The following is a 52,627-nucleotide window of genomic DNA, read 5'->3' as shown; positions in this document are numbered from 1 at the left end:
CATCAATTTCGTTCTTGGGGTTATCATCTGTAATCGAAATCGTGGAGCATATTCCATGTGAGTTGTGCTTCGAATTTTATGACTTGTGTTTTAGGATTTTGTGGATTTTGGGTACAGGGTATAGGGTTTTGATTTAGGGGGTTTTGGGTACAGCAACCTCTCCACATTGACAAATGGGAGACACACCCAACCCTTCCACCCACCACCAAGAGAAGACACACCACGAATTTCATTGTGTGAACAAGTGTAAGACTTATAGGAGTTGGCTTCGGACATGTCTCTCAACAACAAAATCTGGGGCCAAAATAATTAGAAGAATGTTGTGCAGCAACGTAGCGGAGGAGAAGAATGAATTTAGGATGCTGGGAAAAATTTAGGGTTTCATGATTCCCATTTCTAAACAAAGTTAAACCTTTTCAACATATGCCACGTTAATTGCTCTTGCCTCTTAAAAATGTTGACACGTATCAGTACAATTGTGCCACCTCACTACTGTTTGAATGGCGTTTGTTTAAATTAAACGGAGAGAACTAAATTGAGTCACTTTTCAAAACTTGAGGACTAAATTGAGACTCCGAATAATAGAAGGACCATTTTGAAATTTGCTAACAAATTAGAGGACTAAAACAATAATTAAGCCTAAAAATTTTAAACAAGAGAATAAATTTTAGATTTCAAAGTTTATAGAAGTACAATCGAAATTGAAATTATGGGAGTGCAAGAAGAAACTGCCGAGACTTATATTTATTGATCTCATTGTGGTATTGGATTAAACTTTGCCATTTGGCCTTATCTCTATATTTTAATGGTAACTTTTTTCACCTACATATATATATATATATATATATATATATATATATATATATATATATATATATATATATATATATATATATATATATATATATATATTTCTTCTTGCACCTCCATGACTTTATGTATTTCAGATGCAATCTAAAATACATTTTTTTTATTATGAAATACATAGAATACAAAATTATATTTTAAATTATACAATTAAGATGTATTTTTTATTTTGTATTTTAAAATGTATTATCTGAAATATAATACATTTACTCTTCTATTCCAAATTATAAATAGAAAAAATTATGGAGACGGAGGTCAAAATTACGGAGGTGTCGAAGAAATCGCCTAAATTTATTCATACCACTCTTCTATTCTCTTACAACCCATTCATTTTATTTGTTGACAAAATTTATTTGAAAATAAATGTGAGAATGTGTTCTTGAAATATTATGATATATACCATTATTTCTATAATGCATAAGTTAATTGCAAAACCCTACTTTTCCAAACCTTATTATAGGACACCATTAACCTAACTATGTGGTTAAAAAAATATAAGATGTTAATATTTATAGATTTTTTTTAAAAAAAAAAAGATATTAACTTACCTATTTTATCCTTACTAATAAAAAATTAATCTTTGTTTGAATTAAAAATATTAATTCTCATAATAATTATACGTGATGTAAGAATAGCAAAAATAAGTAATTTACAATTTCGATTATGTATCTCCTCATTAAATACAAACTCTGAAATAGATACCTAAAATATAAACACAAAATAAATAAATGTATAATTGAAAGCATGAAGTGTCTTATAAAAAGAATAATATAAAATTTCTACAAAGTTACTTTTAATAAAGACCAAGGGGAATATTTTGGTGAGATCTGCAAGAAGTGAAAAAGAAAATGCACACCAGATGTTGCATGAGAGAGACATCACAGACGTCAGAGAAGAATGAAACAAATGTTTTCGAAGTACTTTTCATATATATTGGTTATTCCATCTTCTGATGTATTTTGATGTAAATTTTTTGTTAACCTTGACCTTATGCTAGTTTAGATAATAATAATAAAAAAAAAAATTAACAGAAAGAAAAAGGGCAACAAGAGTTAAAGACTAGTATTGTTATTATAGCTAAAACTTAACCAGAGCTACAAGTGTGAAATTGTTATGAGATGCTGCCATATGAACAAGCCATAACTCTTTCAGGATTGAATAACACTAACTATCTATCAAAGTTTTTTTCTTGTTCCAGTGGAATGGGAACTTTGAGAAAGAATGATGAGAATGTAACAACTTCTGAATCAATCTAAGAACCAGATGTAGCTTTCACTCAATACAAAACAGCAAATTCTGTGTATATCTAAGGGCAATATGACATGACATCATTCCTATGACCAAACCATGCTTACATCAAAGGAAAAGAGAGAAAAAAGAAAACAATAAACTTGGCAAGATACGAGGGAGAAGAAATTACATAAAAAAAGAAGAAGATAAGTGTAGTGCAGGTATTAAAAGCTTTCACTTGGTTGGTTGAATCATGCAGAAATAGATATAGCATTGTGGTGCAAAAGGGTTGCGAAAAATTATGCAGAGCAGCATCCAGCTTTTTTGACAGCTGAGACATCATCTTTGGAGCCAACATTGATGGTCTGGCCCTTAGGCAATGCTGCAGGGTCATCTCCAATCTCAAGAGTCTTCCTACTAACAACACGGTATATCTGAGTCAGAACTTCTGTGAAGGCATTGTCAACATTCAAGGATTCAAGAGCAGATGTTTCCATGAAGAATGTGTTTTCTCGCTCAGCAAACGCCTTTGCGTCGTCCGTCGCCACCGCTCGTAGGTGGCGCAGATCCGCCTTGTTCCCTACCAGCATGATTACAATGTTGGCATCTGTGTGATCACGAAGCTCCTTTAACCATCTCTCCACGTTTTCAAAAGTCACATGTCTGGTAACATCATACACAAGCAATGCTCCAACGGCCCCTCGATAATAAGCGCTTGTGATTGCACGATATCTGTGGAAATACCAAGAATGAGACCTTGTATATGCAGCATTATGATGATGGAATACACTTGATGTATTGAGTTATAATTTGTATGTAATGAGTAATGAGTAATGACCACGTCACAGACAAAAATCATTGCAAGTGTAGACTTCAAAGCAAAGCTAAGTTACAAAAAGGATCATTAGAAAAACATTGAAGCTTTCAGCTTCTTTTAAGTTTTAGTCCTTCAAAAAGATATAGTAGTCATGAATTTTGACATCATGTTAGTCCCTTTTCAATCATGAAAACTGGTATCAAATACAGACTGAGATTGCAGAGGTAGATTGATGTCATTTTCTGCTGTTAATTGACTAAATTGATATTAACTTCTACAATTAAGAGTAAATTAATGTCAAATGTTGTTGTAGGGACCATATTAATAACTATTCGTTACTGAAGAACTACACATTAATTTTCTTTGAAGGACCAATGTGATTGATGTTCTTGCATTCATCTGGGAAGTTTTGTTGTGTTGTCGTCTACTGTTAAAATACACTACTTTTTGATATATTAAAAAGATTTCTAATATACTTTAAAATAACAAAATTAGTGTATTTTAAAGACACAATAGACAGTAGAGGACAACACACACAAAATTAGCATAGAATCCAAATTCAAAGTTACTTCTACCTTTTGGGGACTAAAATGGATTGGCATACTTTACATCTTGTGAGACAAAGTTTGGTGGTGGTTGCTATATTTAATACAGCCAAAACTGGCTCCTTTCCACTATTACTGTTTTGCACCATTCTGTGCATGTGTATAGTATACCATTCTCATTGGCAAATAAAACCTACCCAAAGAATCACATTAAATCACACTCCCAGATACAAATAATTATCCTCGTCCTACAGTACACTTCACACAGCTACCATATTCCCCCTCATTAAATATTTCTCAGAAAATTTGAAACTGTCATATTTTGGTTTTAATCAGTCACATACTAAAATCTTAGCCTCATTTCATTTCAAAAAAGTGCCTGACATATGAACCAAATAAAGCAAGCCAAACTTCAGAAGTGAAGTTGTTCTGTCATCTTCCCAGCATATTTTCTCACATGACACACCACTAAAAGAAGACTTTTTTTATTATGTTAGCAATGGTAAAGTAAGTCATTTCAATGTTGATAACATGCACATAATTTGTTATGCATGCATAGGTAATAATATCAACATTTAATTATCCTGATAAACAATTAATATTACTTTATCTTCTGAAATGAGTTACTCCCTTCAAAGGAGTCAGATCAAGGAAAGAAATGAAGATTTTGTAAGAATCAATGGATCTGGAAGCAATACACATTTTCAAACTCATCCATTATTTCACACATAAATTTATACTCTAGACTTTGGACCATTCTTCAATAATTCATCCACAGAACAATTATATCCCTCTTCCAGCAACCTTGAAACCAACACAAAGGGGAAACAAAACAATCTTCAACCCATTTCATTACTTTTCAGATTCATCAATTTCATGACTTTCATCAATTTCAGAACATGCATCCACAGTACCATAAAAAGCATGAAATAGCAACATTCTCCATCCTATAAGAAAAAGCTCAATGCGTAATCCCATGCTTGCATTCTTAAAAAGACAAAAAAAAAAAAAAGTTAGATCAAAAGCAAGAACCCCACAACCACCAAAAAACCAAAATCTCATGTTACCTGCATAAATCATCATTGCCAAATCAAATCACACACCATTATTCAAAAAAGAATAATAACAAAACACATTAAACTTTAATCAAACCCCCACAAAACTATGGTCCACCCAATGCAGCCCCAATCATCAAACAATACCCCTATGTTTGCTAGGGTGGGAGGACTATTATAAAAGGAAAAGTTAGAAATCTAAATTGAAAACAAAATACTAAAAATTCAATATTTATCCATTTCTCCGTCACCTTTTATGGCAAAAGAAAAACAATCTTTTCCTGTCTTTCTTTATTTTCATTCCCCACGTTCAAATCCGTAAAAAAAATCAAAACAGAAATCTGAGATGAGATTAAATGAAATAGTTCCATCCCAAAATCATCTGAACAATCACATTCGAGACATAATTACCCACTAAACAAAAACGCATTTTTTTTTTCACGAAAGTTTAAAATCTTGGTTACGTTTATCATAAGAAACCAACCCTTTCGAAACGTCTAAAAAGACAAAAATAGAAAAAGCAGTGACCTTTCTTGGCCCGCGGTGTCCCAAATTTGCGCCTTTACGATCTTGTCATCGACGTGGATGCTACGGGTGGCGAATTCAACGCCAATGGTGGATTTAGATTCCAAGCTGAATTCGTTCTTCGTGAATCGAGACAAGAGGTTCGATTTGCCAACGCCGGAGTCTCCGATCAACACCACCTTGAACAAGTAGTCGTAATCATCGTCCGCTCTATACGCACCCATTTTCCCTCTTCCTTCTCACGCGATCCGTGCCTTCAAAAGATCCTAACTTGATGGTTTTTTCTTCAATTCTCTTGCGGGAATTCAATTGGGTCAGTGTCTACGAACCCTGCAAGTTTCAGCATTGGAAATGAAGAAGAGAGAGAAAGAGGATGGTGTTGATGTTGTTGATGTTGTAATGGCAGAAGGGTATGGAGGGAGAAGCATTCAAAGAAAGAATGGAATGAATGATATCAAACAAACATAACAATCAAAATGGCTTTGCTTCATTTACCTTTTTCACCCTCATCCATACATCTTATTATTTATTTATTTTTCTTTTGGGGTGAGAAAATGAAGGAAAAACCTTCAAAATTAACTTTATTTTAACTAATTGGAATTTAATATAATATTCAAGGATTTAAATATCCATTTATGATTAAATAATATGTAATATAACTTTAAAGGCTTTTTAACTCATACAAAGTTAACTAAAACAATTCAATATCAATTTTTTTATTAATGATATGACTTTTTGATAATTACTTTTAAAATTTAGTAAACTTATTATTTATAATTTTTAATAGGGTAATTATGAAAAAAAAAACTAAAAAATTTAAGTACGTGTATTCTTTATTTTATTTATAAATAACCTAGGTTAAATTATCATTTTGTTCTTCTAAAATTCTTCATATTTTGGTTCTTTTATACTCTTTTATACTACAACTTCTATGCCTAGATTTTAGGGAAAAAAAATCATGAATTTGGTCTAACAGTCTTTTTTGTAAACTTTTTATTTTATGAATTTGAATTAATTAAACTATTTTTATAGTATCTTAAATGAATAATTTAGCTTTAGAATTCACTTGTACGGAAGTAAAAGAAACAAATATATGTGAAGATGAAAACTAGACAATTTTTTAAAAAATATAAAAACTAAACTCAAGAAGAAAAATTATAAAATTAAAAGATCGAAAATTGTTATTTATCTATATTATTAGTATGAAGTTTGTTATTGGTTTAATACATCTTGGATTATAATTTTAACCTAAATTCTATTTCTAGTTTAGTACATCTTCATTTATGATTTATTGTGTAAATAAAAATCTAAGCAATGTAATTCAGGAACAATAATTGTATTTGGAAAAAATCAACTGCAATAATGAAGAAGATTACTAATCAAATAAGCTTTTTATGGTGGTGAAAACAGAAAAACAAGTAAAAAATGTGACTACTCACCGAAGTTTTAGCGAATGAAACTGAATACTTGCATACAATCACTTATACATTATTTAATATGTTACATAAATAATTTATTGACTTTATCTCTTAAATTCGAAAAATGTGATTATTATCATTGTTATCCTTCTTATACTAATCCAAAAACAATCCCAAAATAGGTCATGAAATTTATAAGGTTAGAAGTGTAATTGTGAAACATTGAATGTAACATTTAAATTTTGCTTACCAAATATAATTATTAGAAGCAAAAATAGAGTAATATTTGGTGGAGCTAGAAATCATGGTAGCCTTGTGACATAAATAAAAAGCCTCACTGTACTTCACTCATGTAGTTGGAGTGTTAGCTTAGAATTTAAATTCGATTCTTCAATGCTCATTCATCATAAATAATTAACTGTTCATTGATGTGAATCCTGGTTTCTCAACGTCACTTTTGTTTCCAAAATTTGTTGTATTTTTAAATTAAATTTTAAAATTTTGTTTCAAACATACGTTTAGAGTAATTTCTAAAGTAAATTTCTTAGTCCAACTTGCATTTAAGAGTGAACTTGATTTTAGGTTAATACAATAGAGATGTTAAAACAACTCCAGTCCCTATCAAGGTGAGTTTATCTATAAAAATTGTTTAAAGAATAAAAAATTAATTAATTTATTAACTAAAATTAATTTAGTCGTTAGATATAGCATAATTTTTTTTTCTTTCATAAATATTTATAGAAAAAATCATGAAAACTAGTTCTATAATATCTCTATCAGATTACTCTCATATGATATTTCAAAATCATTTAAGAAAATTATTTCTTTAAGCAACTTAACTTAAAAATAAATAAAATTAATATGGCATATAATAATCAAATATAAATTAAAAATATATAAAATTGTAAGTTGTCTGGAAATTTTTAAAATGTTTTTCTAGGAGCATAATTATACTCAAACCGATCAAATGCTTAATAACAATGTAACTTAATAGAAACCATAAATTACTATTGTTAATATACGAAACCTACCTTTCTGTATTACATAAACCTTTTTTTCTCTATGACCGAGTCCAATATCATAAAAAAAGTACTATATATTTGCAATTTAATTTTCATGTTGTAGTATATTTTTTGTTACCACCACCAAAATATATTAAGGAAACTTAGAGTCATTCGTCTAAAATTTGATAACATTTTGAACACGTTTCTTTTATTAATTAAATATTACAAATTTTTATAACTCAAGTATTTTAAATGAATAGTATAATATTTTAGATTAAATTAAGTTTCAAACTCTGATAAATTTAAAAAAATTCAAAATTTTTAATTGAGTCTTTATTAAATTTCTATAACATTAGAATAAATTACATTTTTTGATTAAATTATTATTTTTAATTTTTTTTTATTAATTAGATGATATGACTAATAAATGATAATATGAATGATATCTTACTCGTTCCTTTATTTTGTTACATGTAATTTCATAATTTTAAAAGCAAAAACTTAATTAAAAATTAAAATTTTTTAAGTACTTAATAAAGTATAGAAATCTAATAAAAGCTCAATTGAAAATTGTAAATTTATGAAGAAACTTAATTCAGTCAATGTGGCTTTGAGATTTCTATCTAGGCTGCTGCTATATTTAATATCCGTTTATGTGGTCAATGAATCTATAATAACACAATGCATTGAAGCATTTGACCCTCCCGCAAAACCTAAGAGAAAAGCACAAGTCAAGAAAGATGTTCACTTTAGTCTCATAGTAAAAGTAGATACAGTAGATTATGACCATTTCTAGACATTAAATATTTTTCAAAAAGAAACCATACGCAAAAACTTCTTGACAGTAACTTGTACATAAACGATTTTTAACTTGAGAAAAATCTCATTCTATCTTTTTTAGAAGTTCTTAGTCCAACCATGTCCTTAAAAAGATAGTAAACATTGGCATTAAGCCAACCACATGAAAAATAAACCATTATTAACTGGGGAGCAAATAAAATGCCCTTTCAGAGCAGATACAGTTTAATCTTTTGAACAAAAGTTTTTGATATTGCATCATCACCATGAGCAACTTGTTCCATGGCCAATTATTAACCTCTACTGTGAAAATACAAAATTGACTTAACTTACTTATCACTATCAAAGAATATTTCTTTCATGGGAACCTGTAATACAATCAATACTTTAATTATGGCAGAACCTGGTAAGAAAAAAAAATTTGCTTGTAAGGACTATATCGTACACTGAATTTTACAAAATTTAATCGAGGATAAACTCCTCATTCCTCTGGCCTTTTACTTTATGTCCTCTCTTTCACTCCTTTGGCCTTTTACTCATAGCTTTCCGCTTGTTAACATCAAGGTATTTCTTGCGTAAACGAATGGCTTTTGGTGTAACCTTCAGGAACAAAAATTAAACGTACGAGAAATGTAACAGTGAGAACAATCAATAGAAGTTACTGATGTCAAATGAATATCACCATATACGTTAAAACTTTAAAAAAACAAAAAAGTAACATAATTTTGACGACAATAAACTGCATGCAGATATTTACCTCAATAAGCTCATCGGAAGCTACATAACCTATGGCTTCTTCAAGTGTCATCTGCAACCACACCACATCAGATGTAAGTACACAAGCTACAACCATTGCAATATAGCTTGACTTTCCGCTAACTACTTTTCAATTACATACTAAATAAGGCTAAAAGTGACGATGCCAAGTCTAAAGCATAAATGCATGGTGGAATCCAAGAAGCCAAAAGGACGTAGTTAATTGAATACTGATAGTCACCATTCGATATCAGACATCAAAATTATTCCATGCTTATTCATAAGCTTTCGTATTTGAAAACTGTGACAAAAGTTAAGAAAATATTTTGCGCTTATGAAGGGATTATCTAAAGCAATTATTGTGTATGATCTCTGACAATCAACAAACAACAAAAAGTTTCATAGTTCAGTCAGGCAAGGTAAAGATTAATTTGAATTTTGTACTTCCAGCAGGAATTGTAGGATACTTAAAAATATCAGAGCATGTGAACTCCTAACTAGATCTAATCAAATGATGAATCCTAAAACTAATTGCTGGATAATATGCATGAATGAATAGAAACCATGAACCCTACTTGGTTTTGTAGTTATTAGAATTAGAATTCTCATTGTCTAAAAATAAGAAAGTCGTAACAGCATAATTTTGCCAGGCAAAATACATACCAAGCGAGGGGGAGTTAACCTAACATTCTCATCTTTGGTAGCAGCACGTATATTTGTAAGTTCTTTGGCCCTCACTGGATTCACCTGAAATATCAGAATTTGTCAGCGAGTCACCAACTTTGATATAGAACTAGCATTCGGGCTAAGAATACTTCTTACATCAAGATCTGAATCCCGTGAATGCTCTCCAACAATCATTCCATCATACGTCTGAAAACCAAAACCAAAGTCAGAAGTACTGTAGCCAGCATAGCATATGCATGAAATAAAAGAAAAAAAAAAAAGCTAGATGCACATTGTTATGTTGTTAAAAGCTTCAATGCAAGGTCAAAAGTATTGAACCACAATTTAACATAAAATACTCACAATTTTTGGGAAGAAAAATCATAGCTAGATTGATAGAAAAAAATATATTTTACTTGAAAATCATCTTCTAAATTTATCTTTAGCAGTCTCAAAATCCCTAGATGAAAAAAAGAATAAGAATAAAAAGATTTCTAAGTACATGGTCTCGTGCAGTTAATGCAATGCATTGACTATTCTGATAAATGGTAACTAAGTATAGACAAGAAAAACACATGGACAAAATGATTGCTATCAGAAAGTTATCTTGGATCATAATGAAATAAAAAAAAATCATCTTGTACAGCAAACACATCATTAACCCATAGTAGGAAAAACATTATGCGAAGAGGTAACAAAGACTAATTTATGTTTCTGAGAGGAACTAGGAAGATTAAAAAAATAAAAACTGTAACGGAGACACTAGCTGCAGAGTTACAAATATAAGAACTAGCATTAAATAGAAATTATAAATTATATTTCATGAAAAAGATGCCAAATTCTGACCTCCATTCCAGGATTTACAAAAAGAATCCCTCGAGCTTCTAAGCTCATCAATGCATGAGCTGTGATAGTTCCAAAACCCATGGACACCTGTTCAATTAAATAAACAAAATTGGATAACTACAGGAAATAAAAACCACACAACCCAAACAAGCTTAATGATTCGAAACACGATGCATATTGTGTGAGTAGGAACTAAGTGTAGAGGATGAGCAGCCAAACATACCAGTACTCCTTTCCTGACATTACCAAGAGGGCCTCGAAATTGTTCATATGCTGCAACATTACAATAACATGCATATTATGAAAAAATAAAATAATTAAAAAAAACTACTGATACCAAACTAAGCCGTTGCAAGAAGGGGGGTCAAACAAAGTGTGGAGAGTTAGTAAAATAAGAGAGTAAGCATAAGCTCTGTTGACACTTAATAAGTAAAACCTCGTGGAAGCAATTAAATAACATGATTTGCAAAAACATAAAGCAAACAAATTGAAAACTCAGCATTACATGCCAGTTCAAAGAAAAAGATATTAATTTATGCAGAGAATTGATACCATGGAAAGCACGATGCATGAATCCAGTTCCACGTGTGTCACTGCTGAACACACTCCTGTACCCAACCAGACCCCTGAACAAACAAATTCAAGAGTTATGAAAGTTTTTGCATGCTTCATAATATCTGACATCACTGGAACCATCATACCAAAGCAGTTATATCTCCATTGATGACAAACGTTCATGAACAGAATTTCAGAAACTACTCAAGTGACTCTCTGGGATACAACCACAATAGGGAAGCAACCAGAAATCAGGACTATTAATTAGTGAGATATGCCTTCTGGATTCAACCATGATACCAGAAGCTATTTATGACAGATAAATATTATAGAAAAATTAAGCGTGTGTTTAACTGATGTCCAATATTTGAAAAGATTCATCCCACTTTATCTCTTTCATGGTCATCCAGGAGCAAGATTATTTTGGAAAGCCAACAGGAACACAAGTGGTTATCATCTCCCCCGAAATGGCAAAGGGAAGGATAATAAGAAAGAAACATGAGACTTGAGAATGCAATTTCTTCAAAACCATGCATCTATAGTATTTCCACTAAATACAAATATATTTTACCTATGACAATAGAATACCAAAATTAGTACCATTTAAGGGCTGGGTGAAAAACAGATCAAAAAGATAACTTCAAGAGAGAAAGATAACTCAGCTAACCTTGATGGACAAGTCAAAGTCAATCTAGTTCGACCAACGGTTCCAGGTACAGGACCCATGTCAGTAACCTCAGCTCGTCTATGAGATAAGGCCTCCATTACCAAGCCAACATGCTCATCATTAACCTGGAATAGATCCATTAAGTTTTTACAACATAGAAGCTCAAACTCTTGGAAAACCATACGATGAATGGCAAGTTGAATTATTACCTCAATTGTAACTTCTTCTACGGGCTCAAGCTTTTTACCACTTTCAGTTTTATACCTAATAAATCCATAGAAAAGTTCACTAAACCAGTATACATAAACATAAAAAGATACACGAGCTCAGACATCGTACAGTGTATCACTTCACATTCAGAAACATTAAACCACTAAAAAGTACCAAAAAAATGTCTAGGTCAAATATTTTAAATGGGTAAACCTTTTACAAGATCCATTGGATGAGAAGAAAAATCCATACAATGTGATTGCATGGAAAACAAAAATAAAAGATCAGCCTTCACAACTATGCTAAAAGACACAAGTTCCATGCTTCTTGGATGTTATTCATGAACTTCATTATTTGCTAATACAAATTAGAATGTTGATGTTTCAGGAATCATATTAGCATTGTTATGTGGCAGGGACTTGTACAATACCTAGAATAGCAAACAGGGACTATTAGCGTTCTGTATCACATCATATTATCACATTACTAATATAATATCCTTTTCTATCTTTTGCAAAATTTCTGTTAGATTCGAAACCATTCCTGAGGCCTCAATTATTTCAAAGACGGTATTATTAGACTTCTATAACTAAGCACTTAAGTATTTGATTCTTTCAAATATACAGTAAATACAAAGCTTCCAGCATTTACTCAATATTTAAATAGCATGCAACACCCATATTGAGTGCTAGACAAGCAAGACCGAATCATGTCAAAGCTGATAACAAGACGAATAATTTGGAGCTTATTCAGTCCTTAGAAACTCACATGACTTTAGGTGGAGAGACAGATAACTCAAATCCTTCACGTCTCATATTCTCAATCAAAATACCTGTTAAAAAAGATGCCATAAGCAGCTGTGTAAGCACAGAAAATCATGGAGTTTTTGTATAAACACAACAGAGGATCATACAATTTAAAAGAAACAGGAACAAACCTAGCTGTAGCTCTCCTCTTCCCTGAACTTCAAACGATTCTGATAAGCCAGGAAGCACATTAATGGCAAGGTTGGTTTCAGCTTCAGCCATTAGTCGATCACCAATTCTCCCCCCAGTCAACTACAGAAAAGTTCATCATTAACCTATACTCAATAAAGTAACCAACAAGTACAAGCATATCATATTTTTTTATGCAAAAGCTAGAAAATACTGCTTTAATTTAAAGAAAACAAAGGGTAGGTGTGAGTTGGGAAGTTGGGACTTGTGAAGCATACCCAAAGCTTTTTACACAAGCAACAGATGGAAGAAAACGAAAGTAAAAGTAAGACAAACACCAAACACCACTTACATGAGTGCCGTCACGACCAGCCAATGGGGAGTCATTCACACCGAAAGTCATAGAAATTGTTGGAGGGTCCAATTCAACTGTTGGTAAAGCAGACATAATCTGGGATAATAAAAAACATTTCCTCAAATTATGAATTACATGCTCGAAAAGTTCATGAAATACAAGACATTTAGTTGATATTGAATTGAATATAAATTTAATAAAATATCACCCAGTAAACAAATGGCCATTTTGTTAGGAAATTTATTGGAAAAAAAAAGTACTACTTGAACAAACAGTAAATGCCCAGTTACATATCCAAGTACATTCGTAATTTAACTTTAAATTGTCAGAGACTGAGATTAAGTTAGCTGAGAATATATTTTATAAAAATTAATCAAATACAAATAATTTTTATAAACATACAAATAAATTTATCTATTCATTAGCTTATAACTATTTAAAATAAAAAATGTATTGGAGACATCAATGTCCATAAAAAAGAAGGAACCAAACCATATGTATATACTGAAAAATTAAATACCTCCACAGTTGCCACTGTATGGCCTATTGATGGACTGGACAGGCCAGCAATTGATATTATATCACCAGCTCCAGCACAATCAGTTAGAACCATGTTTGTACCCTTCTTTTTCATCAGTTTCACCACCTAAAAAATGAAAAATCGTATAAAACTGGAGCTTCCAGTAGAAGGTCAAGATATCATAATCTAATATAAGCTATTACTTTTTAGCAAAAAAAAACAAAAAAAACTACACTTCCGTTCAAGCCATTTGTAAATAATTAGTACTTTAAGGAATTTCTTAGTTCTTATGATTTCTCTACATTTTGAACATAACTATGACTTTTAATTGCCAAGAGCATACAATAAATCTAAAGAACAAAAAAACATATATCTACCTACATGTTTAAAAATCATAGATTATGTTCCATAAAGTGTTGATTAAGAACATGAATGATATCTAAGCATGACAATTATTGACCTTTTCACAGACACTAACTGTAAAATGTTGATTTCAATGATGGATTTACTGTTGATTTCCCTGCTAGTCGTAAAATTCAATGTTAATATATGTTTGGATGGAAATATTAGACATATGTAATGTAAAGGTTACTTGCTTATTACGCACTTTATTCTAAACCAGTAAAAAGTATGTGTTAGATATTTGGCAATAAAAGACACCCCACTAAGAATAAATGAAAACATTCTTCCTAAACAATAAATACTGTTGGAATTCAAAAGTGCATTATGTCAGATTTTCTCATGACAGATAACACAAACGTTTAAAATGTATGCAATAATACCACCACCAAGTTCTACAAATACAGCAATAGAATGCGAAAAGAAAAAAAAGAGTAATTACTGGTTAACTTCACAAATTACATATTAGCTGAAGATTACCAACAATAATATTATTAGTACCAATCTATAATAGCAATTCCACGCTTCTACACCCACAAACCTTTCCATCTTCAATCTTTTCAGCGCCAGAATCTTTATTCCGTAGCCCATGAACCCGGTCACCAACACGAACAACCCCAGATGATATGCGTCCAGTCAAAATTCGCCCAAGATAGAAATCACGTTCCATCATTGAAACCTGAAAAGCACTATTAAGCATGGTATTTCACTGATCCCAAGTATGCATATAAAAAGTACATGAACAAATAATTCAAAGAGGATACAAGAGAAACAGATTTCTAAAGCCATTATGCTTTTAACCTGTGGGCTCCTACAAGGCTAAAATTAGCTGTAACACGTATTATTTGTATAAGGTAGATTATCTTAGTGATGAACAAGGACCCTGTGTAATGTCCACAATAGTCTGTAATCCCCTAACACGCTCATGAATCCAGCGTATCCATGTTGAAGACATATCTAGCACAGATACGTCTAAAATACTTATTTGAAGTGTGAATAACAAAAAAAGATATGCAAATATCAGGCACAGATATGCATAACAGCTTTTAAAATCAGAATAAATAGTCACGGTTTTGAAGGATTCATTTTCTAATTTCTTTTAGATTGAGAGAATATAATAGAGTGGGCAGATACACATAATAGAAATTGATAAACTAAGTTTGTTATCAGAACAACTTTGAAGGATAAAATTGTACACATGAAACGTCACTTTCAATTTTCCATCAAAAATTGTAGTAAATGAAAATTATTTGATGTGGTGCAGCCATGAAAACAATATGAAGTGGACAGAAAACTATTTGAAGCGGTGCTCATGTTCAATATTTTTATTCTTGTCAGTGTTTGCAGGGAGTGCTTGACATAGTATATTTTTTGTTTCTTTTTTGTCTTCTTCCTAAAGTTTTTTTTTTTTTCCTTTATAGACTACTTTTTTCATTCTTTCCTATTATTTATTTTATTTATTTTAAACAGAGGCAATATTATGATAGACACCAACTGGTATGAGAATAAAAACTGAATTTTATTCAATTGAACTGATATGGAATTACATATACTAACGAACAATGTAAAATTGATTGAGTGCAAAGGTTCCCTTCCAAGATGTTGAGAGCTTGGTTTCTCCCTTTCCGAAACCCACTTCAGAAAAAAACTGAAAAACTGTCCCCCAATCCCCCACTCCTATTTTTTTATTCTGCTTCGAGGCAGTTACACTTGTCCCTACCAATAACTGCTAAAATAATTAATAACTTTTAAAACAATTCAGTCCTGTTAAAAAATCCAGATTCTGACTCTCCTCTAATATTTACTTATAAGAGGCCTAACACAACTACTCCAATTTGTTCTGTAATCTGATAAGGACCATAAAAAATGTTAACCCGCTTCTCATTTCTCTTCAGAGCCAATGATCACAGCCTATATGGTTGTAATTTGAGATACACCTAATCACAAATAGCTAAGGATAGTGGTAGTCTAGATTGGCCAACATACTTCTTCATTTGATTATGTGCTGTGCCAAATTTCCTTTGAGATCATGTAACATTTGGTCCTTGTCATCAGTGGCCACACAATGCTTTGAAAGGAGTTGATTTCAGAGAGTTGTTGTAGTTAGTGTTAAACCAGAACTCAGCCCAACTCAACCACTTAGGCCATTGCTAAGGTTTAGTTCCCGTGAGATACCACAGATAAGTCTCTAAGCTTCGGTTGACTACCTTGGTTTGGCCATATGTTTGGGGACGGTAAACAAAGCTAAACTTGAAGTGTTGACAAATTTGAACAATGATGACCAAAAGTGGCTAAGGAATATTTTGTCAAAGCCTGATACAATAGAAGAGGGAAACTCGTGCAACTTAACTACCTCGATGAAGAAAATTTTGGCAACCACCTTTGTAGTAAAAAAGGGTGGCTAAATGCAAGGAAATACGCGTATTTAATCAATTTGTCAACCACTACTAAGATGACATCTTTTCCTTGAACCTTGGGAAGCCCTTCGACTAAATCCATCGATATATCAACCCACACTTAATTCTCCCTCATATACTCACTTAGTTTGCGCCCTATGAAATAGAGTTTGGCAGAGGAAAGCCACAAGCCTAGTACTCCCTTTTCTGGAATGATATGACCTAATTACTCCAACTGATTTTGGCTCAGAGTACATTCTTTCTTATTGGCAAACAATTGATTTCTCCTTTTAACAAAGCCAAAACAGCCCGTAAATGCCTCCAATGTTCTTCCTCACCCTTACTATAAACCAGAATATTGTCATAGAAAACTAGCACAACTTTCATCAAATACGACTTTAGCACCTCATTCATAAGAGATTGAAAGGTGGAAGGGGCATTGGTGAATCCAAAAGGCAAGACAACAAACTCATAATATCCTTCATGGGTCTAGAAGGCTCTACGGCAGCATTTAAGAAGGAAAGGTAATATATATTATTTTTTTAATAGAATTTTACAATTAGGAATTAGGTATTTTAATTTCCCTTTTTTTAATAATTGTATAATATGCTTTTTAATATTGTAGTTGAAAACTAAAATTAGGGATCAATTTAAAGAATGTATAGGAATGGATCAAATTCAATTGAGACCAACCCAAGTGTATCCTAATCTAATAAAAGTAGAAGTAAAAATGCTCCAAGAAATAGGGTAGATATTGGATGGAAACACGGGACAGATATTAATAGCAATGGTAGAAAAGTGAAATGTAATTATTGCTCAAAGATAGTGAGTGTAGGAATGTTTAGATTCAAACGCCATCTTGCTAGAAGTAGGGAGGATTCAAAACCTTATGCTTTTGTTTTTGAAGAAATAAAAGTTTTGATGATGAAAATAGTTGCAGAAGCTAAGGAGGCTTCATTGAAGAAAAGAAAGTTAAATATAATTAATAAAGACTGAAGAAAGTGAAGGGCTTGAAGGACAAAGGGTTTTTGGTTTTAAAGGAAAATAAAGAGTTGGTAGTAGTAAGCGGGACTCCAAGTAACTATAAATCAAATTGATTAAAAAAGGCATTCTATTTGTAACTTCTAGGTGAATAGTCCTGAGGGGACTATTTTTCTTTATGCACTTGACATCTCAGACATTTCAATAACAACTAATAAGTATTTAAGATGTTGGATGATGTTGTGGAATTTGATGGAGAAGAAAATGTAGTGCAAGTGACTATGATAATGCTACAAATTTCAACGCAGACTTGTTAATGCAAAAAAGGGAGCAATTGTATTGGACTTCATGTGTTGCACATTGTATTGATTTGATAGTTGAAGATTTTGAAAAGAATTTGAAGGTCCATCAATTGACTATCAAGAAGGGAAGAAAGATTATCACCAACATTTATGGTAGAACAATGTTAATTACTATGTTGAAGAAGTTCACAAAAGTAAGAGACTTGATAAGACCGAGTATGACGATATTTGCCACGGTTTGTTTAACTGTAGCTTGTCTTCATAAATTGAAAGCATCATTATTAACCATGTTTAGCTTTGAAAAGTGGAAAAAGCAAGTTTGGAACTTCACAAAAGGGGAGAAAAGTTGAAAAGTGATATTAGATAGTCGATTCTGGAAGAATGTCTCCACATGCTTCAAGTATAAATAAGTATAAACAAGCCCCCTTCCTCCTATTTTACTAATAATTGCTTAGATACGATTACCCTACTAGTAACTGCTAAAATAATTAATAACTGTTAAAACAATTCAGTCCTACTAAACAATCTAAATCCTAGTTTTCCTCTTATATTATTTAATTATAAGAGGCCAAACATCTTATACTTAGATGACTCCGTAAAATATGTCGGCAACAATATCAAATTCTTCTAGTTCTAACTTAAAAATTCCAAGTTTTTTTCAAAGATGGTCAACAAGTTGATTATATCATTTTATGAACTTATGTTAGTTTATTGGATAAAGGAACATTCAACTTATGTATGGAGAGGGCATTCAACTTAGAAGAGAAAGACAATCTCAAAGCTCTCATAGATAGAATGTTCTATTCTAATGAGTTAGTTTCTGTTGGAAGTTCCACATCGACTAGAGATAAGGCCAATTCACAATATATAAGTGAGGTGCAAACCTCACCTTACAAGCCGGTTTTGTGGGGTTGAGTTAGGCTTAAAGCCCACTTCTAACATGGTATCAGAACCAGGTTAAAGCCTATCCTAGCGAACTTTCTTGGACATTCTGTTTCACCCAATATCGGACCGTTAACGGACCACCCACTAATTTCTTGTCCCATGCACGAGATACCTCGGCGTGAGGGGGTGTGTCGGAAGTTCCACATCGACTAGAGATAAGGCCAATTCACAATATATAAGTGAGGTGCAAACCTCACCTTACAAGCCGATTTTGTGGGGTTGAGTTAGGCTTAAAGCCCACTTCTAACAGTTTCCAACCTTGCATGAAACCCTTATTATGTGACATCATATTTGTTTATTGTTGCTTGTTGTTGCGGATAAATGTTTTGCATCTTATAACGATGATGAGAAGATTTAAATCTTAGAAACATTCCTTGCAATCCATGGTTATTAGCAAAGAATGGAGTTCTTATAAAGAGAATGATGTGAGCAAGGCTCAACATGTCAAACACCTAATTTTGAATATTGTATGGTGGGACAAATTTGCATATATCTAAGCTTTGACAAAGCCTATCTATAACATGCTTAGAGCTTATGATATAGATAGCCCCACGCCTCATTTGGTCTATGAAGTTGTTATAATGTACTAATTGCTAGGTGGACTGAAAGTTGTATTCCTCTCTATTACATGGCTAACTCTCTAAATCCTACTAGGTAAATTAATCCTATCAATAATATTTTATGTAAATAATTAGACAATTACTAACTTTAATGATATAATTTCTTTCTCAATTTGTATTTATAGGTATTATAGTGAATAATGGCTTCAAAAGACTTCAAATAGGATCCCCAACATGAGGATGAAGAGATTTCCAGGGAGAGGAATAAGTGTTGGAAAAGGTTTTTCACAACTAGTGAGGATAAAAGAAAGGTTGCACTTGAATAGGTTGACTTCTCATCAAAATCAAATTACTTTGCTTCTTTTGACTCAACTAAAGATAGGTAGACATTGGATCCTAAATCTTCATGAGTGATGCATGGTTCTTTTGTCCCTCTCCTTCAAAAGCTAGCATTAAAGTTTCTTGTGCAACCTTTCTCATCATCTTGTTGTGAAAGAAATTGGAGCACCTATTTATTCATTCATTCATTAAAATAAATAAGTTGAATCCCAAAAGAGTTGAAGAATTGATTTATGTGCATACTAATTAGCGGCTTTTGGCTAGGAAAAGTGAATATGACCAAGAGAGCACTAAGTTGTGGGACATTAGTGGAGATGCATGGGATGGGATGACTTAGATGTTGATGACAACCTTTGAGTGGCAACATTCTCTCTTGATGAACCAAATATGGAAGTTGTCTCATTTAAAGAAAGGAAATAAATTGATACTATTCCTATTACTAGGTAGTAGGCAATAGTAGCAATTTACTATTTCTATTTTATGTTTACCAATGCCCAATTTGGATAATATTTAGTAACGATTTTCAAGTTTAGTATGGCTTTTAAAAAGAATACAATAGCATTTATTTTATTTGGTGAATAATATATATGCACAAATACATAATCCAAACATGGTTGAATATATTTCTCATGATGAGACAAATCAACATATCAAAGATGTGTTGTGTCCGATACTAGTATAGCATCCATGCATCATAGGCAATGGTAATTAGAATTGAGTCATCTGAATCCTCAGTAAAAATTGCACTTGATATAAGAAATAAGTGTGTTGGAAACAAAAGGAAAGAAACACTGAATCAACAAGATAACTGCCCAAAAGGGCAACTCCTTAGAAAATAAAAATAAAAAAATTTATCAACATTCTAAATACTAACCAGCATTTGGAAAGGCGCATCAGTGTTTGCATTTGGTGGTGGGACATGTGTTACAACTGCATCAAGCAACTGTGACATATTTTTGGTCTCTGCAGGAGGATCCTTGGTAAATGTGGTGGACGCCCATCCTTCTTTAGCAGAAGCATAAAGAACAGGAAAGTCTAGTTGTTCCTCTATACACACAAGTACAATAATAATCAAATCCCAGAGAACGGAGTTTAGACTACATAACATTCAAGTATAAATAACTATAATTATGAGATATTTCCATTTTTTTACCTGTAGCACCCAGGTTGGCAAATAGATCAAACACCAGGCTCTCAACTTCATCACATGTCTCTTCAGTAACTGTATAAAAAAATTAAAATTACAAGAGTTATGTCACAATTTACAGCTACCGAAGTACCCAATAGATACAAATAAGAAATATATAACCATCAACATAAATTTTATCAGCTTAACTGCATTTTAGGTCTACATATCATATCCATTTCTTGAATTTGCGCACCCCCATTTTTTCCTGAATTTTTGATCCCCTTATAAAAATCACATCCAATACTTTTACATAAATGCTAATGTATATCGGCACTCTAATGCCATGCCAAAAACTCCATAAGATATCAGATGTCAAGTTAATAAAGGACCAAACTAAACAATTCAAATAGTGGGAGATCAAAATTGCACAGTAAAAAAAATAAAGGGGGGACGAAATTCAAGAAATTGATAGCAAGGTGTCCAATTGGGCAATTAAACCAATTCTATTTTGTGAAAATAAAAGGATAATACACAATTGGAGGGTCTTATTAGATCCCTCTCATAACCTTCTATTTATAATGATAAAAACTAATACAATGGAAGATGAAAGATCAAAAGACTACCCTAAATACCTAGGCACAACTCATAGAGTGCACTAGACTTATAAATACAGCTGGAAGTAGTTCCCAACACACCACTCCCTATTTTAGACTTAATAATTACTCTAACATAAATTTAATAATTATTTCAACACTCCCCCTCAAGCTGGAGCATACATATTGTATGTCCCAAGCTTGGAATAGATAAACTCAATCCAAGTTCTTCTGTCAGCACATTTGCAAGCTGATTTGATCTGACAAACATAGTACAAACTTCTTTGACAATTTTTTTCTTAGATGAGACAATAGATATGGGAACCTTGACACAGCCAAAAAACTACAGGAATTGGATGACTATAATGGACTTCAAGAGTGTGCTATCAAAACCAAAAGAACAATTAAGTCCACATAACTCCACTGGTAGAGACGATTTGAGCACAAATTGCAAAGTAGACATCTTGCTTCACAAAATATTTGGAGATGTTTCTGTGACAAAGAAGGTTACTCACTGCCATATGACAATGGCCAGCGGACATCAATCTTGGCTGGCAGCAAACATCGATCTTGGGCTGGCAGCAATCAGTGGTAAGCAGCGATAGACTGCGGCAGACAAGATTACCATCAACAAATGGCAGCCAACAGTGGCAGACAGCAACAAACTGCGGCCAGACAATATTACCATCAACAATGGATGGTGGCTAGCAGTGGCTGACAGCGACAAACTGCGACAGACTAGATTGCCATCAGAACAGATGGTGGCCAACAGTGGCTGAGTGTGACAAACTGCAGCAGACCCAACAGTGGCTGATTGCTACACATTGTAGCAGACTATAAGATTACCATCGAGCGTGGACAATGGCAAATAGACAATACATGTATTGAACGGCGTGGCTGGCAAGGCAGACAGTATATGCATAGCAGCAGAAGCAAGTTCGTGAAGACATAATGACCATAAACAGACTCCCCCTCACGCCGTGAGCAACCTCCAACCATTAACTTTGGTAAACAGTGAGGAAATGCTAAACAGTACAGGAAAACCAAAAAACCTAGCGGGACTTTCACAAGGGTGGCTTCTGGACTTCACCGAAATGAATTTTTGAAGGTGAGAACCGACAAAGGAGGCTCCGACGAACACTATGGAGGTGGCGCCGTGACGTTCCAAGCAGCAGAAGGCGGCGCGTGGAATGCACGCGCCTGTTCGCAGCAGAGAAAACGTGGCGCGTGGCGGCGCGTGGATGAGTGTTTGGTTTCGGCACCGGTGAGGGTGGCTGTCGCTCGGAGAGGCACTCCAGATCAAGTGGTCGCCGGCGAAAACTGAGGTGGCCAGAGACGACAGCCGGCGGCGAACAGTGGCGGACGGCAGCGGAACAGTGGCAGACAGCGACGATTTAGAGAACAGTGGGAGCGGGTAGCTTTGGATAGTGTTTTATGGCAGTGGACAGCTGCAGACAGTGATGAATAGTGGCGGATGGCGGCGGACAACCCTAGCTCAACAAGTGCCGGTGGACAGACCAGACAGAAACCAGAGCGGGATCACATTGAGATACTTCAGACATGAGTCTTTGAAAGACTTGACTCCGGCAGCCGCCGGCGAGAAACACAAACAAGACCGAAAGAAACTTAAATCACCTGCTCTGATACCATGTGAAAATAAAAGGATAATACACAATTGGAGGGTCTTATTAGATCCCTCTCATAACCTTCTATTTCTAATGATAAAAACTGATACAATGGAAGATGAAAGATCAAAAGACTACCCTAAATACCGAAGTACAACTCATAGAGTGCACTAGACTTATAAATACAGCTGGAAGTAGTTCCCAACACACCACTCCCTATTTTAGACTTAATAATTACTCTAACATAAATTTAATAATTATTTCAACATATTTCAAGTAACAGCTGAGAATCCTGTGATGACTACCTGAAGGACGGTCTACTTTGTTTAAAAGAAGAATAGGTCGCAACCCATACTTCAAGGCCTTTGCCAGAACAAACTTCGTTTGTGCAAGAGGACCTTCACCAGCATCAACAACTAAAATTGCTCCCTCCACCATCCCAACAACACGCTCAACCTACACATCAACCAATCATAAAAATGAGATGAGCAACCGGATTGCACAACAACAGCATATAGGCCACCAATTAACAACAGCTCAATACTTTCAAATTCATATTTGCAGAAAACTTAAAACAAAAGGGCATCTTCAGTGACAATGACAAGCTTTGTTCAAATCATCACCTCGTTATAATAGTTTTGAATTAAAAGAAGCACTTTCCATTTTTGCAATCAAACATGCTGAACTAAAGACATGTTTGGATGAATTTCCCTATAAATATTCAATAAGATAAAACTAACTCTTACATTTTTTATTTTGAAGAAGCAGATACCATAAAACCTTCACAAGTTAGTATATGCATAAGTTAATTTTAATTTATAGAACACACTTTATTTTGGACATGTGTGGACAAGCTTATTGATATATACTTTTTAAGAGAAAGAGAAATATGAACTAAGTTTTTCTATAAACTAAATTTAGCTTATACACAAGTTGATAAAAATTTAAAACTTAAAAAAGCTATATGAAACAGTTCCTATAAATTAGCTTCTAGCTTATGGAAATGGTGGTTCATGTTTTCCTTCTTATTTTTCTCCACTAGAAGTGCTTAAAGAACTGTACCAAACAGCCTATTTCTTTTCATTTTCTTCTGCTAGAAGGTTTATGAAAAAAAAAATCCATAAAAAAACATGAACTTGACAACTACACGTAGTTCCAGATTAATTGGGACAATATTCCGTTGAAAACCTCACCTCGCCACCAAAATCAGCGTGCCCGGGAGTATCAACCATGTTCAGCTCGTTCTCCTTCCACGTAACAGACGTAACCTGAAAAATCAACCAGACGTCGTTAGCATTCTCGAATTCATATCGATCTATCCGATTCGATTGGAAACGTGGTCGAGGCGTTGGATAATTGAAATTAGGGCGCGGACCTTAGAGGCAATGGTGATGCCGCGCTCGCGCTCTAGCGAGATGGAGTCCATGGCGCGCTCGTGGGGAATGTCGGCGCCGCACTGGCGGAGGAGGCGGTCCATGAGCGTTGTCTTGCCGTGGTCTACATGGGCGATCACGGCCACGTTGCGGAGGCGGCTGGGGTCGATGGAGGAGGCGCTGGTTGCGGCGGCGGGGTCGACGGCGGGAGCGGCGGCGAAGGCGCGAGAGAAGAAGCGCGAGTGTGATAAAGGAGGGGAAGAAGGGGTGAAGGATTTTCTGGTAGAAGACCAGAGAGAACGAAGAATCGGACCCACCATGGTTTTGGTTTGAGTTACGAAGATGCAGAAAACACCATGGAAGGGTTTTAGCTTCTTCTAACTTCCAGCACAGGAACCACCACTCCAAGGTTTAGTTTAGCAAGTACCACAAGTTGCATTATTTTTTTATTATTTAATAATAATTTACTAACGAAAACACTTATTCTCCCTTTATTATATTTTTACAATTTAAAATAAACACGAATTATTATTAAATACTATTATTAAAAAATATCAAAGAATTTTTTAAGAAAAAAAATATTTTAATAATTTTATTCATTTTAATGGTTAAATTATATTAATTTAATATTTGATTCATGTAATTTAAAGAATAAGATTAATGTATAGATTCTAACGTGATGATTATTAGAATATAAATATATTAAAATTATGAGGATTTTTTTAGAATTATTAAATTAATTCTCTCATTTCTCACTCCATAGAGTTATTATAATATTTTATTAAAGTTTTTAAAATATTAGAAGTAAAATATGACTGTTGCTCCTGAAAAGTTAAAGAGTATTATGTTTCAAAAGAGAACGAAAAAGAAAATAAGAGAAGTGATTTTGACAGGAGAAGATTTTGTATTTGGTAATTCTATATCATCAAAAAGTCATGAAGGAGAAGTAAGAGAAGGAAAAACATTGATTAAGAGAATTTTGCAATAGATCCAAGTAAGTTCTTAAACTCTTCTAATAATATAATTTAAGAATCATAGTTTCTAAAAGTTCATGTATAATAGAGTAGTTTCTTAAATTGTTAGTGTGACATCCATTTATAATAGAGTAATCTACTAAAATTAAGCATCACATAATTATAATATAAAAGAGCACATGACATGAAACATATATGTACTAACTATTACAGTTATCCATAATATACTTGGAATGAAAGTTTAGGCACACCATGATGTCATAAAACATAACACAAAAGTACTATTGTTTTGCAAAAGAATTGCTTAGGGAGCAAGGAATTTAAAACAAACTAAGAGTTCTTCAAAAGGGCTCAATTGTGAGCCATAACCCAGATCATGGGGACCACTTTACACAGCAACATCTCTACCCCTGAGTACCTCCAGAGGTTTCCACATCTGCTCACACCAATAAATTGGTGATCATTGCAAAAAAAAGAAACCAAGCAAAGAAACATACACCAAAAGAAAGGGTAAGCTAGAGCAAAAATTGTTTTAGTTATAGAGCAAATCAATAGTCATATCATATTATGCACAGACAAAGCAGTAGGCACCCAAATCATGTGAAAGCAACCAATTTCAAGACTCTATGACTCAATATCCGGATCATACTCTTGATATAGAATTCTAAAGGAAGTATGCGCCTGTGCTGGCTTCTAAACTCTGCAGAGTCTAGACACACATAGGGTTAATCCTCTAATATATGTCCCAAGACTAGGACCTCCTGCCACTCTCACCATATAAATTATTCTACTCTATGTGAGTGTGAATAATTTTTAGAGTTCAGGATACCTTCCTTTATCTATACATTTCATATATCAAGGTATACACTAACCACCATCACCAAGAGTTTCCCTTGAAACTCTTTTACCAACAAAATCTACATGTCATATCAAGCATTCAATTCTCATGCCAAACCACCACCAACCATACAGTCATGTTTTCCATTTCATACATAATATAACAAGATCACATTCAATCTCATGCTTTATAAATCACATTTCAAACGATTTGGGATTTTAGAAATAAAACTGCAGCTTGTGTAAAGCTTCAAAAATTTTGTATTTATATTCAAATTAAAGATGATTGAATCAAGAACCAAATGCAATAAGAACCAACTTAATTGAATAACTATGGAGAAAGTTATGCACCAAACAAGCAACGAAGGTCAATGTTGTCAACAACCAAACTATAGGGACCTTGCGATAAAAAACTGGTCTCCAACGGTTAACGAGTCAAAAAAGTCAATTTTACTAAAACTGCGCATATCAAAAAAAGACATAGTCACCCAGCGACCAAAACATTCGCCCAGCGACCACCCGACGCTTCCAAAATACGAAAAATAACGTCAAATATCACACTTTCATGAATATTTGAACCCGTAACTTGGAAATACACAAAAAATTAACGTTTTCCTCAATCTTGTCTCATATTCCACAAAATACTAAACAAACTTAGCCAAATGAAACAGGAACAAGAAAAACAACTTAAAAAAAATAACAAGTTCCCCATATAGCATATCTCTTATATTTATCATATATCTCATATTTTCACTACCCCTAAAAATTCCCAACATCAAATATTCATAGTGTAATTATATGATATTTCATATTGTAATTATATGACTCTTAAAATTTCGTAAGTCCTATCTCATATATCTCATATTTTCACTACCCCTAAATATTCCCAACATCAATAATATTTATAGTGTAATTATATGATATTCCATATTGTAATTATGACTCTTAAAATTCTGTAAGTCCACATCTCAATTAGATTTGCATCAAACTTTCTAGATCAATATATGCAGACTTAAGCACATGTTTACTCTAACTATTAAGAAGCTTGAAATCATTTATAATTTTGGGTTTTCTTTACAATTTTAGTTATGTCATTTAATTAGGTTGGAATTGAAAAACAACCATCAATTATAACCCCCAAAGAACCAGATTTTGTAAACAACATAGAGGAAGAATGAAGGGAATATCCTATCGAGGTAATAATATTTGCTTCGAAAGATATACTCTTCAGGAACTTGAGCCAGCTTGGATAACATCTAGACAAATAGAAGCGGGACGGCGGGCAATGTCAACAAATGTTCGCCGAGGTGGACAAATATGGGTACGTATTTTTCCAGAAAAAGCTTGAAATCATTTATAATTTTGGGTTTTCTTTACAATTTTAGTTATGTCATTTAATTAGGTTGTTGCATTGTTGCAGGGGAAGGTTGAAAATCATAAGAGAAGGTAAACCATTCATATAATGGAAATCAAAGACAACATTAGTGAGAGTTAATTATTAATGGACATTAAAAACTAATAAGTGGAAATTAATATGGAATTTAATAGGCTGTGGTTGTTTAGAGTCATGCATAATTTAACATGTAAAAATATGCAATTGTAATGCAATGAAAGGATATATGAATTTTGAAAGAAAATTAAGTTTTCTCTTTGGAAAAACTTTATGAAGTTTAAAGTTACAAGAACTCAAATTTTGATCTTATCAAAATAATCTTGGTGAATAATGCCATTACTTATCACTCACATTCTCATCTTTTTTGAATGTGGCATTAATATCATTCTCCAAATTGAATATCACAATGATATCTAAAGGCGAAGCATCATAGGAGCAGGGAGAGACCTAGGCCCTCCCAAATATTTTTTATTTTTTTTTAAATTATATGTCCATTTTTTGAATTTTTAAAAATTTTAAAAATTTTGAAAATTATAAATAGTATATTTTAGAAATTGAAGATAATTAAATTGTGTCTCTTTATTTCTTTTATAAAATATAATATTTAATGTTAATAAATAATAAAACATAAAATCCAATATAATAAAAAATAAAAAAAATATTTAGGTTTAATTAGTCTTCTAGTATCTTTTTTTTGTCTAAAAATATTAAATTGCAACTAAAAAATTGCGACTAAATTGAAACTAAAAAAAAACGGGAAGATGAACTTACATTTTTTAAAACAATAACCAAAATAGTAATTAAACCAAATATTTATTAAAATATTTTTTTATTTTCTTTGTCATTGCTTTTTTAATTTTTTACAAAATTATACTTATCTCTCACTATCATATATATTTTTTCTTTTTTAAACACATACTTATTATGTTTGCTCTCATTTCTCATCTGTTTCCTTCATTTCTTGAAGAAAAAAAATGTAACTCTCTCCTGTCTTACTTGATGATGAAATATTAGTTTAATAGTTATTAAAATTATTTTTTATCTCATGAGCCTTTTGTATACTTATATTTTATGATTATAGAAGAAAAAAAATAATGTATTGTGTTTTTTTATAACCGATTTTTAATTGTAACTTGACTATAATATATTTTTCTTCTAATACTTATGTCCCTCAATATTTTATTATTAGATTATGATAAGTTATTTTTTAATATATTTTAAAAAAACATATTGATGAAGATTAGAATAATGGATTTATTTTGTAGAAGTAGTAAAAGAGAAACTTCACGTGAAGATGAAAATAAGTTAAATTATACTTCTTCACATCTTTTAAAGTATTTAAAGCATTATACTAAGAATCCAATCTAACGATCCAATTGTTTTATAGAAGAGTAATTTTTTAAAGTGTTATATACTAATGGTCCAATCAAATGATCAAAAAATTATATTATTCTAACCCCTCCAAAACTCTTGGTCAAGATCCGCCACTGACGATATCCCTTTTTTTTATTTTTTCGTTACCTAATTAACATGATCAGTAAGATAATAAGATGTTATAGGGGTTATTGGTCATTTAGTTAATAGGGAATGCTCACTTGTAGTTATATTGGGGACATCAATGAAGTTAGTCTAGTTACAAATAACATATATTCTAAGAGTCCACAATATACTTATTAATAGTCTCTTTGCTAGAGAAATTTTGTATGTATCTCAAGATTTTGACAGATCTTACAAGAAGCTTAGGGTAGTAATTTGAGGCTCACTTTAACTTATCATCATATATTAATACACAATTCAAGAGAACAATTTAGTACTATTAGATTTGTCAAAATCATACTTTTTCGACCATTTTGGAAGTTAGGATGACATTTTTACTTCAAAGGAGTATGTTTACAACAATAATTTTCATGTTAATATTGACACAATTTATTTTCAAGACTTGTATGAATTAAAGTGTAAAACTCCATTAAAATTAATAGTTGACTATGAAAAACTTTTTTATTAAATCAGAGTTACCTCAACAAACTTTGAAGAAGACTACATTAATGAAAAAAGTTAAAAAAAACTTCTCAACAAACTTTTAAGAAGGCTAAATTAATGAAAGATAAAAAGAACAAACAAAAAAACTTCTTTGATTTAGCAAAATTTTTATTTAAATAAAATAAAAAATCGTTGGAAATATTTGCTAGTAAAATTTTATTATGAAAATACACCCTTCTGTTTTAACAATAGCTTTCTTGAGTGGTAGTTAAGAATATACAAATGTAAAAAATCCAAAAAGCGCGCCAGGTAGGGGTCGAACCTACGACCTTCTGCTTAGGAAACAGACGCTCTATCCACTGAGCTACAAGCGCACCTGATATTATAGATTACAACTTACTATTATTTGTCCTTTATTTAAAAATAACAAAAGGACTCAAACTCATCATCCCTCAGAAAAGAAAATCATAAAGATAGAAAAAAGGAACATACTCAAAGTTTTAATTTTCGTGGCAATAAAATTAATTAATAAAATGTTTGGAATACACTTAAAATTTTCCCCCTTTATGTTGCCTATATTATGAAGTGTTTAGAATACCCTTAAAATTTGTTAAAATTATAAAATTAGAAAAAAGAAAGAAAGGAGGATTAAAAAAAAGATTATAAATTAGTTGTAATAGACTATAATTGTCAAGTGTGTTGAATCTTTGAATTACAAATTAGTGGGTACATCAATGTAACATAAAATAACTTTTAACCACGTTCAAGGTTATCGACGTATGTATTATTCGGTCCTTCTTCATTATCGTTAGCTCATTGTAGCATTTGTGGTACAAAATTATAATTTGTCACGTTAATTAAATATAGAATTATATTTAAAATAGAAACTCATTATTTTTTTTAGATAAAAAAGGATAATCTATAAGTAGTAATAGCATAGAAAACAATATTTTAGAACCACGTTCATGTCAGTGATATTTTTATAAAATATTTTTTTCAACTAACAAATATATTACGGTCATATCTATATGGGAAAAGCTTCGTAAATATGTAAATATATAAGAGGGATGGTTTACTGTAAGGTCCACTTATTCTTCGTCCCATTGTTTAAGGGTCTGTCCTAATATGTTATACCTAAGGCAGGTCCATAAGGTATCCAAGACTCCCCCTTAAAGTCATTTGTTCTCTTTCATTCTCCACTTTGCCAAACAGTTCACTCACTCTCTCATTTCTCCTCCAACAGAGCTCTGCTAGGGTTTGGCTTCATCCCTCTTCAAGCTAGCTCAAACCTATTTCTACTCCACGTAAGTTGGTCTTCAACCCATATCCTCTCCTCTCTAGTCTTATTTTTCGTCGTTCCAACAAAGGTTCATCTTGATAACCTCATTTTCTATCTGTGCCAGTATTTTCCAGCTCATGAATCTGCTCCTAGAGCTATAGTGCTCAGCTGTTTGGGTGTTTGTGTCTTTTGCTAGCATTTTCCAGGTAAGGGAAGCTAGGGTTTCGTGCTTTTAATGTATCTTGCTTGTTTTTCAGCTCTATTTTGTACTTTTGGTGATTGTATGGTGTTTACAATGGTATGAAAATATATTGTGCCTTACTCTTGATGAATCTATGTGTTGACATGCATGAATAGTGGAGAAAATTTGGTATTCTCACCCACTGTTCGAGCTCTTGCCTAGGAGAAAGGAGCTCGCTTGAGCGAGAACTGGACAGGGACATGCTCAAGTGTTGTTTTCTTCTTTGTTTTTGGTGATGGTCATGTGATTGATTGAATTACTCTATATGAAACATGAATTGTGTGAATATGCATGTATTAAATGGTTTATGGGCTGGAATTGATGAGTTGGGTATGAATATGCGTATGAAACATGATTGGATGGTTGGTGGAATATTTGCATGAGATTGGTATGTATGATAAGTCTATGATTTGGTTGGTGAGACATGACTATGGTATGGAATGAACGTAATTCCATGATCCTCTTGGTGAAAGTTCATGGTGGTGACGTCATGTAATGGACGTAATTCCATGAACCTCTTGGTGAGAGTTCATGGTGGTGCCTCATGTAATGGACGTAATTCCATGACCCTCTTGGTGAGAGCTCATGATGGTGCCTCAGGTAATGGACGTAATTCCACGAACGCTTTAGTAAGGTTTCTTGGTGGTGCCTCAATATATAATTAAGTAAGGATTCAACTAAGGATTGCATCCTGAAGCTCTAAAGAGTCAGTGAGTCTCACATAGAGTGTACTGACTCAAGTGGTGAGAATAGCAGGAGGCCCTAGTCTTTGGCAGGATAATGACCTTAGATGCTTGAAAGCTAACCTTGTGCGTGGTAAGGTGAAACCCATTGGCAATGGCTCTATAGAGTAGTAGAGGCAACCATAAATGCAAGCATCCAGTGAATCTGACTGATTATATGTATCCGAATAATTGAGTCTTAGAGTCTTGCTTGTTTGTTATCACATGCTTGGTTGATTCATGTATTCTTGACTTCTAAATTGCATGTTCAATTGTATGATAAAACCTTTTTACTGTAGCTTATCCTTTTTGTTTGCTTGTGTGTTTTGTGTGTGGTTTTCTCCTTTTGCGATGATCATCAATTTATTGATGTGAGCAGATGTGGAAACCCCTAGTGGTCATCAAGGTAGTAGAAACTCCGCAACGTAGCAAAATCTTGGGTTGGATCCCCTTGCTCCAAACACTCTTTTAAGGCACTGTGGCCTATGTACTACTTTGCTCTTTGAACATGTATTTTGAATAACTGTCAAACATTTTATTCTTGTTCTTCTGTTCATGGCATCGTGGTGTGCCCTGGTTCCTTTTCTAGTATATTTTGGATAACTGTAAGGAGTGACACTTATACTCCATGACATTGCCCTTTATATGTATGTGATGTTTCATTTAATTAAGCATATTTATTAAATGGGACGTTACATTTACAATGAAACTTTATCCCATCTCTGCAATAGAGAGTGCATTTCTCGAATTATCATGACAATTTTAATTATTCGAATGAACGGAGTTTGTGGAAGTAATTTAATTTTAAATTTTATAGAACTTAGAAATAATATTTTAAAATTGGTTGTGTCTTGAGAATTGATTATTTTAATACTAAAATGTCTAAGTATAAATAAACAAATTTATAAATGACTTTCATTATTTTAAAGCACATTATATTTTTAGAAATCACTTTTCTAGAGTTTTCTGCTTTCCTTGTACACTTTTTTACCCCCTGTTCATTTGTTTGAAGATTTGAGTTCATTGGAATGATCATTTCGGCGATCTCTTTTCTTCCACTCAATCAGTTTTTTCGTTTGATTTTGCCTTATTTTTTTTCAATCTAATCTATCTTGTTCTTGCATGCAATTCTCTCTTGGTTGCATGTGTCATTTGAGTCATTAATTAGAGTCTATGCCATCAGTGATCACAATTGTATGGCCTAATTATTCTTGTGATGTTTGTAAGACTCGGGAAAATTGAATAAATAAATAAATAATTGTTTAATAAATGCGGGTAGTGGAAGCTTATATGGCATTTAATGTTAATTGTTGTGATGTGGAAAAGTACTAGCTCAAATGGTTGAGAGTACTTAATTGTGTGAGAGGACCAGGGTTTGAGTCCTATGTATGCCAATTGTGTGTTATTTTAATTTATGCATTATTTTGTTAATATATTTGAATGTTAGACGTGATAATATAATCCTAAAATTTTAGGAATTATCATAAATGTGAATTGGTTGAATTGGTTGTGCATTTGACTTGGTAATTGATGGGTTGTGGGTTCAACTCTTAATGAGAACACATTAATCTCTTTATTTTTGCTAAAATACTTGTGGTCTGAATCTGAAAGGGTGGGAAAGCCCTAGAGACAATGGGCAGCCAAGGGAGTTGGGAGAAACAACCCATAATGGCCTATGGAAGGTAATAATAAACATTAAAAAGACCATTTTTGTTTTATTTTTTTTTTACCACAATTAGGAGCCATATAAAAGAGGAGAATTAGGCAATTAGAAGGGTTTTAGAATTCTGAACCTAGAGTGAGAAGGGAGCACGAATTTTGAGTGGGAAAGTAAATTGGGATTGAGAGCAAAGTTGTAGTGGTTGAGAGAGCAAAAGGAGGGTTCTTAGATATCACAAAGCCAAGGTTAGACAACCTTTTGAAGCAAGGATTCATAGGTTAGTGGAGTTCTTTTGCGTGCTTTTATGATTGTGAATTTTCGTGTACTCTGAAATGCATGTATAATTGTGTTTGATCATGAATTTTCGTGCTCCTTATGGTATGAATCAGAGGTGAAATTGTTGCTATGTTGTTTTGGTCAATTTGTTATGCATTGTATGGGAATTATGGGAATTTGTTGTACTATTGGTGTTTAAGGTCTGATTTCGCAATTGGAGTGACCAATTTGATGTTCAAATCACGCACAAAATGTTAAATCTTGTGATGTATCGCTTGGCTTGGTTGAATTGGTTTTGGGGCTTTTGGGGATAGGTTTATGCGCGCATTACAGGGAGAATATTTACTTTTCTCGCTCAAGCTAACTAGGCTCGCCTAGGCGAGAATAGCAGAAACAAAATTTTGGGTTGTGTCTACACATCTCGCTCAGGCGAGAAATCGCGTAGTGGTGAGGTTGTGCTCGAGGGGCTCGCTCAGGCGAGGAGCCCATCGTTTGAGCGACAGAGTACCTCGCTCAAGCGAGAGGTACTCGCCTAAGCGAGAAATCGCAACTGAGGAGTGTGTGATCTGATGTCTCACTGCCTAGGCAAGTGATGTTGTGTTGAGCGAAGGGAGGTCTCGCCCAGGCGAGACGAGCTCGCCTAAGCGAGTCTTCGCACTTGAACCATGGTAGCACGCTCGCTTAGCCGAGGAATCTTAGCTTGAGCGAGACAGGCCTGGTCGTTTAAGCTAAGGCTTCTAGCCCAAGCGAGTTTAGTGCAGTTTGTGGGTATTGCTTGTACGCATTGATGCGAACATGGATAAGGAGATGTTATGCCATGAGCGGATAGGTTCATGGATGATGGTTGACATGTGATAGTATGAGCGGGGAGGTTCATACTCAATTACTCTCCTATGGAGATACGAGCGAGGTAGGTTCGTATGTTTCGTGCTCACAGTTGATAGATGTTGAGTGCGGGGAGGTACGTAGCTGGTGGATCACATGTGTTGGACTACGGGCGGGCAGGTCCGTAGAGTAGGACTACAAGCGGGGAGGTTCGTAGAGGCAGGACCACGAGCGGGCAGATTCGTGTGAGCATCATGAATCTTGAGTCCATGGCTAACTTTGTTGTAAATTGGAGGTTTAAAAGCCTTAGGGGTATTAAGGATGTGATTAGGATTTAACTATGAGAATATAATTGGGGTGTATTTATATTATTTAACTGATATGTTTCTTATATTTTGTTGAACTCACCCTTTCTGTTTGTGCTTAGCGATGATCGTGTATTTCTTTACACGGGAGCAATGGATGATACAGGTGATGTTGCTAACACCTGAGACGGAGAGAGGGTTATCCTGGGGATTTTGAGTTAGAGAATTCTTAGGGTTTTCATTGTTTTGGCAGATTTTGGAAATTGTAATAGAAGTACTATTAGTTTTCTTTAAATTTATGGCGCTATTATTATTGTGTTAATTTTTCCCACGTTTTGGGAGTAATAAAGTGCAATGTTTGAACTTAATTATTCTTATATATATATATATATATATGGATTTATTTTAATTAAGTAATTTCCAGTAGAGATGTTACAATGTTTCTATGTATATACATAATGTATAGGTAAGTCGGTCGGTATATCTGCAACGTAGGAGGAGGCCGACACTATCTCGTCTCAGCTAGCTTTGGAGCAGGTCGTCCATATCTCGACTCAAGGAGGTGTGAGGAAACGTTTCCAACCTAGCAGGTGTAGGAAGAGATGGGCAAGTTGGCATGGCACAATGGCCAGGTATATCTCAGCCCATTTTGGCCCTGTACATCTTGACCCAATGATGGAAAGGTGGGCATCCTAGCCTAGGGTAGAGGAGTTGGTGTACATGTGTGTAGACAAAGGCGTATAATCTCAGGTAGAAAGGAATGTAACAATCATTGGCAGTTATGGTACGATGCTAATAGAGCATATTAACATTGATGCAAAGAATAAGAACGGTCTGCGAGTAATAATGACATGATTAGAAAACAAATAATATAAAATAGGGTCTATTAGCTAAAGGTGGAGGTATGCTTTTATCACTTTTTTACATATGCCCCACATCGAATTACTATTTGACTTGAGCGTTAGAGTGCCTGCATGTACCCCACCTCTGGAGTCCACACCAGAAGCAGTCACAAAAAGAGTCGGAAAGAGAATAGGAAGGAAGGTCGAAGGTTCTTGAGATCGCTTGGTTCCATACAGGAACACATAACATCCTTTGGAGTTGAATGTGCTTTGGTGTTTAGGGGTCAATAGAACTGTTTTTAAGATGAGTGAACCTAATTACACTTGAATAGTTTAGTGGAATATATGTATATGTGATCGTTTAATTTTATGTCAATATGTCAAGTTGATTGTGTTGAGTTGTCATCTAAATTGATATGTACCTTGCTTAATATGTTATAGATATGTGTGTTCTTTTTATGTGCATTGTGGTATGTTTAAAGCACGAGTTTCTAGTTTGTCTGTGGATTTGAAATGCCTCTGTGAGATCCTTTAATTGAGAAGTTTGGCCCTACTTGAGTTAAGAACCAAAAATTTATGTATTAGAACATTTATTAAGTGGGGATTAACTCAAGAGTTGTCAAATTACTCAATTAAAGCTCAAAGAGGGGTGTTTGGAGTATTAATATACCACTGAACACCACTTAGGCAATGAGGATCTCTGGTTTGACTCTTGCTAGGCGAGCACAATCCTCGTTGGGCGACACCAAAGTCAGAGAGCTCACTAACTTAGTGTCGACGGGCACCACCTAGGGTCATTGGGCACCAATAATTCAAATTAAATCCTAGGAGCTCTAGAGGTGCCTTCGTTGGGCGAACACTAGGCTTTCTAGGCGTCGAAACTGGTGTTGAGCATCATCTGTCTGGCACTAGGAGAAATTCCTTTAGGGGCATCTCTATGAGAACTTCTTTGGGTGGGACTTTTTGTGCTAGTTAGTAATAAAACTGCTTTTATTTCTTATTTTGAATGTTATGAGGAATTAGTCGATATGCATATACATGTATGAGGAGGTATGATGAATGTAATTGATTTTATGTGTGATATAACCTAAAAAGGGTGAAGTAAAGTTTTCTTGGACTTGATGTAAGGGAATTTTTGTAACGTCCCTACTGGAAATTACTTAAATAAAATAAATAAATCATAATTGAAATTCAAACGTCATAATTTATTATTCCCAAGCATGGGAAATTTTAAAATTTATACAACGCTTAAAATTCAAAATAACAAAATCCATAAAAACCATAATCGTTTTACAAGTTCTCAAAATAACTGACTAAAAATTAAAATCGTAGATAAATGATAGAGGCCGTATCCCCACCAAATTAAAACACTTAAAATGCAGTATATGAAAGTGAACCAAGTCGTCTCCCAACGACCAATATTTTCATTCAAAACTTCAATTTCCAGATGAACACAACAATAACAAGGGGGGTTGCAGATTCACACAAAATTGCTAAATTCTAATAGAAACAGTGAAACTTAATTAAACACAAAATTCAAAATGTACTGATTCCTTGATTCCACTGAAAATCCACCAATCACAGGTTACTAAATCAATTATCTTATCCAATTTACTCTCATGAAATCCAAATTAATCAACTATGCGAAAATTAACACAACTTCATTATGCCATTAAGCATAACACACATCCTTCTTTCAATTTCACACACACACACACACACACATATTAAGCAACTGTGGCCAAAATCTGAACTCACTGAGCATGCCAAGGGTTCTGAAATTGTGGAAAACATGGACCCGTGATTAAGCATCACAAATTCTATTTCATTCAAAGCTACGAAATTGAATAGGATGAAGAGAAAATAGGAATTAGAGTGCACTGCAAAACATTAACCTCATGGTTTCAATTCAGTTTCTTCAACCAATTAGAGTGCACTGCAAAACTTAGCTAGACATGGAAAATGGAACAATCAACCAATTCGAATCTGAAACAGAACATCAAACTCAAAATCCCTAAACTATGAATTCTGAAAACGCAAATTAAGAGCAAAAAGAGAGATTTCAAAGCTTCAATGGAATGTAAAACGGTGTTGTGATATATAAACACGAAAACCCCATTAATGGGTGGTGTTCCAAGTTTATAAAACCCACAAAATGAGCTGCCCAAGATAGAAAACGAATTCAAAACGTAAAATCTCAATGGGTGCAGTCAAATGTGCATAAAAACGATAAAAACTACCCAAAAATGTGAAAACCGCAAGGGGCACTTCCATGGAAGCTTGGAGAGCGAAAATGGAGGTTGGAGAAAGGTAGGTGATGAAGTGTGCGGCTGGTGCATGGAAAAGAAACCCTATTCTTGTGGTCACCTCAAGTCTGCCACTCATATTTACAAAATTGCCACTCTGATACTCAAAATTACAAAAATGCCACTCCTGGTCCTCTAATGTTGACCCATTCACTCTGCTGACGTGAAAATGACATGGAAATGATGTGGCAACTCTCTTCAACTGAATATTGATGTCCAAGCTCCAAAATTGCTTCACCCAAATGCCTAAAAATAATTATCTTAAATTACCCTTTTGGTCCCTCTATTTGTCATTAAATTTCATTTTGGTCTTCACGTTTTTCGTTATCTATATTTGGTCCTCATTTTCTTAAAAATGACTCAATTTGGTCCTCACCGTTAACTTTGACCAGACGGTGTTAAAATCAATTCCACGTGTCAATTTTTGGTTTTTTTTGAATTTTTTGAATTTTTTTTTGAATTTTTTTTTGAATTTTTTTTTTGAATTTTTTGAATTTTTTTTATTTTTGACACGTGTCATTTCACCGTTGTGCCACGTGTCAAAGTGACTCGATTTGGTCCCTATATTTGTTTTTAGTTTCAATTTAGTCCATTTTTGTAAAAATGAAGCAATATTGTCCCTCCTTAGATTTAGACTCAATTTAATCTTTGTATACAACTTATGATGATATTCTTAATCAAATTGACATTTTTATTAAATATTTATAGAAATATTTTTAAATAATTTTTTTTTAGTTTTATTATTAAACATAGTTAAACCCCAAACTTAATTTCAAAAATTAACAATTTTGTCATCATATATAAAGGCATCAAGTGTATCATATTATACAAACTTGGTGAAGATTAAAAATCAAATAATTTGTCACACATAAATTTAGGAACTAAATTTCAAGTTCAAAACAAAATCAAAGTCTAATGTTTTGTGTAGAATTTAAAGTTAATTTAAAATATTTATAGAAATATTTAATAAAAACGTTAATTTTAGTAAGAATATCACCATAAAATTTATTAAAAACTAAATTTAGTGTCAATTTGAGGAAGAACAATATTGCTTCATTGTTACAAAAATTGAGACTAAATTGAAACTAAAAACAAATATAGGGACCAAATTGAGTCACTTTGACACATGGCACGACTGTGAAGTGACACGTGTCAAAAATAATTTTTTTTAAGAAAATAAAATTAAAAAATTAAAAATAAAAATTAAAAATTAAAAATTAAAAACCAGAAATTGACACGTGACGTTAACTTTAACACCGTCTGGTCAAAATTAACGGTGAGGACCAAATTGAGACAACGAAAAACGTGAGGACCAAAATAAAATTTCATGACAAATAGAGGGCCCAAAAGGGTAATTTAACCAAATAATAAAAAACAAAAATTAGGCCAAATAATGTGAAATTAGTCCAAATTCGAAACAGTGGCCCAATAAAGCCCAACAGATGAAAAATACTCTAAAGATGAACAATTAAGCACTGAACAACTGTCTAATGGGTACACAAAGGCTAGTGGAATGGAAGAAAATAATGACTCATCAATAAACATAATCTAAAACCCATGCTAGCCCTCTCTTCGTCTCTAGGCATCACCAGCATTACCTGGAATATCATCTGCGCCCGTGTGACAAGTCACACAATCATCGCCAAACACAAACAAAAAATGTGAGCTCATAAACAAATAACACATAATTTGATAAAATAAAGAATCACCCAAAATACTTTATTTTAGTTAATTCTTGGCCAAGAACCTTTATGCCCCAAGCTTTTCCAACCTACAAGTGACAAAAATAATTGACCATATACCCAGGATATAATATGCTTCCACGAACCTGCTTGCTCGTGGTCCTGTCTCTACGAACCTCCCCGCTCGTAGTTCAACTCTATGGACCTCCCCGCCCGTTGTTCAACTCTATGGACCTCCCCGCCTGTAATCCAACACACGTGATCTAACAATTATGAACTTCCCCACTCATAGTAGCCGTCAAGTGTGAGCACGAAACATACGAACCTCTCTGCTCGTATCCTCACATGAGAGCATCATAATATGAACCTTCCCGCTCATATTATCACGTGTCCACCACCAGCCATGAACCTACTTGCTCATGACACAATCAAGCATCTCCTGGTCTAAGTCCCACATCACGAACATCCAAAACACAATTTAAAAGAACACATTGCCCTCTACACTATCGCCTAGCACTGTCTAAGCACCGCCAGACGACAATCCTACACAAACCGCTTGGCAGAAACCTTTCGCCGCTTGGCGCCAAGCTGCATGCAGGCCTATTGTCTCAAAGACTATCACCTGGCAGTTCACTCCTCACTGCCAGGCGCCACGCGATCTAGGGACTTCCCTTGTAGTCCTATCGCTTGGCAGCCTCCCTCATGCTGCTAAGCGCTATACCAATAGCGACACTTTACTGATGTAGCACCCAAAACAGATTATAACTTAATCCAATTCATCTAATTATAATCGCCCATATTCACAATTGATTCCCTAACTCCATGCTTAGTGTCCCACCACACCTACTTCAAACTTACATACCTAGAACCATAATTTTGTCTACTTACTGTTTAAGATTATTGGTTGCAAGTTGTTTAGATTAATTATGATAATTTTAACTGGTTCAAACTAAGTTCGGAAACTAGTTTGAATTGTGGTCCAAAGAGCTTGCCATACCTGTACTGGTGCTAAAACCAAGTATCTAGAGGGGATGTTGGGCAAGGAAAGGCTCGAGCAATAATGTAGGGTTTTAATCTGCTAAGAGTTGAGAGATCACCTTGGTTTTAGATTTCCTAGGTTCTAGATAGTAGGGATGCATCTAAATCTACCTAAAAAGAGTGCTTCCAGGGCAATAATTTTGAAGAATTTTTAGACAAAGAAAGGTAAATTATAATCTGAAGAGAAAGGGAAGACAAAAGCACTCAACCTTGTCCTCTAGATTTAATTCTCGAAATCTCTAATTAAAAATTGAATTCTAAATGAGTAATGATTGTGATCTAATAATTGATAAACATTTGCAAGTCCCTCTAGAGACGACTTTCTACTACAAGACAACAATACACTTGCTGTAAAAGGATTAACAATAAATCACCATCAACTCATCAGATGGATACTAGTAGTTGATCACCTATCTAAGCTCGCCAATTCCGAAATCATAAAAAAGGAAGGGGATATTATGGAAAGCTTCCTTGATGAGAAGTTATTGTCTATAAGAGAGAGGCATTGGTGAGCTTTGTTGGCAAAAGCAATACAAGTCTAAATGCTGAAGCAAGATTTTGATGATGATAAAAGAAGCCTGAAAGCCATCTGGAAGACAATATGAAGACTACATGTTATTATGTTTAAAGCTATTGTGTAAAATGTAATTGGATTAAGTTAGAAGCAGTATTGTACAAGAAAATTCTAGTATTTCTCGAAATATCAAAATGATAATCGATTATCACTTGGAATAATCGATTATCCTGAGCTGAACAAATTTTTTCAAGAAAGCACTGGAATAATCGATTATTACTTCTGATAATCGATTATCTGCCCAAAAATTTGTTTTCCATAAACCACACTGGAATAATCGATTATCACTAGTGATAATCGATTATCCTGGTCAGTTGGGCGCGACTGTTCAGCTTTTTGACCTAATTTTTGGAACCCCTATTTAAGGAACTTCAGAGTTACCTCTCAATTACCTTTTTGAGAAGCTAGAGTGCTAGTGCTGTGACTGCAAGAGAGTTCTCTGAGTGTTCTCAATTGAAGCTTTGAAAAACCTAGTGTGGTTAGAGCGATAACTTTTCCTGAGAGGTGTTCTAGGAGATTGAGTGCTGCTGCTGTTGCTAGGAAAGCTAAGGTCAAAGTTCTCTGTGTGATTCAGAGAAAGGTGTTCATCTCTTGTGAGATTCAAGAGAGGTGTTTTCTTTCCTTACACTCTAAATATTTGATTGTAAATCTGTTACTTGTTAGTGATTTAGTTAATCTCGTTTTTAAGAGATTAACAACTGGACGTAGGGTCTTTTGATCCGAACCAGTATAAATACTTGTGTTCAATCTTCTTCTCTATCTCTTTATTTCATCCATTATTTTGTTATAAAGAAATTATTTATTGATCTACTTGATAAATTTTGGAAAAATTTTAAAGTATTAATTTTATTATTTAAAAACCAATTCACCCCCCTCTTGGTTTTGTCCGCACGCTCAAACATTCCACTGCGCGATACCAACAATTGGTATCAGAGCTTGCTTTGATAGTTATTCAAAATTTTCGAAAATGGTTGGACAAAATCAAACCTTTGCCGAGGGCGCATCTATCAACAGACCTCCTCTATTTACTGGTGAAAATTATCCTTTCTGGAAAGTTAGGATGCAAATTTTTCTGGAATCTGTTGATAGGGGTATTTGGGATGCTGTTTTAAATGGTCCATTTGTTCTTGTTAATATTGTAGATGATGTGCAGGAACCAAAGCCATTCTCGCAATGGACAGCAGACGAAAATAAAAAAGCCCAATATGATGTAAGAGCTAGAAATATAATTTCATCTGCCTTAACCCTAGATGAGTTTTACAGGATCTCAGTATGCACCAGTGCACAAGAAATGTGGGAAATATTGCGTGTAACCCATGAAGGAACAGACGATGTAAAAAGAGCACGCAAGAACTCCTTGATCCAAGAATACGAAATGTTTCGGATGCAGCAAGGAGAAACTATATATGATGTGCAGAAACGATTCACACATATCGTCAATCATCTCAAAGGTCTAGGTAAAACTTTCGACACCGATGAATTAAACATAAAAATTCTTAAATCTTTGAACAGGACTTGGCAGCCTAAGGTGACAGCCATCACGGAGTCACAAAATCTTGCGACAATGACGATGGCAGCTCTGTTTGGAAAGCTGAGAGAACATGAGCTTGAACTAGGCAGATTAAATGATGAAGAAGATATTGGAAGAAAGAAGAACATAGCCTTTAAAACCGAAGTGGTTAAAAGCAAACGACAAAAGGAAGAAGAAGATTCAGATGATGATGAAAATCTGAGTCTCATGATTAAGAAGTTTACAAAATTCATGAAGGCCAAAGGTAAAAATCAATTCAAGAGCAATAAGAAGGATAATCAAGGATCATCCTCAAATTTCAAATGCTATGGATGTGGAGAATCTGGACACGTCAAAGCTGACTGCCCAAATTCAAAGAAAAGTGAAGAAAAGAAGAGTAGAAAATTCTTTAAAAAGAAAGCATATATAGCTTGGGAAGACAATGCCTCAAGTTCATCAAATTCCAGTAATTCTGAAAATGAAGAAGCAAATTTATGTCTGATGGCAAATCATGATGATACTGATAGTGAGGTAAACTCTTCTTGCCCCGAAAATGATTATGATGATTTGTATGACGCTTTTCAACAATTGCTTATTAAATCTAGTAAATTGGATACTGCTCATAGAAAACTGAAATCTGATTTTAAAGATTTACAAAGTAAATTTGAAAAATCTCTTGAAGAAGAAGAATTTTTGAAAAGTAAAATTTTAATTTTAGAAAGTAAAGAAAAAGAAACTATTGAATGTGCATCATGTAAAAGTTACATGTTTGATATATGTATTCTAGAAAAACATCTTGAAGATGCCTTAGAAGATAAAAACTGTGAAAAGGTTAATCTCAAGAAAAATCCAAATAAGACCAAGCATGCTCATAATCATAGTTTTAAAAGTAAAACTAAAAGAACTCGTAGAGTTTGGGTAGAAAAAGGAACATATCATTCTAGAGATACATATGCATGTACTACTACATGTTTTTATTGCATGAAAAAGGGTCATACTTCAAACAAATGCAATATCAAACATCTTGGTGTTCCTAATAAAAAATATATTTGGGTACCTGTTCATAAGTAGATTTTTTTTTTCTAACGCCAAGGACCCAAACAAGTTGTTGGGGACCTAAATGAATTGTTTCCTTATTTTGCAGATGACTTCTAAATCCAGAAGATCAATGTGGTATCTTGACAGTGGTTGTTCAAGACACATGACTGGAGATAAAAAGAAGTTTAAGAACTTTAAAAAGAAGGAACAAGGATTTGTCACTTATGGGGATAACAACAAAGGAAAGATACTTGGAACGGGTGATGTAGGTGGAGGAAATACTTTGGAGATCAAGGATGTACTGTATGTGGAAGGACTAAAACACAATCTTCTCAGTATAAGCCAACTATGTGATAAAGGACTCAAAGTAATATTTGAGAGTGACTACTGCACTATTCATCAAAAGGACTCCAAAGAAGTAGCATTAAAAGGTATGAGACACAATAATATTTACTTGATTGATCTTGATACTGCATCATCTAGTGATATAACTTGTTTGGTTGTTAAAGAAGAAAATCCTTGGTTATGGCATAAACGAGCTGCTCATATTAACATGCAACAATTAAACAAACTAATTTCCAAAGAATTAGTAATTGGATTACCAAAAATTAAGTTTGAAAAAGACAAACTATGTGATGCATGTCAAAAAGGAAAACAAGTAAAATCTTCATTTCATTCAAAAAATGTAATTTCTACATCAAAACCGTTAGAACTTTTGCATATGGATTTATTTGGCCCTTCAAGGACAAAAAGCTTTGGAGGAAACTATTATGCTCTTGTTATTGTTGATGATTACTCACGATATACATGGACTTTCTTTCTCACACTAAAAAGTGAGGCATTCAAAGCTTTTAAAAAATTTGCAAAAGCTGTTCAAAATGAAAAAGATTTGAAAATTAAAGTTTTAAGAAGCGACCATGGTGGAGAATTTCAAAATGAATTATTTGAAAACTTTTGTGAAGAAAACGGAATTATGCATAATTTTTCTGCACCTAGAACTCCTCAACAAAATGGAGTTGTAGAAAGGAAAAATAGATCTTTAGAAGAATTAGCTCGCACCATGTTGAACGAATATGATGTGCCTAAATATTTTTGGGCTGATGCTGTGAGCACTGCTTGTTATGTACTAAATAGAATGCTCATTAGACCAATTTTAAAAGTTACCCCCTATGAATTGTTTAAAGGAAGAAAACCTAATGTAGCACATTTAAAAATATTTGGATGCAAATGCTTTGTTCTGAATAACGGAAAAGAAAATTTGGGTAAATTTGATTCTAAAGCTGATGAAGCTATTTTCTTAGGTTATTCATTAACTAGTAAAGCCTATAGGATTTTTAATAGAAGAACCTTGAATATGGAAGAATCTGTGCATGTTGTTTTTGATGAAATTGTGGACCTTGAGGAGAACCCTCTTGAGTCAAATAAAACAAATGCAGGTGATGAAGATTATTTCAAAGAAGCCCTTGATGAGATGTATCTAAATGAAAATCCGCTGACTGAACCTGAAGATCTTGCCAAAAGCTGGAAATCACCTAGAGGATTATCTCTTGAAAATGTCATTGGAGATATATCAAAGGGAGTTGTTACTAGAAATATGTCAAATTTCTGTATGACTGTTGCTTTTGTTTCACAGATAGAACCCAAAAGTGTAGACGAAGCTCTTCAGGATGATCAATGGTGCATTGCAATGCAAGAAGAGCTGAATCAATTTGAAAGGAATGAAGTTTGGGAACTCATTCCTAAGGATGATTCATACCAAGTAATAGGAACAAAGTGGGTGTTCAGAAACAAGCTGGATGAGGATGGTAACATCACTAAAAACAAAGCCAGACTTGTAGCAAAAGGATACAGACAAGAAGAAGGTATAGACTATGATGAGACTTATGCTCCAGTTGCCAGGTTAGAAGCTATACGCTTACTTCTTGCTTATGCTTCTCTCATGAAATTCAAACTATATCAGATGGATGTCAAAAGTGCTTTCTTAAATGGATTTATAAAAGAAAATGTGTATGTTGAACAACCACCTGGCTTTGAAGACTATAAGTTTCCTAATCACATTTATAAATTAAAGAAAGCATTGTATGGATTAAAACAAGCACCTAGATCTTGGTATGAACGATTAAGTACATTTTTGTTAGAAAATGATTTTGAAAGAGGTAAAATTGATTTAACTCTATTTATCAAAAGAGTAAATAAACATATTTTGCTAGTTCAGATTTATGTAGATGATATAATATTTGGGTCTACTGATAGTTCACTATGTAAAGGTTTTGCAAGCATAATGCAGGGGGAGTTTGAAATGTCAATGATGGGAGAGTTGACATTCTTTTTGGGTCTTCAAATTAAGCAAATGGAAAATGGAACTTTCATTTCTCAATCTAAGTACTGCAAAGAAGTACTTAAGAAATTTGGAATGGATACTGCTAAGGAAGCAAGTACTCCTATGGGAACCTCCTGCTACTTAGATAAAGATGAATCAGGAATAGAGGTAAATCAAACTATGTTTAGAGGCATGATAGGTTCTCTGTTGTATCTTACTGCTAGTAGGCCTGACATTATGCAATCAGTATGTGTGTGTGCTCGTTTTCAAGCCAATCCAAAAGAATCACATCTTACTGCAGTAAAAAGAATTTTAAAATACTTAAAAGGTACTGCATGTTTTGGACTATGGTATCCTTCAGGAGCGTCTCCTAATTTGATAGGTTATTCAGATGCTGATTATGGTGGCTGTAAAATAGATAGAAAAAGTACCAGTGGTACTTGTCACCTCTTAGGTAGTTCATTAGTCTCTTGGCACTCAAAGAAACAAGCTTGTGTGGCTTTGTCAACTACAGAGGCTTAATACATAGTAGCTGGAAATTGTTGTGCTCAAATTCTTTGGATGAAACAACAACTAGAAGACTATAATATCTTTTTAAATCACATACCTCTGAAATGTGATAACACTAGTGCTATTAATTTAACCAAAAATCCCATAATGCACTCTAGGACAAAACATATTGAAATAAGACATCATTTCCTAAGAGATCACATTAATAAAGGAAATTGTGAAATAGAATATGTAGATACAAAGCATCAATTAGCTGATATCTTTACAAAACCTTTAGCTAAAGATAGATTTTATGAACTAAGAAGAGACTTAGGCATATTAGAGATCTCTTAAATGCTAAAAATTCACAATCTTTAAGAAATCCGAAAAATAGCGTAAATAATCGATTACAAGTGTCAATAATCGATTATCAGACTCTCTTCAAAAATCTCAAAACATACTGGAATAATCGATTATTTTGGGTAATAATCGATTATCCTTAAAATCTCTTCCTAAAAATTCAAAAACACTTCATAATAATCGATTATTCAGAGCCATAATCGATTATCCTTAATTCTGAGCCAAAAATCAAAACTCACTGGAATAATCGATTATCACTTAGGATAATCGATTATCAGCTCGTCAGACTTCATATTTTGCCAAGTTTATGAACCAATAATCGATTATCATCTTAGAATAATCGATTATTACACGTCGTTGGACCAACAAATTTCAAAAAAAATAGCCGTTGCAACGGCTAGATTTTCATCAAATCACGTGTATATGGCCGTTGGAGTCCTCTCTCTATAAATATTTGCCATTTTTGTCACCAGAACACTCTTTTCTCTCCATCAACACTCAAGACCCTCTCCTTTTCTCATTTTCTCACAAAACTCTCAAAGGCTTCTCTCTTTTACCTAAACCATGGCTGAATCCTCTCGCAGAAAAATTCCTACACGCAGAAGGACTGCATCTCATGCCTCTCATCCCTCAAATGCACCACGAACAGCCTCTATTGAAGGATGGATTTCGGATGAAGAAAGACGTTCTGAATTCATCACACTATGGAAAGACAAACCCCTCATCACTCCAAAATTCATCCAGTCTCAATGGTTTGTAAATCGCCATTTCACCATTCAAAACTTTCTGGCTGAACAAGGTGTGAAATTCTTCACAGAGATGCAAGGCACTTACTATCCAGATTTGGTTCGAGCCTTTTATTTCAACTACAAATTCAGAGATGGAGTTGGGTTCACAAAAGTGAAAGGTATCGACATCATTTTAGATGATGATATTTGGGAAAATGTTGCACAATTTCCCATTCATGATGGCACATCTCCCATTCTCACAGTTGGCATAGAAGGGTTCAACAGAATTCTTGCATATAGATCCTTTATGCGACGCCCAGATCAAGAAATTGGCCGTCAATTACTTGCTGGACCTCTCAAAATCAATGAGCGTCTACTTCACTATCTCATTGTTTGGATTCTATGTCCACGTGGTACAAATCACGCTCAGTGCAGCGAAGCTGATCTTATGATAATATATGCCATGCTCAACCACATCCCCATCTATTGGCCAAGCATCATTCTTGACACCATGCTAAAAGCCAAACGATTGCCTCAATATCCTCTTCCGTATTCTTTGCTCATCTCTCGTATTTGTGAGTATAAAGGGGTAAATGTCTCTGATGAACAATCTCATAAGACAATTGCCGCATACAAAATTGCAGAAAACTCCTTGAAGCAGATGAAATTTATTCCTTTTGGGAATACCTACATTCACAAGGATGATATGCCTTCTTCGGACAATGAAGAAGAAGAAAATCCTCCCACTACTCCTATTCCTCCTGTTGACACACATATTGGATCATCCAGTGGTGTTGGTGGCTCATCCTCTTCTTTGGAGGATCACATTTTAAATCTCAATCAGAGGCTTGAAGAATTCTTTCTTCTCTCCACTCACAGACATGAAGAAGTCACTAGCTTAATTAGAGGATTAGATTCTAGGATCTCAAACTTAGAACATAAATTTGATAAATATGAGGATGATGATGACATGAGTCAAGACTTTTAACAGTCTACATCATTGTCTCATTATTTGCAATTGTAATATGTTTTCCAGTTTTATTTTTTACTATAAGAATATTTGTCTTGTTATTCTTTACCTATGCCAAATTGAGGGGGAGCTTCTTTGTTAAAACCTTTTTCATATGATCAAAACAGGGGGAGAAAAAGTTTAAACATTTAAACCAAACAATGCTACTAACAAATCTCCTTGTAAGATATTTTGATTGCAGATACTTTAAACATATTGTTTTGATCATCATCAAAAAGGGGGAGATTGTTGGCAAAAGCAATACAAGTCTAAATGCTGAAGCAAGATTTTGATGATGATAAAAGAAGCCTGAAAGCCATCTGGAAGACAATATGAAGACTACATGTTATTATGTTTAAAGCTATTGTGTAAAATGTAATTGGATTAAGTTAGAAGCAGTATTGTACAAGAAAATTCTAGTATTTCTCGAAATATCAAAATGATAATCGATTATCACTTGGAATAATCGATTATCCTGAGCTGAACAAATTTTTTCAAGAAAGCACTGGAATAATCGATTATTACTTCTGATAATCGATTATCTGCCCAAAAATTTGTTTTCCATAAACCACACTGGAATAATCGATTATCACTAGTGATAATCGATTATCCTGGTCAGTTGGGCGCGACTGTTCAGCTTTTTGACCTAATTTTTGGAACCCCTATTTAAGGAACTTCAGAGTTACCTCTCAATTACCTTTTTGAGAAGCTAGAGTGCTAGTGCTGTGACTGCAAGAGAGTTCTCTGAGTGTTCTCAATTGAAGCTTTGAAAAACCTAGTGTGGTTAGAGCGATAACTTTTCCTGAGAGGTGTTCTAGGAGATTGAGTGCTGCTGCTGTTGCTAGGAAAGCTAAGGTCAAAGTTCTCTGTGTGATTCAGAGAAAGGTGTTCATCTCTTGTGAGATTCAAGAGAGGTGTTTTCTTTCCTTACACTCTAAATATCTGATTGTAAATCTGTTACTTGTTAGTGATTTAGTTAATCTCGTTTTTAAGAGATTAACAACTGGACGTAGGGTCTTTTGATCCGAACCAGTATAAATACTTGTGTTCAATCTTCTTCTCTATCTCTTTATTTCATCCATTATTTTGTTATAAAGAAATTATTTATTGATCTACTTGATAAATTTTGGAAAAATTTTAAAGTATTAATTTTATTATTTAAAAACCAATTCACCCCCCTCTTGGTTTTGTCCGCACGCTCAAACATTCCGCTGCGCGATACCAACAAGCTTATCTAGCAAATTTTAAAGTAGTTGTGTGATTCCAAAAGAGTATAATTGGCACAAAAGAAATAAGTTATTCAAAGATTCCAAGCAATATGTTTGCAATGATCCTTATCTTTTCAAGATAGGTGCAGATGGATTTGTAAGTAGATGCTTATTTGGTGACGAAATCAAAGATTTGATATGACATTGTCATAACTCACCATATGAAGGACATTATAATTAGGAGGGAAAGAACAACAACTAAGGAGCTTCAATATGGACTTTGTTGGCCAACCATTTTCAAAGATGCACTTGAACATTACAAAAGTTGTGACAAATGCTAGAGGATCGGAGGAACTACAAGAAAGCATGAGTTGCCCCTACAATACATGCTATAAGTAGAAATCTACAATACATGCTAGCAGTAGAAATCTTTGATTGTTGGGGAATAGACGTCGTTGGTTTAAGTTTATATCCAATAAAAATTTCTAATGCTTGGTAGATGCCAAGAATGGATCTACGACTTTAGTTGATTTAAAGAGTTTTGCTCATTAATGTAAGGAGTCATTCAACCAGGGGTGAGGGATCACCCAGGGTCTGATAACTTTAGGTTTTAAAACTTCAAGAATGGATTTAGAATTATATTGAAGAGTACTTCGAGGAACACAAAAGTAAAAAACATAATTTATAGAGAATCAAGAATAGTATAGTTGAGTGAAAGAAATTAAGTTCAATCCCAACATCTTAATCAACATCTTTTATCTTTGTTAATTTGTCAAATTGTTTGTATAATTGTCATACATTTATCATTGTTTCATTACAAACTTGAATGGATAGTAAATTATTGTTTTATGAATTTGGATTCCTATAGATACAACCTTATTATGCTACAATCAAACGTGTGCACCTGCTAAATAATTTAGATTCCTCAAGGAAATGTCAACGATGAGCAACAATGAAAAAGACATGAATTATGATGGTCTTATTGATTTTTCAGTGTAACTCCTCTACAACTCGTTATAATGATATGAGAATATGAAGAATGAGTTTGAAAGATTCGAATGGAGAAAGTTTAAAAATTAAAAATGAGATTAGATTTTTAAATATAAAAGTAAAAGTAAAAGTAAAAAAATGTACATATTAAAATAAATATAAAAATTAAATATCAGGTATAAAATTAAAAATAGAATGGTGAATGCCAAAAAATTGTATTCTCTTCTCTTTATATATATTATATATATTGTTATAAATTATCCATTCTGTATTAATTATAATTATCGTAGTTTTGGTTCTCTTTTATTTAATTTTGTAGTTTTTGTTCTTTTCTTTTTAATTATTCATAATTTGGATCCTACTTTTTACGCAATGCTAATCCTTTTATCATCATAACTTTATTTTGTTTTTAGTTTTAAAAATATATAGATGCACAGTCTATTGAATTATGTTTTGTACCAAGTCTGTATAACTGTTATCCTATTAAATTTTGTCAAAAAAATAAATATCATACAGTTTATCTCGTTTTCATTATATATATATATATATATATATATATATAATTGAAAATAGAATGATTATTAAAACTATGGATTTTTTTTTACAATATTACATAAAAAATCAAAATTACCAAATATTAAAATTATGAATGATTAAATAACCGAAACGCGCCAGGTAGGGGTCGAACCTACGACTTTCTGCTTAGGAAACAGACGCTCTATCCACTGAGCTACAGGCGCAACGTTATTCTGTCTTAAATTATTCTTTGTGCCACGACCATATAACTCTTATCCTAATTTTGTCAAAAAAAGAAAAATATCATACTTTTTTTTCTCCATTTCATTACGTCATATATATATATATATATATATATATATATATATATATATATATATATATATAATAGAGCTACATATATAAGTGAATTGAAAATATAATGGATTATTAGAATATAATATTAATGTATTTATATTTGATTACTTGAATTTAGAAATACATTTTATATGTATATTGATTAGACGAGTCTATCAACACATTAGACAAATATAGAAAAAAAAACATTATATGAGTCTAATAATATATACATTAGATGAATTTGTACATTCATTGATTAAATGAGTATAACAAAAACCATTAGACAAAGCTAATAATACACACAAAAGAAGTTTGTCCATACATTAATTGGACGAGTATAACAAAAAAAAATTAGATGAGGTATTCCATACATTGATTAGACGAATCTAAGCATATACTGATTAGATTAGTGTAACAAAAAATATTAAATGAGTTTGTTGATGCAGTGATTATACAAGTTTAACAATATATATTAGATGAGTATGTTCATACAATCCTTAAACAAGTATATAAAAAAAATATTATATGAATCATTCCTCATATTGATTACACAGGTTTAGGAATACCCATTAGATGATTCTATCCATACACTAATTAAACAAGACTTGCAACAAACACTAGATGAGTTTGTTCATACACGGATAAGACAAGTTTGTCAATATGCACAAATGTGTCTATGCATACATAAATTATATGAGTATATTAATACACATTAGACGAGTTTGTCCATTCACTAGTTAAACAAGTCTTTCAATACAATTAAATGAGTTTGCAC

At 33.4% G+C, this 52,627-nt stretch overlaps 2 protein-coding genes and 2 non-coding genes across 4 annotated transcripts; all 4 read right to left on the bottom strand.

The window, feature by feature from the left end:
* Positions 1-2,089: 2,089 nt before the first annotated feature.
* On the bottom strand, positions 2,090-5,514 carry LOC114168151 (ras-related protein RABA1f). The gene is made up of 2 exons (XM_028052886.1): positions 5,043-5,514; positions 2,090-2,829 (listed from the first exon to the last, which is right to left on the bottom strand). The coding sequence occupies exons 1-2, from the start codon at positions 5,261-5,263 to the stop codon at positions 2,397-2,399; spliced, it is 654 nt and encodes a 217-aa protein (XP_027908687.1). The 5' UTR covers positions 5,264-5,514; the 3' UTR covers positions 2,090-2,396.
* Positions 5,515-8,423: 2,909 nt separating this feature from the next.
* Positions 8,424-24,731, bottom strand: LOC114169930 (GTP-binding protein TypA/BipA homolog). The gene is made up of 19 exons (XM_028055333.1): positions 24,414-24,731; positions 24,232-24,306; positions 23,344-23,494; positions 20,845-20,913; positions 20,566-20,738; positions 14,710-14,847; positions 13,770-13,895; positions 13,247-13,345; positions 12,897-13,017; positions 12,728-12,791; positions 11,959-12,013; positions 11,750-11,874; positions 11,080-11,153; positions 10,751-10,800; positions 10,528-10,614; positions 9,838-9,888; positions 9,679-9,762; positions 9,017-9,067; positions 8,424-8,859 (listed from the first exon to the last, which is right to left on the bottom strand). Exons 1-19 carry the CDS (start codon positions 24,729-24,731, stop codon positions 8,776-8,778), a joined length of 1,995 nt encoding a protein of 664 aa, XP_027911134.1. The 3' UTR covers positions 8,424-8,775.
* Positions 24,732-29,896: 5,165 nt separating this feature from the next.
* TRNAR-CCU lies at positions 29,897-29,969 on the bottom strand. Its single transcript has one exon. It is a non-coding gene; the product is annotated as a tRNA-Arg (tRNA).
* Positions 29,970-51,664: 21,695 nt separating this feature from the next.
* TRNAR-CCU lies at positions 51,665-51,737 on the bottom strand. Its single transcript has one exon. It is a non-coding gene; the product is annotated as a tRNA-Arg (tRNA).
* Positions 51,738-52,627: the final 890 nt, after the last annotated feature.

The sequence above is a fragment of the Vigna unguiculata genome, chromosome 11 (genome assembly GCF_004118075.2).
Source record: "Vigna unguiculata cultivar IT97K-499-35 chromosome 11, ASM411807v1, whole genome shotgun sequence".
NCBI classification, from domain to species: Eukaryota; Viridiplantae; Streptophyta; class Magnoliopsida; order Fabales; family Fabaceae; genus Vigna; species Vigna unguiculata.
Note: the sequence above shows the minus strand (reverse complement) of the source record. Positions and strands in the feature narration are given on the sequence as shown.

Excerpts from the sequence above, each read along its gene's own strand:
- LOC114169930 (XM_028055333.1), bottom strand. The coding sequence starts at position 24,731 with ATGGTGGGTCCGATTCTTCGTTCTCTCTGGTCTTCTACCAGAAAATCC. Across the intron at positions 12,792-12,896 it reads AAGAGGAGAGCTACAGCTAG|GTATTTTGATTGAGAATATG; the intron begins GTTTGTTCCTGT and ends CTTTTTTAACAG. Across the intron at positions 9,763-9,837 it reads CACGGGATTCAGATCTTGAT|GTGAATCCAGTGAGGGCCAA; the intron begins GTAAGAAGTATT and ends CTGATATTTCAG.
- LOC114168151 (XM_028052886.1), bottom strand. The coding sequence starts at position 5,263 with ATGGGTGCGTATAGAGCGGACGATGATTACGACTACTTGTTCAAGGTG. Across the intron at positions 2,830-5,042 it reads GACACCGCGGGCCAAGAAAG|ATATCGTGCAATCACAAGCG; the intron begins GTCACTGCTTTT and ends GTATTTCCACAG.